The 72,089-nt window shown below is 38.1% G+C and overlaps 1 protein-coding gene across 1 annotated transcript; it reads right to left on the minus strand.

Annotated features, from left to right (window-relative positions):
• Positions 1-22,136: 22,136 nt before the first annotated feature.
• Positions 22,137-50,224, minus strand: RAB11FIP2 (RAB11 family interacting protein 2). Its single transcript, XM_068198194.1, has 5 exons — positions 49,684-50,224; positions 38,409-38,851; positions 37,267-37,726; positions 26,153-26,198; positions 22,137-22,510 (listed from the first exon to the last, which is right to left on the minus strand). Exons 1-5 carry the CDS (start codon positions 50,034-50,036, stop codon positions 22,283-22,285), a joined length of 1,530 nt encoding a protein of 509 aa, XP_068054295.1. The 5' UTR covers positions 50,037-50,224; the 3' UTR covers positions 22,137-22,282.
• Between the last annotated feature and the right edge of the window lie 21,865 nt (positions 50,225-72,089).

Consider the following 72,089-nt stretch of genomic DNA (forward strand, 5'->3'; position numbering starts at 1 on the left):
TCTTGAGAGAATGCAGAATTATATGTAAATATATCAAGTAAATGTTTTTAAGCCATAGGTCTTCACCTTGTGCAAACAAGTTGCAGCAGCAGTATTTATCAAAAGGGTGCCTGATGCAAAGAAGTCAGATTAATTGTTTATGCAGAGAAGCATTCAGTCTGCATTGCAATGAGTACAAGCACAGAAAAGAAATGTTTCTAGAAACCACCTCCTTCACAACTGTGAATGAAGTAAACATGGTGGCAGCAATCTTAAGCATGATTTTAATACCTTCTGCCACTTTGCATCAGCTGTGTACATATGTATTGGGAATACTTAGAGCTGACATGAAGAAGGGAGAATAACTGCTACTAAGCAGGTCGGAAATGTGACCACTTTGTAGATAAGCCTCACACAAGAAGGTACCAAATTGTGGAAAAACACACCCTTGCCTGAGTAGGCCTGGAAACCATTAACTCAGAGACAAAATACTTGTTTTGAGCTTGAAGCCAATAGATATTAATCTATTTCTGCTGTGTTAATTTATTTCTACTACTAATGTCTCATACTCCTAATGCTACCTGCAAGATTGGTGAAGGATCCCAAGGATTGGCCCACTTTGCTGTTCCTGGCTATTCTTCAAAAATTTCCAGGGCAGAGCAACCATTTCTGCTAGTAAGAAAATGGGATGTGGGGATGGAGAATCAAAATACAAATAAACCACAAAGGAAGTAGATGGAGCCAAGTGAGAGTCTGGATGTTGGAACCTTGCAGTGCTGCAGGTTTCACAGCAGGGCTTTGCAACCTGGCCAGCCTGGATGGAGATTCACACTCAGATGTGGTGCCAGAATTCAGCGCTTATTTGTCTGAGACATCTTTGTTTATGAAAGCAGGAGAGAATGCCTACCCTGAAACCTTCTCTGAGATTTGAAACTAATTAAGCCACAGGTCTGTCAAGTGATTTCACTGCCACCACACCTTATGCCAAACATCAGCAAAGTACAGTGGCTGCACAACAGTGGTGAGGCCTCTTCCAGCCCTGTGTGCAGCTCCATAGTGGATCTCAGACACCAAAACCAGGCAGGGACAAATGAGACATCACCTTACCTCTGCTGGTTGACACTGAAAGCTGAAAAACAAATCTAATCAGCATGGCTGGCCCTTGGGGCAAACAGAAATGACCTGACCTCTCCAAGTGTTATCCTGCTGCCCCAGCTCTTTCCACTCAGGGACATCAGAGGAAACTGAGGAAAGCACCAATGACATCGTTTCGTCAGCACTTTGCCACCGTCAGCATTTCCTTCTCTGATTCTCTGTTTAACCCAGAGTAAAACAAAACCAGTGACACCATCCCTCATCTTAAATATCACTGGATGGCAAAGCTCACACCTGAACTGCCATAAGCTGGGAGATGCAAATTTTAATCATCCTAGAGAAAACTTGAAGAGGACAAGGTCGCTGTGCTCCATAACTCGTGCCCTAAGCAAAACTGTCTCCTGATCCTGAAATTGCTCATGTGTCAGTAGCTACACATAATGAGGAAAAAAGCCACATAAAATCACCAGAGAAAAAGCTTTAAATGGATCATGTCACATAAAAAGAAAATAAAAACTTATGTAAACAAAAATTATTTTCCAACAAGGTCTCTAATTATGACAGCTACCATGATGAGTAAAATAAAAGAACATTGTGAATTAAAATATAATTTCTCTGCAGTATCTGAATACAGGGCTTCATTTTATAAACCTCTTTAATATTGAAATAGCAGTGCCAATTTCATGTTTTCTTTTTTTTTTTTAATTAAAGGTAAAATAAATCTATAAATACAAGCTTTTTTCAAGAGTAGAACTTAAAGTTAGCAAATACAGGATAAAATTTAGGGCTCAAAGAGAAGAGTGTAATAACTGTTTACCTTCCACAGTCCACAATATTAAGGTAAGCTTTATGTAGGCTTTCAATTTCTTAAACCAACTCACTATCAAAGTGCCTTTGTAGCAAAAAGGGATGGATTTGAAGAAAATATTTTAAGTGCCAGTGTGCATGAAGAAGAAATCATTGATAACAGCAATGTTGCCAACCAAAAATTACTCAACTCAGTCTCTATGCACAAAGACATCCATCTAAAAATAAAGTTAGAAGCAAAGCATAGGAGGAAGAATCACATTTCATGTTACACCATGGCATATTTATCATCCATGGCAGGTGTTAAAGCGTGGCTGAAACAATAGTGTTGAAAATACATTCCAATAAATTATCTCTACTGTATCACTGAGGCAGAAATTAAAATGAAATAAGAGAAGCAAAATTAAAAAATTTGTCAGAAACACATTAAAAATAAAATAAAATCAGTGTTCTGTTTAATGTTTTTGCCCTGAGAAAATCTCCCAGTGGAGTCAATGAGACATTATCTTGGGAAGGGAGTACTGAGCTGGCCTTAACACATAAAAAGATAAATCATATATAGCTGATGCAAGTGTGGGGGGCGGGAAATGTTATGGGAAATGTTTATCTTTTCCAAATCTTTCTTGAGGGCAGTGTTAAAAAAGGTTGTTGTGATTGAAGCATAATGTCATTACTTGCCAGAGGAAATACAGGATGTTAAGAGGCTGATTAACCTGCCTTCACAGCACAAGCATGTGGCCCTTAGTTTGTAACATATTCACTTTTTGTCTTCTGAAGTTCTCCAAGTGCAAACACACAGGAAAACTCCAAAGGTGAACCCACTGCAGGTAGAGGGTGAGATGGGAGCTGTGGGACACATTAAAACCAGAGCTCAGCTGAACTTTTTGCAAACACAAGGAGGGTCAGCTCCAGGAATTTCATTTTTTCATTTAGATCCGTGCTTACCTAAAGGTAACTGAGGGCAAATTATGGCCCCTTCAGTCAGAGACTTCAGAGCAATATTGCTTTTGTCAGCATTGCTTGGGCTTGCACTGAACTTCTTGATGTGAAGAACAGAAGCTGATCTGAAACATGCACATTTATAATCTGCTCTCTATGAACTCTGTGTATAATTTTTTTATGCTCCAGGATAGACCTACTGCTAAATAATTCTTTTTCTATTTTGCAACTAACACTTTTCTTTGGTTTACAAAACAAAGCTCTCACCCTTGGTTGTCAGTCTTTCTCTTTCAGGCTGGGGCAGCACTCCTGGAATGCAGCAGAGCACGACTGGGTGCTGCACCTTTGCTCCATGCAGGGAAGAGTTTCCCAGGAGCAGCACCCAAAGGTTTGAGGAGAGCCCAACTGCTCCAGCACAAAGCACCAGAGGCAAATACATGCTTGCCAGCTCATGCTTCTTAAAACTGTAAGAACATGCTGTTCCAGACATATATCATGAGATTCCCAACCTTGCTGACACCTCACTGCCTGTTGGAACACCTATGAACAGCATCATTACTCTTAAATTCATTAATAAGGTCGCTGACTCTCAGGTCACTCTGAAAAGGTGTGAGCTTACCCACCTTCATTAGAGAGAGTCCATAACTTCTCCCAGTGCCAGGACAAAACGGCATTATGGCAAAATTAGACCAAATTTTTGATTAATAAATGTTAAGAATAGAAGATTATAAAGTCAAATGCTCCAAAGCTGCGAAATAACAGAATAAGTGTTGCCTTATTATTCACATCTGATTTTTTTCCACAGGCTGTACTGTGGAATTAAGAGCTGAAGTTACACTTCTTACCCCATCCCTCTCAGCTGGCAGGAGGATATGAGCTTTAAAGACTCATTTCTTAGAGACATTTACAGGCTCTGAGCTGTCTCAGTGTTTCATACCTCTTAACTCACAATGTTACAACATCCATGAGTTGAATTGGTGCCTTTGCCTCAGCAGTGGATGTGGAAGCTCAAAGCCCACAGTCTGGATGGATGGATGGATGGATAGATGGATGGATGGATGGATGGATGGATGGATGGATGGATGGATGGATGGATGAACAGATTTTGCATGGAAAGGAAAAAGGTGTGACACGTATTTGAAGACTATCACACTGGGAGAGCCTGGCGCTTGAGCCAGGTGACTCACACTGCAGAGCACATTTGAATTTTATTTTACTTCTCCCAGTCCCCATGGCTATAACCTCTCCAAGACAGCTAGCAGTGTCCCTACAGGTTTCTCTGCCCTTTGGACCTGCAGATTCTTATCACTCCCATTTATAAACACCTGCTTGGGCACACCAGTGGGTCCTAATTAAGCCTTTTAAAGTTCTCCATTGCAGAGTCCCTGAGATCTGTCATGGAGAGGATAACTTACAAACAAACCTGATCCTCTTCATAGAGACCATCCAGAACAGCAGGGCCAGAGGATGATTTGCTAATTACGTCCCCAGCCTGAAAGATGGTGGCTTTGACTCAGTTTTCCTTCTTCATTACAGTTTTCTGCATAATTTGTGGCAAATCCCCAAAGCCATCACCTGCCAAAGGATGCAAGTGCAAAAAGCAAGAGAAGAATAAAATGCAGGCCCTGGAGCACAGAAGTGTGACTCCTCAGGTCACACATGCACCCACATTTTCAACAGTGAGAAATCCTTGATGTTTTTAGCCCAGCACCACCATCACCCTCTGGGTGCCCAGCTCTAATGCTATGCCAAAACAGGAGTGGCATTGCCTTTAACACCGAGCATTCAGCAGCAGCTCTTGCAGCTTGAAGGCATCAAACATGATCATCACTGCATGAGAGAACTGAGACCCTGCCTTTACCAGCTGTGCACTTTGTGTGCTTTCTGCAGTGCTGGAAAAGCTTTAGCTAAAAAGTGGACTGTCCCTGTGCCCAGGACTACAACAGCCAGGGGAAAAAGCCTTTTCCTGGGAAGCAGATGGTTTGGACCCCAATACAATCATGCAGAGCAGGACAGAGAACCTGAATTTCTTACAGCTTGGCCAAGGCTCCTAATCACTAATGTGGTTTTTATCCTCCTCACATTCCCCTTTCCCTTCATTAAAATTAAATTTTAAAGAGGCCGGTATAACTTCCATTTTTAGAAGGAACTAGAGAATCATCTAAATTAGAGAAAAAATAGCTGCGTTATTAATGTATGTGTTTGTGTAATTATACACAAAATAGTAATACACACACATTATTTTGGACAAATCAATCAAAGTACCAGCTTTAACATCTCATCTTGTCCTTAGATTCATTTGCATCAATGAACAGTCTGCAGTGTATTGCAAAAGCACTTTTCCACATACGCCAGTGAATGTAAGAAAACTCAGTAACCATAAAGTGTGTGGTGCCAATTAAATATTTTTAAAGTGAATCTAGAGAAACAGAAGTGGTGTAATTTTAGAGCTACAGGGCACATTTATGTTACTTGATTATCAAACCCTTTATTCCATTTGCTGTAACAAAGGTTCCAAAATTGGAGCGCACCCATGGGAGCACCATTTACAAGATTCATTCTGAGATGTATCAAGAGTTCAAGTCCATGAGGTACAGGAGAACATTGTAGGACATTCACAGTTCATAAACCCTAATGTAACAACTGCCAAGCCCTATAATATCTTGCTTTCAGAAGAACAATTCACTCCTTTATACATCAAACAGCAATTTTCCTAACTGCAGTAATTTTATATGCAATGATAAATTTGTGTGGAAATTAGCCTGCTAGTTTCTCAGGAAATGTTATGCAAAGAAACTCCCTAAACTTACTGCACCTTTTTCAATATGCATGTATTATTTAAATACTTAACTATAATTGCATTTCTTTGGAAATACTGGGTACCTGTGCTCTTGACACCAGCACAGGTCTTTTTCTCCCAGGATTAGTCTCAGTGTGGTTTACAGGATTTACCATGACTACTTATAATCACTGGTTGAAAAATTGACAGGCAAAGTATTTTTCCAAGAAAAGTACTTTGTAGGGCTTAAGAAATAGATATCTCGGTAATCGAATTCAGAAAGGGAATGCTCATACATGTAAAGAAAGGTCATTGTTGGCTGAAGTGTGACAGACCTAGTCTGTATTAATTTATACTGACTTGATGAAAATCCATGACTTCCCTGAATTTTGGACTGACTCCTGACAATTGCAGACCCCAGCCAAATATAACAAGCTTCTACTACGGTGACTTTTAGGTTGACCCATTTGGGATAAAAAGCTTCACATCATAGGAGAGTGTAAAACTTAGGAGTTCTTGCTGATTTAACAGCTCCAAGGAATAAGACTGGTAGCAATTTGAACTCTGATTTGCATAAGACTTTGTGATATCTTGCAGCATCAAAATAAATCCTCATTTTTTTAATTACTGTAACTCTAAGTGCCCTAAGTCTTCCTCAGGAAAAAAAAATAGTCCATCAAGCTCAAGTTAGATAGAGTCCATTTCAGAAAGAGCCAATTTTTACTGGACTTTAATGATTAAGGAATGCCCCAAAAGCTGGATTAGGTAGCTTAAATGTCATATTTGTTTTGTTTCCCACTTACCCACTATAAATTGGAATGAGTAAGTACTTTTAAAATGTTAGATTTTTAAGAAGTCTTTCAAAAATAGTAACGTTTACTAAATTCACAATATTTTAAAAATTTAAAATTAGGAAATAATCACACAAGTTTTCTTTAAACTTTGAAAAAAGTTAAGCTACTAAGTTATTTGAAGTCTTGGCTAAATATCTGTATCACTTAGTCAAAGTCTAATCCACATTTTGACAACACTATCCTTTTCTATTGCATAAAAATGCCTTCTTTTTACCTCAGTTCATTTCACTAGTTTTGATTAGTAATTAGCTCATCCACAGCTAAGAAAAAAATCAAACAGGAATTGCAAAATGGAAGAGATATTATTTTCTCTTTCTGTCTGTGTATAACAATACAGTGTAAGAGGGAGAGATTTATCATCCCTAAAATTATGACAGATAAGGATGAATGTAAGTAAATTGATTCAATTTTCTAATTAAATACAATATTCACTTTGTTTAATAATTGAATTTAGATGAATTTATATTGTTTTCTTATATATCTAGCCTACCCAGGATAATTGATTTCAGTAGCATTAAGATTAATTCCTAGATTTTATAGCCACTGGAATTATAGTTTCTACATAAATGAGGATATAAACATAAACCAACCCATAATAAATGCAAATAGAAACAAATCTATACAAGAGCCTAAATAATAAATACAAGATAAAGTGTGGCCTATATACAAGCAAGTTATTGCAGCCTTAAAGGTGTTCTGTTTGTTTATCAATACTATTTAAATTACATTTTGTTATTTTGATGTAAATCAACTCAACATGGCTTGGTCTTTGCAGGCTGCACTGCAAGCCTCTAACAGCACATCTCCACTCCTACCAGAAGCTTGGGCTGGAGGAGCCTTGGTGCCCCCAATGTGCTGAACTCCCCATTTTGCTTCTCTTCCTGTTGCAGAATTTTCCATTTTTCCCTCCTTACCTCCTTATCTATCATACTTTAACAATGCCATTCACACTTTGTTAACAAGCATTTGTACATGAAATCTGGGGATTGGTTCATAAGAGTTCACTAATGATATTCCCATATAAATTTTATATGTCTATGATTTTTGCCAGTCCAAGGAATGCATTGCTTATCTTACACTACACCCAGAGCTTTAGGGAATACCAGAATACAATTGTTCAGTTTGCCTCCTGAATTTCCTCATTGTGTTCAAATAGATTTTAGTTCAGTCAGCCCAGCTCCCTTTGCATCCTCTGACTCTTGGGTAAACACCAATTAAATGCTAACCTCACAACATTTTAATTATTTCCCTAACTCCATATTATTATCATTTTTATGTCTCTAATATCAGTAGTTCAATCAATAAATTGAATATTCAATAATTAGATCTATTTATAGGCCCCAGGTAACCTTTAATTTTTTTCTCCGTTACTGTTAATGAGAATGTTATTTGACAGTATACTGAGATAAAGTTTTATCCTTTTTACAAGTTTCCCTTTCTAACCCGAACCTTGAAGAACACAGAATCATACAGGACTGTATTATTTTTTAAATACTTGTTTTTGTCTTTATTGCTACAGTAATAATTTTGTTGTTAACATTGCTTGACTATTTTTCATCAGAATAAAATCAGAAAACTCAATATTACCTGTTTTTACAGTCCGTATTAGCTTTCATTAAAGTTTGCTCCTAGATTTCTGGAAGTAGTAGTCCCTTTTAACCTCAGCATAGAGACAATATTTTGCACATCTCTGGGAAGTTCTGCAAAGTTTCATTAGAGTTCATTATTGAGCTCATTATTATCAGCTGACTAGAAGATGACCTAATTCCATTCCCATTCCTGACAAACAGAATCCTGTTAACATAAATAGGTCCCTGTAAAAGTATAATGGATTGCAAGGGATTTTTTTTTTTGTTCTTGTTTGTTTTTACATCTTTAAAGTTGTTACCTTATGCAATTCTGCATTTTGAGATAAAAAAAAAAAACCCACGAGAGCTGGTTATGTTCCTGTGAAGAAATTATTTAATTAGCACAGATTTCCTGGAAAGGTGATGTTGCCTGAGGGTGTGGGAAGCTGGACTAGAAGATCCAGTCTGAGGTCCCTTCCAGCCTGAATTATTCTATGGTAGACATCCCATCCCAGTGAGTCACCAGATATTTTTAAAACTGACTGGGAATTTCTTTCCCTCGAGTGCTTTGGTCTTGAAGAAATTATTCAGCTCTCTTGGTTAGACTTGCTAATGGCCTTCTTGCGCAAACTGTCTCTGCTACAGTGGACATGAGGAAGGGAGATGCTTAAATTCAACTTTTTCTCCTCTCCATGGGTGTGTTCTTGTCTTCCCAGGGGCAGCTTTCCCTAATGTCTCTCCAGACTGACTCCACACGAGGCACAGGGAGCAGAGGGAAGTGCTTTTAACGTGGCAGATCCTGAAGGGGAAGGAAAAGCTGCTGATGTAGGAGCAGCTTAAACCAGAGTCTCCCTGCAAGCTGTGGAAGGCAGAGGAGATGCGTCGGGGGCTAAACAACATCCAAAGACAAGAGAAGATCCCAGAGGGTGGCAGAAGGAGTCAGGGTTTGAATTTACTACCTTTGTCGATGATTCAAAGGAATTTAAGCAATATTTACAAATACACCTTTTCCTTGCATAAGAAAAGGTGCAGTAGAACTCTTGCAGAATGAACTGGACAGCAAATTCCCAGGCACTCAGCTGATTACACAGATGCACAAGACTTTCCTTCCTGGTGCCTCAGCCCTGCTTGCTAGGAAGCATCACTGTCAAAAACACTTGAACCAATCCTGTAGCAAATTTGTCAGTTTTGAAACTCAGTTTCTGGCTTTTTTGAAAGAGATATGCTTTGAAAAAGCAAAACATCAGGTTTTTATCTCATCCTTAAGATATTTACAATAACTTACTATTTGTTCAAATGGCAAAAATCCCTTTTAATTACATATATTTTTTGAAAAACTTCAGAGCTACACTAGTTTTATGAGTCATTTGTTAGAAAAGACTGAGGTTTTTAAGAGGATCCAGCTGTAACTTGCCCTGAGCACTGTATAAATTCTCCAGTAAGTACTTGTGTCTGAGTGATTGAAAAAAATACCCAGTAGTTTTGTTTATCAATGCAAAAACTTGTTTAAACATATTCAGAACTGTGTTTCTGCTTTTATTGAACATAATCTCTCTGTTTCTCTTATTAAGGATGCTTTCATACAAATGATCATAATTATGAAACCATACACCTCAGATTCACAGAGAACTGGAGAAATGCAATGGTGGTAAGTTTTGATGTTTTCTGAAGTAGGAAGACTACAACATCTCTCTAGAGTGTTTTGCTGGGGGATAAGTTCTTTAAAAGCATAGCACATGATGCTCTTTCACCCCGAAAAAAAAAAAAAAAGAGACTTTTTTTTGGCAAAATAATAACCATCCTAACTTCCACACAAATCACCCAAGTAAACTGAGTCTGATCTCTTCATTCCCAGCCTTTCTGGGAGTCACCATTTGGCACCACTGTGTGCTTGTGCTTTCCATTTATTGGAAGGAAAAGATAAATTAAAAATGAGGGCAAGTTAAGCTCTTCATCTAAGATCTTCTAAAGAAACACCTAGCTGTGATGGTGCTTGGTTTAACTATTAAGAACACAAACAGTAAAATCTGCTCTGCTTTAGTGGGTCACTTGATGTGCCTCAACTGATTTATTTCTGGATTCAGAGGTGTTGTCTCAATGTTCTCCCTGTGCAAATCAATAAAATGCAACAAGGTGCCAAATGTCTCCCAAGCCCTGTCCTGGGTTTGCTGTCCTCACTGAAATGCACTCACTAAACACTCCTGGGATAACAGTTTTCCTTTGCAGTCACTAACCTCAAAAGGAAAGCTGTTATTCCAGATTGCATTGTCCTCTCTCAAGATAAGGTAGAAACAAAAGAGAACCCCCCTGAAATTCTTCTGACATTTTTACCCAGGTAACCTCCCAAGTCCCAGCAGAGGCTCGAGGCTGTAACTCAACACACGATTTTGCATAATTGGACCCATCTTAAATTGCTCTCTCCTCGTGTTGCTAACCCTGGGTCTGACCTTGGCTTTAATTTTTAACAGTTTACTTTGCTGAGGCTTCTCCTTCTCAGTGATACTCAAAACAATGACAGAGCAGCTAATAACTACAAAGTGGGCAAACAACAGAGCAATCATCAAACTTTTTTGTTCTCAGATACCATTTTAGACACCAGCAATATTAGGAACAGAGCAGGATTTAAATGTGCTTTGACATGGGAGATGATACCGGGGAAGATAAATGTTTTAAATCAAACTCTGTTTAAGATAAGCACAGCATACAAAGTAGCTACTTGACTCTTGATTTAAAAGTGCAGTTATTCTGATACATACTTAAATATACAGAACTGTCTCTGGAAAATAATTCCAATGAGCTATCATATGAGTAAAGAAAACACAACTCACTTGGGCTGAATGCCATTTTATTTATTATTCTTCTTCAACTAATTTTTACCACTTGCCAAAGTTCATGCTCTGCACTGTTTTGAAGCCAAATACAGGTACAGGTGCACCAACATGCAAAAGTGTTATCAAAGAGCTGATGGAAAAGCTTATATTCACAACTGAAGCTGTGGCAAAACTTTGCCTGCTTAGCTGTGTGCCAGAAGAGGAAAAAGACTCAAAAAGCAACAGGCTGATGCTATTGCCAACTCACAGAAATCCTGGCCTACAAAGACACTGTGCTTTGTGCAACTTTAATATCAGACAAGCCAAAATATTTCATTCTCAAGGACTAGGATTTATGTTTTGCCCTAAATTTTCCTCTGTCAGCAAAGCTAATTGCTACTTTGAAAACAGGTGGGATAAGGGTCCTCTCCCCGGGATCTAATATAGCCACTAAAACAGGGGCAAAATGGGAATAACTCTTAATATTGGGATTTAGTAGCTCTTTTAAGCTCTTTTTGATCTGGTATAATGCCAAATTTGGAAAAAAATTAATTACATTTATTAAGGATTCCACAACTTTATACTTAGTAAGGGTCTAGAGACAAAAAAAAAAAAGAAAATAAAGTTTTGCATAGAACTGAGCCTCCTGAGTTTTGCAGCTCAGGAGTAAGTGGTCTGATAAAAAGAGATTCATGTTTTTTAGCAGATATGCTGCCAGCTTTTCTCACAAGAAGCAACAGGCATTGTAACCTCCAGGGGCACATCAAAATAAACACATTTTATACCTGTGGGAAACAGGGAAGTTCACTGTTCCAATAGCCTAAATAATTAATATCCAGTAGTTGAGGGAGTTGGCAGATTAAGTATTAGGAAGAAATTGTTCCCTGTGAGGGTGGTGGCACAGGCTGCCCAGAGCTGTGCTTGCTCATCCCTGGAGGTGGTCAAGGCCAGGCTGGTCCAGTGGAGGCTGGAAGTAGATGATCTTGGAGCTCCCTTCCAACCCCAGCCATTCTGTGTTTCTATAACACAAGCTGATATCACACAGAGATATCGATAATCCAAGTGTCGTGCTGAGATCCTCTCCTGTGCAAACTGCAAGGGCTACAAATTGCTTAAAGGTTTTCAGGCACTGACTATGATGTCCAAGTACCAGTCCTAGGCTTGTAATGAGAAAAAGATGAAATCCTGCATATTTTAGAACATGATGATCTTATCCCTCAGTAATTCTCAACATGCTCTAATGAGAAAGCATTGCCATCTAAAATACTTCAGAGAAAGCATCACTTTGTACCTGGGACTGATGTGAGTGGTTATTCCAGCTGGCCAGCATCACGCCAGTAACTCTTCCCAAGCTAGAATGTCAGCTACTTTGCATGGGGATTTATTGAATGGATTTATTTGTATGGGAAGGACAGTCCCGGGACATAACAAAAAGCACTCCTGGCAGAATATCACCATTGCACTGAAAGATTTTAATAAAAATAGTAATAATAACTCTGCTAACCTGCTGTCTCCCCTTTGTAACTACATTACTCTTTGCTTATATGTCAGTCTTTGGACAATTCCATTAGCCTTTAGTCAGACTAAAATCCACAATTTTTCTTTCCAAGACAAGTCAAAGGTAGAATCAAATAAAGAAGAAAAGATTTAATATTTTTTTGTATCTGCTATTGTCCAAAGGCTTGTACTTGAAACAATTTACTTTGGAAGACAATTTGTGTGATTTTTTCCCAGGCACTAGGAAATTCTGAGAAACCTGTTACTGTTTGTGTTCACAGCATCCATCGCTCTCCTGAAGAGTGATGCTTTACTGCAGCCAGCCAGTTATTGCCTCCTGGAAGGAAGCAGTTATTGCTTCTCATCCCCTGCCCCTGGAAAATTCAACAAGCTCATTCTCCACCTTTTATATTCTGAGAGAGCTGCTGTTCCCTTCTACAGCTGCCTTATATAATAGCATTATCAATCTTCATCACAGCAACTACCCAAACCCCTCCTCTCCCCCCAGAATTAACATTACTCTTTCCAGCTCCCAATTGCTACAGACCATCATTGCTGAATGGTTTTCTCCAGCTATTTCTAAACATCTTAAAGTCTTATGACTTTGAGAGATGCCATGATTGTGAGAGAGGCTTAGGTTTCTCACAGAACTCTCTTTTTTCCAATGCCAGCTTTTTAAAACACGCGTTCAACCACAAAGCACAGCCTTCTACTCAGTTACAGCAGCTGTTTTTTGCAAGTCTACATGTTTCTGTGAAGGATTCAGGGAAATCCTCCTTATTCAGGTCTTCTCTTTATTCACATGAACTGCCTAAAACTAATGAATCAGAGCTGAATGTTCTCATAGCTCTAAGTCAGATGAGGAAGACACTGTGTGAATTTAAGAGAACATGCCCTCAGATTTGGCAACTTTTCAAACAAGTCACTGATGTCCCACATGACATAACCAGCAAATATTACCTTTCATTTTGAATGCTCTCTGGATAACACACTTCTGTGTAGTAAACTCAGACAGGAATTGCAAAGATTCGTGGGCTTGCAGACAAAGAACATCCTGACTGATATTTGAAATTCATCTGCTGATTTGCTTCCTTTCCCCTAGCACCAAAGTGACTTTTTGGTCTTAGGGGGACACATACCTTATTCAAGAAATCTGTTCTCACCTTGCCATTTATTTCACTGTGGTTTGCTCTGTTTAGAATGTGGCTTTGAGTCATCCTTCCAAAGTTCAGGATAGTTTTCCAGTGAGCTCCTCAGAAACTTGCTTTGATCCCGGTTTTGGCAGTCAGCTCTTGTCACATATTTCATTTGTTACTTTAGACGTAAGTCCCCGTCCAAACCAGCCCAAGAGCAAAGAAGAGGAACAGCCTCCAAATACGGTCAGAGCTAAGCCAGTTTCTGGAGTAGTTTAACACATGGGCGTGCGTAAGAATGAAGAGAACTGGAACAAGTTTTAAATAATGCTCTAAATAGACTGTGGTGAAATGTTCGGCACTTAAAACTAAACAGAAAATCCTGAAACAGATAAAAGAATAACCATGAGCCTGTCAGCAAATATAACTGTGCTGATCAACTCCAGCAACAAAATTCTGCTTAAACCCTCTGAAATCATAGCCAATGAAACAAAGGTTAAGCAAAAGACCCTTGTTGAATATTTGGTTTATAAAGAGCTAATAAAGTTTATACTATTAAGCACAACAGAGGAGTTTTTTTCCAAAGCAATTATACTGGACAGTTATAATAAAAATACTTACCAGAAAAGTACCCTTCCGTATCCACCAACTGAATCTCAACTCAGATCACAAAATTCTTTTGCTTTTAATTAGGATTAGTTCATTTCTCCCCACTATTGATGGATGTTCCTTTCATCAGTCTCTCAACTTCAAATTCACACTATTTCACAGTACTCTGTGTGTGGATTATGAGGCCAATTACAAGAGGGTCTCAAACAGCAGTCACATTAATCAAGTGAAATGTTACATGCATTGTAGCCAAATATAATCAGCCCACTAAGAAAAAAAAATCATGAAAGTTTTTAAATCTGAAAGTATCAGAAAATAGGAAGTTTTCTATCTGATCCTGGAAATACAAACAAGCCTGGTGTTCACATGCCATCTACTTCACAAACGCCAAAAAGCCAAGACCATATCTCACAAAGCATCCACATTTTGCAACTTGGTCCTTACAGGTAGTACCCAGAACCTGCTGCAGACAGATTCCTACTCTCTTGTCCTTGAGTTATTAAGAAAAAAAAGCAAATTTGATGTTATCCTGCTGGATAAAGGAGCGCCTGAAGCTACATACCCAAATCGAGCTGCTCTGCAGTTCAACACAAAGGCTTGTACAAATTTTTACGAAAACCTTACTTCTCCCAGAGCTCACTTTTAACTTTTCCAAAACACAAAAGAGTCTATCAGATACTTTGGCTTTGTGTACTTTGGAAAAGAATAATTTAAAGTCTCACAATATATCCTTACAATTTAAAATAGGTAACTGTGGTAGCTTTTGAATCATAACTATAAAATATTGGAGCACATATCTATAAAGGAATTAAAACTATAAATTGCATGAACACTTCAAATTGTTTCTTGTTATAGAAGTTTAATTATTTAGTTTAAAATAGCATGTAAAAACTCCTTAAAAATAGCATATTTTAAATGCTTATCCAAATGCAATTGCTATGCACAAGGCAAGACTTTTCTTTATAAAAAACTCTGACATTTTGTATTTTGTGCTTCAGTGTTCCTTAAAAATAAGAACTAAGTAATCTACAATTAGCAAAATATAAGCATATTTAAGCTATGAATTATAAGTTAATGAAATAAGCTGCTTTAATGGGAAAACATTTTATTAGGAAATGGAAAATACTCATAGCTGGAGAGTCAGCAGTTGCTTTTAAAGGATGCAATTAAGCTGCCATTATTTTGGCAAAGCTCTGGTCTCAAAGAGGCAGATTTTCCTAATGCATTGTAGAAGTCCTTGGCAAATTACACAGTATTCATTAAATTTAAATGGAGACCCTTGATGTCTCCTGTAAAGATGTCCCAGGGAGTCAATTTTCAAGGAATTCATAATGTGAGCAGCAAGTTATCGGAGAAGGAGACATTCAGCACCTCGGAAGGGCCCAGATGAATGATTTAGAGGAGGTGAAATGACACATTTTGGCCACTCCACAAGACCCTGAGCCAGACACCCACTTCAAGTAACAGCAGAGGAAACCTGGCCAGCCACATGCTGCATACCCCAAATTTCCTTAGACACTTCCTAACTTTCCTAGGAATGTGGTTTGTTCAATCCCTGAATTTAATACCAAGTGTCAGCAGGGCTGAAAAAGCAGAAGTGAGAGCGCTGCTTTTGCCCAACAACTGCCCCACACCTAAAACCTTGAGAATTCATCCCTCTGATAAACTCCAACTTTTTGGGGGTTTTCACCCTGCCAATAATCTTGTTAGTAAGGGATGCTGTTACCTCTTCCTACTATCAACATCACCTGGCTCAAGCCAGGCAAACAGATCCCTTAAAATCAGACTCCTAGCCCTACTAACCTTTTATTGTTATTGGATTTTTTGGATCCCAGCAATGGAATCTCCCCAGTGTTGCTTCTATTCATTCCCTGCATGTCACACAGCAGACACTGTTTGGGCTGAAACAAACAAAATACATCCCACAAAGTTTCTCCCCTTTTTAGTATTCAGCTTCATTTAAACGTTGCAATGGCCCTAAAACCTTTTTAAGCTGCTTACTTTTAAAGTATAAACATGTCGGTGTTTAGCCACGGAGGGTACTTTTTTGTCCTAAATCATCATCCATTTATCAAAGACCGATCTACATTACTAAATGCTGTCAAAACACATTATAAATACATTGCAATAATCCCCATGTAATAGCCACTGGCTTCCAGCACTGAATATACTGATATTTATATAAACATTACACAATCAATGCCACACAGTTTCCAGGCTGGGCTGCACTCAGTGTGGTAGCCTTCTCTCATAATTACTCAATAAGTAATACAGAAAAAACAGCTTCCTTTAGCAGATAGTCTTATTCCTGTATCTTATAAAATGGCACTATTACAAAATAATAAAAAAAATCCAATTTCTAATTAATTATTCTAAAAAAAGAGATGCATTTTTAAATTGTCATTATTTAAAACTTTACAAACATGCCCAGTGTTACACAAAAGGGCAACATATCCCAAATGACCTGCAGCCAGAACTTGCACAACACTCCCATAAAAACAAATCAAAAGAGGCAAATGAAATCCTGACTTTTATTCTGTGGTTCTATAAAAAAATAACTTCAATAAGTGCAACTGGAGAGAGAATTGTCCTTAATGATACTTCTAGTTTACATGTAATTTCAATAATTCTTTAACTGCTAAACTATATTTAAAATATCCTTGAAAACCTTTATTAGGGGGTTGAGATGGTTAGTAATGACATCTTCAAAGACAACTTCATGCTGGGGAAACTGGAAACTGTTTAATCCAGTTGGGCTCTCATATCATCAACGGGATTGTGGCTGGTATCAGCTAACAAACATTATGCCTCTGAGGGAGGGAAATTGTGTGGCTCCCTTTTCAAATGGGCACAGGAGCTGAGATTAGTTACCAGATGTGAATTACAGATGGAAACTGGTATTTCACAGGCAGTGTGGTGCTTTCCCCTCCTGTCCCATTCCTCAGCTCTCACACAGCAGGACAGATGCAAAACCTGCGAGCCATGGGTAGACACAGCTGATGGGATCTGCGTAACACCACCTCTGGAAGTCGATGGACAGCTCACAAACTGGCTGTGATTTCCCACAACCACCACATTTCATGGACACCTCTAAGAAAAGAAACCTTTCTAAGCTTTCTAAGTCCATAGATGTATTGACAAAGGACCTGCTCACAGAGGAAATTAACTGCGAGGAATCACATCCCTGTGGAATTCAAAGCTCCAAGAAACTGGCTGGAAGATTCACAGTGTTCCTCTCCCAAACCAGGACTGCTCTCCATACCTCTTCACCATCCAGAAAACCTGCTGTTGTCAGGTGATAGACTTTGCTGTTTTGCTGCTTCATGGAAAAGGAGAAAAACTTGAGGGAGCATTAAAAAAAATACTTCTGGGTGATGGGGGAGGATGCTCCAGTTTTCTGTCATTCTGGCTGAGATTTTCTTCTGTCAAGTATTAAGAGAAATATGTGTCATGTTTTCCATATCAGAATTTGCAGAGTGCTTGTTCTCATGCTAAATGCTGCTCTGGCCTGCAGTGCCAAAGATCTCCTGGTAACATTTACACAGCCATGGCATCAGAGGAACAGTACATTTAAAGGGATTGCAGATACCATACTAGAAAAGACATACAGATTAGGACATTTAAGAATACACCATTTTCTTTCACTAATTCGAAGTTCTGGACACTACTGAAGAGATTCCCCTTAATGGCTACCCTGCAAACATCTGGGAAATTCATTTAGAGCTGTCCCTAAGGAAATACCCCTCTCTGTGGTCTGAGAGCCTTAACACCTTGGAGTTTAGGAGTCACATGCTTTGCATAACACAGATTAACGTCACAATTCAATAAATACTGCAGTAGTGCATTGTGGTGCTTTATTAGTGTTAGACATGCAATATTTATTTAATGAAGAGAAATTAAAATATTAAGATAACATTTTCATCAAATTAAAGGATCTGAAGTTGCAATAATGGAACAAAAATAAAGTTTTTCATGCATTCCAAGTTTATAGTTCTCACAAGTGCATATAGTTATGATTCTGTACCATTATTAAATGTAGACAATCTACCATTGCACAAGACAAAATAAAACCCTTAAGTTATAAGTAGTGTTCCTATCTTTTACAGACTTCCTATATAACCTGGATCTTCAGCTTTTTATAATACACTGTAATACATCTGGAAGCTTCTAAGATGAATAGGAATGGCTCGACCACTTGTAACATGCAGTGGCTTCCTCAATGTAGAAATTATAAAAGATAAAGCAAATGCCCACCATGCTTTAGGAGACTGTGACCTTTTCAACAGAAACAAATCTCAAACCCCTTCATAAACAGATTAAAGTGCTACCTATTGCATATTAAATACTTCCAGTGACTGTATTGAAATTTTAAAGTTACAAATCCCTGAAAATAGGGTTTTCTACCGAAAGTGCTGACAGACCCTTAAATCTAGCATCATGAACACAGCAGAGCTATAATCCTTCAGCAAGTACTTCAAAGAAGGGGAAGTTAGTCAACATGCTCTAAACTTACCATGGTAAAAGCCCAGCTAACGCCTCTATCATATCTACAACAGCAATGGTACAAAGAGCAGAAAAGCATCAGCTCGCTTTACAGACTTGATGTAGGACAATAGAGTTTCTTTAAAGCTGGAAGCATAAATAAACCCCCAGTGCAGCAGTAAACACATTAAGACAGCAGTTCTGCTTGTTTCAAGATGCATCCAAGAAAGGGCATCCTGTACAGAAAGAAATGCAGGCTAGTATCTAATGAGCATGATTTTCATCAGGTCTCCAAACCATGAAACCTTTCTAAATACAAGGCAGCATTTCCACAGCTGGAAAATTACAAATAGTTCTTGACACAGAGCCAACAACAATAAATGCAGTTATAATCTAGGAAGAATGCTACATTCATTAGGAGGTGGAATATGGAATACCAAGCTAAACTTAAAATACAGCAGCAAGAGGTAACATACATAAATATTAAGCATCCTTCTTGAATGGCAGAAAGTTTACATTTCTGACTTACAACATAAAAGTATGGCCTTCATATTTGTCCTTTTAAGTAAGGAAAATACATGGCAGAGCAGTTTCAAAGGATAATTTCAAAATATAGTGCATGCATGGATGAACTCTTATGCTAATTTAGGAGAGAAAATATCAAAATAATATGGAGATGTTAAAAATTTTCCTCCCTATATTTTAAAGGGCAAGACAGACTGACCACAAGTGGCAAGTTTTTATAGGTTTAAAATGATCTGCAAGAAAGTCTACAGTTTTATCCTATGGGAAAGACAGAACTTCCTTTGTTTTCAACATACAAATTACTCTGTATGAGAAGTTTTCATTTGAAAGATGCATGGTTCAAAAAATACATGTGGGGCAAAGATGCTTTTTAAAAATAATCTCAAAATACAGGAAAATGCTAACATTTTCTTTCTAAGCAGCAAATATGTGTATGTAATCTTTCAAGAATTGCTTCAAAAGTAGCCTGTATTTTTACCTATAAACTCTATAAAAATATCTTCATAACTGTAAATGTCCCATTCTGCCTCTCAGTAACTTTACCTTTTCCTAACTTGCATTTGTTGTCCTCCCCTCTTTCTTGACAAATTGCTACAAACAAAAGGTGCTTTTATTCACTTAGAGATCAGATAAAGACTAGATAGCACATTCAAAGCTTCACTAAATTTCTTCACTAATGCACAAAAATTGATCTTTTCGCTACCTTTAATCTGCTTATCGTTCTTGGTATGCAAATATGCCAAATGATCTGCTTTTAGTCAATTATGCAGTTTGATATTCTACATTTACATTCTAAAAGAAGTGATTTCAGAGGTGCTAAATATAGTAGAGTTTCATTTTAATAATTATAAGTTGGCTTGCATGTGAGAAGTCACTGGAGCACATTCTCTGGTTGGTGCAATTGTTAATCCTCAGTGGTGTGGGTGATTTAAGCACTGTGGATACTAGAGATGGTCTCATACCAGTTAGCTGAAAATGAGTGTGGAGTTCAAAACTATTGCAGAACATTTCCCCACCAACAACATGAGAAAACCACTAGCTTCGGGCAGCCATTTGAAAATGTTTAAGAACTTTCATGGAAATACCGAGTAACTGAAATACATACTGGTGTAATTAGAAAATGAAAACCTAATTGAGTGTAAACCCCAACTTCTAACAGCAAACATACCATGAACTAGTACATAACCTTTGGCACTTTGAATATATTACAACAAATTTACAGTCATTGAGATCTTAAGTGGGTCAAAAGAACATTCACGTGGTTTCTGAGGTACCAAACTTGATACATCCTTAGGCTGACAAAAGAGAGACTGCCTGGTGTGGGATGGATTTCTGCACTACAAAATACAAAAGCAGAGCTCCACAGCTGGGCAGGGCTGGGACCTCTCAGGATCCATCCAGGCACAGGGATCCACACGAAGGGATCCCAGTGGTGGGCTGGGAACTCTGGCTGCACATATTTAGGGACAGTGCTAAATGGGGACAGGGAGGTAGTTGCTAAATTAAAGAAGAAAATAAAGGAGAAAAAGCCAAAAATAAGTAAATGAAATCTGAGAATATTTGTATGAAGAAGTTTTTTTTTTTGTAACTAGAATATTTCTGTGCTGTCCTACAATAATAATGATGTCAAAAGCAGTCAGACAGAACTTTCTCAACCCTTCCACATGTAAGTATTCAAGATAGTACCAATTTCTGCAGTTTTAAAAATGAAAATGTATTAAAATCTTTTACAACAACAATAACAAAAAAATGGAATTTAATTTCAAGCTTTTTTGGTCACCTCAGCAGCAGCCATGTCATGGTGCTGTAAAAAAACCCAACAGATCAGGTGCAGAAAGAAAGGAAAAGACAATTATCTTAAATCCAAATCTAAAATATTCTCTGTACATGTTTTAAATAACATTTTACTGTTTCACAGCAAGATAAAATCCAAGTAAGACTCTTCTTAAGGAAATTAAAATTTAAATCTATTCATCTTAATGTTTTGAGGGTTCTCCTATAGTATTCTCCCATTATACCTTCATCACTATATTTTTCCAATTCATTGAATAACAGATACCTTTTTCATACATCATTTTACAAACAATTATTAAATGGTCAGGAAGATATTTACTACATTCCTCTTTCATTTGCCTCAATGAGAACTGACTTTTAGAACTATTTACATGGAATACAGACATTTTTAATGAAAAGCCTAAGTACCCTATATGTGTTTAAGCAACATGGCCTATTTCTAAAGGCATATACTTTGTTGTCTTAATATTTAAAAAGTTAAGACACATATATCATGTAAAACTCAACCTTAAATTGATTTATCATGTCTATTTAAGTCAGTGTCTCCATTTCTGCTACATTTTCATCGCGGCAGACTTTGACTGAACAGAAGAATTCATGTCTTTATTCCATACTTGAGTTCTCCAGTTGTACTCTGGCTCTGTGAACACTGTTCAAAGTACTTCTAACACATAAAAAGACATGCAGTAACTTCATACAAAAAGATCCTCAAAATAACTTTATGTCATGAGCTCACTACCAAAGTTCACTCGTTATACACAAAATTCAGCATTTAAGTGTAAAATAACTGGTTCCAGCATGTGCCATGACAGAAATGGCACGGGGCTTTTTTTTACATTGTTATATAAAAAGCACATTGTATAGAATACAGCATTTACTCTGCAAGGATTGCGCATCACTGTTTTCCTCTAATATGTGCAGGACTACATTCCATTGCAATAAACCACACTTAGGTTTAGTAGAGTACTACACTGGATTGAAAACAGTGGTTTTGATGGCATGCTGTAAAAAAAAGAATCAATATATTTGCCTAATACCAATAATCATTCAAGAAAACATTCATAACAGCACAGGCTTCTCTGTTGAAACTGTCACATGGTGAACACTAAGCTATGATATAAACTGCATGGACATATTTATTATGTATCATTAACTCTATTTTAAGTATTCTGTACCTAAATGTATTTTCAAAAAGAAAAAAAAGTTACCTAAGTAATCTAACATAAAACAACTTTTGGCAGCTTCTGCTTGTGTTTATATTAAAAAAAAAAAAAAAAAGGAAAAAAACCCACGCCATTTTCTCTCCTCCCCATTATGCTGGAATTTCTTAGGAGAAAAGGAATGAAGAGAAGACATAATATTAAAGTGTGATCTCCTTCCATTAATGCATTCAGCAGAAAGTACCACTATCTCAGCTTTTGGAAAATTTGCCAGCTTTCCGAGAAGGTTCATATGGCACTCTGAGAATACTGGGGGTTTCCTCCATCACTCGTACCAGGAGATTGTCAATGTAATCCTCGAGCTCACGAATGTGGGTGTCCTTCTTCTTGAGCTGCTCCTTGTGTTTCACCAGCTCCTGCAGAACCTCCTCATAAGTGAGGTTTCGGTATCCTGCAGTGGCATCGAAAGGATTTCCTTCCTGCAGGTAAGTGTAGAAAAACACCAGATTTTATTAAGCAGTTCAGTGTCTCCAGAAAGTGAATTGGTTATTGCTTTTTGTGATTCTCATGTGCATCTCCTGACACAAAAAGCAATTTCTTTCAGCAACACCTCCGTTTGCAGCAGTGCTTTTCCCTCCAGCACCCCCACTGGAGCAGACAACTGGAGATGGGCTGCCCAGTTGGGGAATCTAACAGGAATTAAGGTGCAATGCCCATTTGGATGAACATTGCCCACTCTGTCATCTCAGAAAAATCTTCTCAGTGAGGTGGACGCATAGTCAGTGTGTCGGAGCTAGTGACCATATGAGCAGTGACCACAATAACAGCTGGCAGGTCCATTTTGGGAAACCAACCATCTTAAATATGGAGTAACAAGAGAAGAGCCCTGAGAATTCAACTCCTACTGTAACTTCTCTGAGTCTTTGCCTCGAGAGAATCACAGCAAAGCATTTACTCAGCTCTAAATGACATCAGCCCTCATCTGTCTTTCACATTCATAGTTGTAGTCACCAGTGGTTCTCCAGGCCTTGGCTTCTGAATCACATATTAAAACTTTCCATTTTAAATTGCAGGTAAAGGTAAAAGGTTACATCTTACTTGCACCAGAGCACTTAAGGCAGAAAAAAAAAAAAAGTGTATTTATAAAAGATCTTGCTTGCTTTAAAGCAGGAGAGGCACAGAATTAAGCAGTGGGGAAAGCAGAATTGTTTCTGCAATGATTTCTGATGACTCAGTAAGTGCAGGTATTAGCAGAGATGGACAAATTAGTCATCTTAAAAAGGACAACATGATCCAAACACTGTAAACTTGAATGTCTTCTTTTTTGTTGATTTATAGAAGTATCAGCACTGTTAGACATGTTAAGCAGTATGCTTCATCTCATTCAGAAATGAAAAAATTTAGAAGATATGGAACCTACAAAATCCTGCACTTCTAACAGGGCACACGAGATAGCTTTTGTTTACAGTAGAAGCATGTAATTAAAAATAATAAAGCGTGCACAGCTAAGAAGCACACCACATAACAGTCCTGTTCATTCCTTTTCCATGCCCCATTCTTTTCTTTCCATACAGCTCCATATTTGCACATTGGCACATGTCGACCCATTAAAATATGCGGCTGGCCAAAGTTTTCAAAGGAACCTAATTAAAAGTGATGGTGCCCTGCAAATAGGCTGAAGTGTGACAGATCAGCCTCTCTCCATCAATTATACTCTAACAGTAGCTCTCAAAAATAGGTGATTTTAAGGATTTCTCTCTGCACAAGAGACATCAAATGTCACATTTATGGATGCATATTCAGTATTTTAAATGTACCAAGTTAAGGGATTGTAAGTAATCAGTAACTTGCACCTTATTAAAATGGCTAACCTGATGAAATTTATAAATTGTTTAGTAATCCATTTTCAACAAGTATAGAAAAGAAAGTAACTTCATTTTGTGGTCATCTTCGTAGCACATTTTCTTCTACAAGAGAGAAGTAAAACTTTTTCTTTATTAAATTTTAGTCTCTTTACTAAATTTTTGTACACACTGGAGAAAATACCATTAACACTTATATGCCTGAAGTATAGGGTTTGCCTGATTTTCTGATTTGGCAAAGGAACAGGAATTAAGGTGCAATGATGACTTTAATTATGCAATCAAGTTTACTTGAAAATTGTGTGTAATATATATGCTTTAAAGATGTTTTATCATGCACATGCTCCATATACGTCTTAATTATGCAAGAAAATTCTAGCAGAAGTATGGTAGCATTTAGAAATTAATGTTGATAAAATTAGTTAGATTTAGTATGTTCAGCTTGAACCAGTAGGTAATATTGATATGTATATGGAACACTTATTTCTTTACAAAACCAGATACCACAGTTTTAATGCACAACAATAATTTTAGAATGAATTATTAAGGGAAAACAAAAGATTCTAAAAGATCCATGCAAAGAATGATTGTCTCAGCTACAAAACCCTGTTGGGTACACATTGCCAGCCAGAGGAAACGAAGGATAAAATGAAGAACTGGCCATCCCTGATCATCTCCTCATTGTTCTAATGAGGAATTCTGCTCTGGGAATGTCATCTAAGCTACTTTCACATCTTTTGTCCTACTTACTTCATCTTCCTTTCAGTTCTTAATTAGGCCTTAAAGAGCTCATGCTGCCCTTTCAACTGGCTACTGCTCCCATTTAAACACTGCTTTCAGGGACAGGTGTTGGCATCACAGAAGACATACAAACATAATTACTAAATAGTATGCACAAGGAAGAAATGTAATAACTTGGTGAGGGCTAATATTACAGAATCTAATAATAAATTACTTCAAACACCTTAGAAAGCAATCCTGAATATTTAAAAAGAAATTCAAATGGTTTCATTCAAAACTATGTGTGCGATACAGTTTCTTCCCCACCTAATTTGTATTTTGCATTAAATGAGCATCACCTCATAATCCTATAACAGACATTTAGGATGGCTGGTATTCCAAAAGAAAAATCATCAAGGATTTCTTTTATCACCTTTAAATCCTTTAAATAAAACAATTCACATCTTATTTCTTAAAAGAATTAAACTGATGCTTTTACCAGCAATAAATCACATGATTTGCAGCAGAACATTTGCAAGCACATAGAAACTGTAATTATGGTTACTTTACAGACAATGGCTGCTAAGTTAAATCAATTTTTTGATGTCTCTTTTTGTCAGAGATTAAGTAACTGCCTGGTAGAATTCAGTTTACTATCTGATCAAAGGCAGCATTCAAATACTCTGACATCTCCCACCAGCTACTTACATTATAAAAACTTGGGCATTTACAATAACATCAAATGCTATTACAAATCATTTACATAAACCAGCAGAAAACAAACACTACAAAGTCATATTTGCTTGTGAAACTTGTTTTCTATATATTTTAGAGATTGAAAACAAACCCACTTTTAAAGATGTCATCTATTCACAGAACAAATTCTAGTAAGACCACATTTTCTTTCAAACAAAGACACTGTCCAGGCAATCTGTGGATTATTTTTTGTCTTTTCTTAGTGCACAATTTATTCGCAGTACTTTTAGAAACAAGAGCATTTTGAATAATCTCTTCTAGTATTTCTATTTTTTAGTGTTTTCATCTGTTCATTTATTATGTGTATTATTAATCCTACCATATATCAGGTCATAATTTCAATTTTGATCTGCCTTCTAAAGACTGTCCTCAAGTCTCTGATTATAGTGATGGCAAACTCCTGTCTGGTCAATTAATAAATCCCTTTCTAATGCAGAATTCCTCACCTGACCATTACTTCCCTAGAGTCATCTAAACCACTCCTAAATTCAGGTTTTGGGTTTTTTTTACTTTTTGTGCAAAGAACTAAATATTTCCTTCTTCATCATATAAAAGCTAAACTCCATACTGAGTTCAAAACTCTTCCTTATTTCCAAATTTACATTAAGCCTGTAGTTTTCTATTTAGGTTTTCTGGATATGTCAAAAAAAAAAAAAAACAAAAAAAAAGAAAAACCCCAACATTTCCATATAAGAAAGAGGTTAAAAAACAACAAAGGCTTATTATATAAGTACCAATTAGTTGGCATTTACTGATGGCTTTCCATAACATTTCATAACTCACCGTTTTTTTCCTGAGATCCTCAATGCCAGAAGGATTCACATTAAAACTGTGGGGAAAAAAACATACCAAACAAATATTAGCAGTGCATACTTATTTGACCAAATTAATCTGCTAGAATACAGTACTGAATTAGACACACAGCTACAAAGTATTTAATATGGTTGATTTTCTTGATTTTTTAAACTCAGGAAAATAAAATATTAGAAACTCAAGGAAATTTTAATATATTCTTTGTTCACAGTTCTTTGTATTTTTCATATTCTTTTTGTCATCAAATTTGAATACCTAATTAAGAAATGCAAGAAAGGTATTATGGATTTGGCCTCCTTATGTCTCCTCTTATCTCTAGACTTAGCCTGAGCTTGTAAGCACAGTGACTTTAAATGAAAAATCCTAGAAACAGGTCCCTGGGATGAGATTGATAAAAACCAACAACCAAACCCTACAGACTAACACACATTCCCAGCTTTCATGGCAGCTCCTAGAGGACAAAGTTCCTACAGAAATTCCACAGACATCACCAGCTTAAGGCTAAAAAGACATCTTCTGTCAGCTACATTTATTTTGTACTTAAAATTGAGAAAATAATCTATTATTTTATAAACCTAGTGATTATTGTGCATATCCAGAAAGGAAAGCTTTTTCATAATGTTGTTGATAATGATAAAAACAGCCACTGCCTAAATGTCAGGGTTAAGAAACTGGCCATACAGGCTGCTGTAATTATTTGCAAGCATCTTTAAAAATCAATGATGCTGTGTTCTTATGTACTTGCTACAGCAGGTTTGGAGAGAAAACATTCTCTGAAAATGTGTTCAGAATCTGGACATGGTTCACAAATATTATTTACTTGGTAGCACCACAGCAGGCACATTCTTTCACAGCACAGAATCTGTTTTGTTAGACTGCATGTACTGGCTTTGAGGGTGATGTGTGACTGAGAGCTACAAATTAGTATTTTTTTTTTTAATTTTGAAGATTTTTTTGTATTAGGGAACATGTATTTTGTGATTGTTCGCCACTCTGTTATCTGAATTTGTAAGCCACATATTTCATGGTGTAAAAGCGGAAGGGAAAAGAATTTACAAACTAAAAATACGTTAAATATAAATGATTATATTTCTCTGTAAAGATTTTTTTTATTTTAAAATATCTTTTTTTTTTACTTTTTTTTTTTTTTTTTTTTTTTAGTCTGTACATGATTTTTAATTTCCAAAGCAGGCGAACTTTTGCTCACACAGAAGTCCTGTAAACCATCGGAGGGTATTTGACAGAGACCGGATTAGAGGAACAGTCACAACCAGAAGTGCAGAGGTGTCATTAAGTCTGGCTAATTCCCATTCTACCTGTCTGTAACAGCGATCCCCAGCAGTCTGCCCCGTTGGCTGGAGACCCCTTTTGAATGAGGGGCCTTTTTCATGGGGTATTGTGTGCCCAGGCAAAGGCAGGGTCCTTCCCTCCCAGCCTCCTTTCAGCCCCGCTCTGATGTGTCAAACACATGATGAACTCGCTCCATTCATGGCTGCCTTCCGCGCTCCCAGCACAAAAAAAAATGAGTTAACTGAACTGGATCGAATTAGCTCGGTGAAAACCAAGAATGTCTCTATTTAACGAAGTGTGGCGTTAATTTGGGATATCTTTCTTTTGGGACTGTTTCCTCATGTTAGACAAGATATAGAATAATACAGCCTGACTGCTCAACTGGGTGACTTTCTGAAAGGTTAAAAAAGCAGGATCTTTCACTGCCTTGAATGACTTTATAGTTTCTGTGAAATAAGTTCTGGGACTCTTTTTCGTAGTGGCAGCTTAAAATGAAAGCAGCAGTTCTGACTATGAGAAGCTGTGTTTCAAAATTAGAAGTATAAATCACTGGCAATATGGACTAGTTGTTTGGGGTTTTTTTTAAGCAGTAAAAAACCTGCAATATTTTTTGCAAAATTGTGGACATCATAACTGCAATTTCAAAAAGAACATCTGTGTATTTTGCAAGAAGAAATTTGAATACACTTGCAAAAAAATAAAAGAAAAGCCATTAAAATATTCCCCAATAAAAATCCAAATGCTATGAGAGCTCTTACTCATACTTTAAGGAGATTGGTAGAAAATATACTGCTTCTTGAGGAAGAAACAGGTGCTGAGATTGCATATAGTAACATTTTTGTAAATCAAAGTGTCTGCTAAGTAAGGTGGGAGCTCTTCAGCCTTGCTGAGCCCTGCAAGGTTTCCTGCCAGTGCCCCAGCCCGAGGTGAGTGTGAGCAGATGCAGACTCCCACCACTGCACCCCTATTTCACTGTCTGAGGGGCTGGTAACACCTCAAAAGGAAATCCTGTAAAATTAAGAATGCAAACAGTTGATGGAGTTGTCTGTTTGGTGTATTGAAATTCATGAAAGCATTCATTTTTTAATTTAAATTTCATCACAATAATGGACTCCTAAAGTTACCACCTCACTCAATGACTGGCAATAATTTGTACAAAACAAGTCTCTAGGACTGCAGCCCATGCTGTACAAGCATCACAAGCTTCCTTTGAGCAGCCATTGTCTTGACTTCCTAAAAGCAATCTGAAATCATTGATCTGAACAATTATTAAAAATAACACTGTTTTCTCCTGTGTTGCAGTCAGAGTTCATCGTGATAGTATTAGTTATAAACTAGTCTCTGGGTTTTTTACCCAGAGTTCAATAAACTAGCATGGAACTCCTGCTATGGAAGAAGTTCCCATGTTCACAGCTTGGGAAAAAAAGTATCTTTTTGGATTTTTGTAGGGTTTTTTTGAGTGAGGCTTACTGTAAACAGTGATTGTGAAAAACTGGCACTGCAGGATTCTATAATTATTGTTTGTCAATTATGCCCAAACTAAACTTGCTCAGTTTACAAGTAAAAAAGATATTTATTTTCTAACAAATGGGCTTCCCATGTGCCTTATGTGCCTCCAGATGATGTTTCATACTGATTTTTAAGTCTGCCTCTTACAAATAATAAATTTTCATTCCCTCAGATCACCTTCAAGAGAGGAGCTACTAAAAGGGAGGCAAATCCTACCAGCAGAGATTAAAAATCAACTGCAGTAGGATCATGGAAGTGACACTGAGCCCGCAGCTTGCACATCACCCCTGCCCTTCTCCAGGTAGAACAGACTTCTCCAATCCAGCACAGTTAGTCCTGTCCCCCATTTCACTCATCTGGGAATTCAATCAGTGTCCTTGACAGTTACTTTATATAACAGACATCTTTACCAGATTAAATCATCTCCATTATTTTATCGTTCCATATTATTTTACAGCTTTGGATATAACTTTCATTTTACATTTTTTTTTGAATAGTGAAGTTTGAATTTCTGGGGTTTCATTAGCTCAGATTTCAGTTTTAGCTCATCTGAGATGAGAACTCTTTTCTATTGTCTTGCTCCTGAGGGGAGAAAGTGATGAGAAATAAAAATAATATAAACTAATAATGGAGATAGATATGATGTAGGGCTGATTCTGTAGAGTGCTTTGGGTTACTATTTCATAATCACAGCAAGCATATTATTTTGTACTTTATTGTTATTTTCTTTGTTTAAAAACATTTCATTAGAACTGATTGACACTTTTCTTTGATAACACTTTTTTATGGTAATTAAATACTTCCATTGCATGTTGATAATTTACAGTTTGCACAGGAATAACACAGTGGACTTGAGTTCAGGATATGTCACAAGCTTAAGTTTATGACTGCATCTTACAATTCTGTCTATTGAAATTTAATGGTTGTTAAAAATTCAAACATCAGGTCTAGTGGCTGCATAAATATTTAGCTTCTGAATGCCTAGAGATCAAAACAATCTTTATCAAACCTTTCCTATAACTGATTTAAACATTTTAGTGCCATTTAGTCTGACAACATAATGCATGGGAATCAGACTCCTACATTTGCTCCATGGAAATAGTATTTTCTTAAGGACCAAAAGCTTTTTACCCCTCTTTTGCTATTCCTATTAGTTACATGATAGTAGTAACTAATCTAATAGTAGTGTATACTATTAGAAATTAAAATAAGGATATTGAAATTAATCATTACTATTCAAAGTATTAAAATTTATGTTAACATTCTGTAAAATATCTATTATATCAATGAGCTAAGTGTGAGCTTTCAGTTTCTTTCCTTTAATATGGAATGTCTGCATACAGGTAATTAGCAAAGCTCTGCCATATTCATTTTTCACTAGAGCTGAAATTCCTATTCCTATCCTACTTCTTGGTCTTTGGACTGATTCTGACTACAGTGCTTATGCATTTTTCTTTGTATTCTCACAATATATACCAAAATCTTGAACTATTAGGATGCCATTTAGATTATTACTATTGCACAAGGAAAAAAAAAGAAAACCAAAAACAAAAGAAATTAATAAAATCAGATACAGTTAATGAAATTCAGAAACTTAGCCTTCCATAGAATGTCAGCCTGCTGTGCCTGGCAGTGCAGAGCTCACTCGTAATTCTGAGAAGGAATGACTGTCTTGTCTGGCAGCTAAACAAGTACAAAATAAGCATATTACCATCTATTTTGCAATTAGATTCTGGGGAACATCACTTAAGACACTTCACTGTATAAACTGCTCTGCTGTCAAGCCATGTTCTGTGGCCTTTTGGAGCTTGGGTAACCCCAGGAGGACACAAAAAGAGGATCAGGTTTTGTGGCTATCACTACCTTTCCTTGACTAGTTAGAATTCTAAGTATATAAATATTTCTCCTTTTACTAGGAGTTGTGCTATAGCAAATAAGTTTTTTTTCTCAAGAGAACACTAAAGAACTGTTAGACTAAAAGTTGTGCCAGGATCTCCACTGGAAGACCCTATTATTAGAGATCTCTAAGTCAACAGCAAACAAACAAATCAACCAATCCTAAAATTATATTTTACACTGAAACTTACAGACCAATGTTTGAATTATTAGAAGAGTAGAACTGATCCTTAGTTCTTGCAATGAAACAGAAAAAAAAAACTGCATTGCTTTTACACAGTTTCTGCATTTATTAATAAAGAAACAATAGAACAAATTATTCTTTTTAAAAATGAAATAGAACAGGCAGTGCATTTTCCCTTGGGAAAGATAATATGCTTCATGCATCCTCTCAAAAAAGATTTCACATGCCCTAATGTGCACCAAGAGACAGTGAAAGCTTGAAAACATCTTGTCATGCAGCCAGCAGGATGAACTTTCCTAACAGTATTCCTAAAACAGTCAACTAATTAGGAGTGACTGATTGCTGGTGAGGAGTCTGCAAAAGTCAAGATTAATACCAGTATTTCTACAATATCCCTCAAAGAGTTGATTGCTCCAGCCCACCTTAGTCATGTCCCAAATGCTGTGACCACTGCTTTGTAGGAGCTTTGCAAAAGATCTCATTATTCCCTTATCACATGCAGTAATCTTTTAAATCAGATGATAACAGTCCTGGCAGGACAGACTAAGAATCTCTGCATGACTCCTGCTTGCTTTGTAATTTCTCTTTACCTCTCATGCACCATCAATGTATTTCTCTTGTTGAAATAATGTTCCACTGACAGCTTTACCACTCTGAATTAGTCTAGAATACAATTAAAGCACTGTCATAGTCCATCAATATTCTTCCTAGACTGGAGATCCCAGTTGACTAAAGTCTAGTCAAATTTCAGTAGAGAACTGGAAAAAAATTATTCATTTCAAGAAAAGCAATGCAGAAGTACACTGCTCTTAAAATAAGACATGCCAACACTGACAGAGGAAACAAAATTCTGAAAATACCATAGTTCACCTGATGTCACTTTTTTACTAACTGAGAAATAAATGTGCTAAAATGTCTTAACAGACCTTATTGCTTTAGCAAGCACAGCAATCTCCAGAGAGCAACATTTCTGAAAAAGGCATGTGAAAAGTAGAAAGAGTGAATTGCGTTGTACACTGGATTTCCTATTTGGCAGAGAAATACACAGTCACTACAATCCTTTGCTCTCATCAGGCAACTTTTGGGGTTCATTCCAATGGAGATGTTGCCAGTAACTCTGCAAGACTGAAACCATTTAACAGTGACTTTGATTATGCTGAAGTTATTGCACTAATAACTCACCCTCAGTGTGGTTTGGGATAACAGGTTTTACTTTAGAACTAAAGCTCACTCGAGATTGGCACCTGCTCTACTGTCACAGCTCAAGTGAGAAGCAGGAACCCAGAGGAACACCAGGATGTTGCAAAAGCTTCTTTAGCCACCTGACCATCACACATTGAAAACGTTAATGTGGCTGAAATGTAGCAGACATCAACTGTTCTTCAGACTTAACAATTGAATATGATCCAAATGCATCAGATATCGAAAGCCTCCTGTTTTCATAGCACCTCACTCTTTTTTTAACAAAGCTAATAATGACCATATCAAAATGCAGAGATATTGCTTATTTCAAACATTGCCTCCATTGGGTAAAACAAAACTGCAGTCTTTGATTTGTCTGGAACATGTGACATTGAGAAGACAGGCAGCTCTAACAGCCACATTGATGAAGGTGGGAGAGAGGCTGAAGAAAATCACCACGTTCAGAAACCACAAGCAGAAAGATGGAAAAGAGTTGAAGGATTGGGTTGGTATTTTTTCTTTTTGATTTGCAAATTTGAAAAACTGCTGAAGCAGTAAGAAAATACAGAAAAAAAATTAAGCATTATTCTAATAATTTATGTTCCAATTCACCAGTGATTAATATTATAAATATGAGCATTATTTTTAATTGTTATAATGAATCCTAGTAAGAAACAAGTTTCTTTCTCCTCCACTATTCCATCTTTCACGTTGCTAAGAATGTAACATACTTATTACAACAACTTGAGATAAAGTGTAATCTGTATGTAGACACAAGCTTTATCTTTTCTATGAAGTGTAACCATAGTTAGGTCAAGGAAATGCTACCTTAGAAAGGGTTTTTTAATGCTTCTCTCTATTCATGTATACATATATGTGTATATTCAGACATAGACATTATTTGGGTATGTATATATATATATATATATATATATATATAGATATAGATATAAAATGTTTAGTAGAAAGCTCCCAAACACCTACCCATCCAGTTTCCCTCCCAGATCTGGAATTTGATCTGACTAGTAACAACCTGTCAGCTTTAAATATTGGATTATTTGTCTCCCTGTGTCCAGTGCCTGAGATCTTGTTAATTACCTAAACTCCCTTTCTGTAGGTCTTGTTAATTACCCGTCTCCTGTCTCAGAGGACCTTGTTAATAACTTGCACAATCTCTCTAAAAAGGTCCTAATAACACATTAAAATTAAAGATGCTTTTCTTTTAGCACTTGTCAAGTGGTGTAAATTGAGAAATTTTCACATCAGTTTATTAGCCTGTAGTGTAGTGTCATGTATTCTCCTAAACAAAAACAATTTCAGAAAAATTATGCACAAGCTTTGGTTATGGCACAAAACAATCTTTGTTTTCCAGGAGCACCCTCAGTTTCTTTAACTGTGTTCAACACAAAAGCCACGTGGCTTCGACTGCAAATCAACTTCCTGAGAGCCACGACAATAGCAGAAGTTGCAGGAATAAGTGCAATTTAAGGCAATATTGGGTAAAAGTTTCAAAACAGTGCATTAAGAAGTACAAAACCAAAATTAGTATTGGTAAATGCTGGCTAAGAGCACTAGATATTGTTTGCTTAAAAATTCTTCATTGGCTGTATGATACAAAGCCTATGGAACTAACAGATTTTGTAGCATTTGCAAAACTAGTTTTTTTTTGTTTCACTATGCAACTCCTGCATTTTTAAACTGTCAAGAAATCAGCTCATAAATATCTCTATGCTTACAACAGACAATGGAACCCCCAATCTTAACACTTATGTAACACTGCAATATCATATCTATAAAAACACTTTAAAAATACTCAATTATCCACTCAGCATTTGCAGGAGGCAAAGTATCATCCCTATTTTACAGATTTAGCCAAAACCAGGGAACAACTTTGTCAGATCAGAGATTAATAGAAATTAGGGGTCCATATTTTGTTATTTCCTGTTAATAAGTATTATATACAAACCAAATAGGCTTTTTTTTTTTTGCTTTTCCAAAATACTTCTAAAACCTCCTTGAAACAACAATACTAAATAATAGCAATAAAAAGAATCAAATAATCCTGGTATACTTGCTTTTGGAAAAAAAAATCCTGCAAGTGTTGCTGAACCACTTCTATAATTCTTGGATCAGCAGCTGAGCAACACGTGGAAGACGTATTTATCTTCATTTGTTTAATTAGTAAGTAGGAGTAATTAGTGACAGAGCATGCAGCCAGCCAGCCAAGCACTGCAGGATGGGCTGGTGAAGGGCTATTCAGCAGCTCACCCAGCTGATGTCATGAGCTGCTGTTCTCCACATTGTTACTGCTCACTCAACATTAGCAACCACAATTAATTAGGATGGACTTAAGCCTGACCCAAAGTTCACCCAAGTCACTGAAAAGCTTCCCACTAAGGTTACAGATGTGGCTTCACCAGCCGGAGAACGTGACAGTCACACCACAAACATGAGGGAGCTGCGTTTGGTGGATTTTTTTTGAGGGTTAGGAAGGAGGGACGCTCTAGGTTGGGTTTTTTTCCTTCCACTTTTCTCTATGCCCAGCCTTTTCCCACAGACTGGATGCTTTATGGCTACAGTGTGCTCCTGGAATACATCCTTCAGAGGGATTTCACAGACAGGAATCCAGCTCAGGATGTTCCATCACCCAAACCAAGGCTTAGCTAAGTGGGGTTAAATGGGAGATCCACCTGCAAAGCAAACACCTGGTCCACAACAGAACACTAATTTTGGACACACCTTAATAAAAAATATACTGCCTGGTTTACTTGCAGAAATGAGATTCACCCAAAAGAGCTTAATAGCACATTGAGTAAATAAGAAAAAACCCAAAGACTAAATTCTGTCTACACTTTCTGCATACTGAATTTGTTACCCAGCCTCATTTATTTTGTACCCACATATTCATACAAATTCTTTCTTCAGTATTACAAGTTCAGAAAATTAAAAATGGATTCCATTCGAGAAATCCTCCAAAGATAAAAGGTAAACTTACACTGTAAACTTATTAAATATGCACATTTTGTATTAGTTTCTACTTCAAAAGAAAATAATTCTACAAGATACATTTGGAAGAAAGTAAACAAAGTCTAAAAGGTTCACACAGAACATCATAATGGAACATATAAAAATCAAGAGCTTCTAACTCAACTTATTGCATGCTAGATATTATGCCATAATAGCTGTTTCACAAAAAAAAGGTCAGAATGTTTACTATTTTTGGCTTTTTGAAAATAAAATAATATCTATTTGTCTTATCAAAAGTTTATGTTTACATAAAAGTCAAGAACTAGTAAAAGGGACTCTCATACAAAGACAGAAACAAATGACTAGAGTCCTTCAGAATGGGCACTGTGATGAGCTTTTTAATTACAAAACAAAAAAAGTCCATCATGATTACCATTAAGTTTTATATTTATCAAGATCTGCTGCATTCAAGAACTTCAAAAGATTGCACTACTTATATCTAGCATCTGCCTGAATACAGTGTTTCATTTGAAAAATTAAATGCTATGCAATTTTAATTGTTATTTGAATTATTTCTCTTTAAAGGAACTTACTAAAATGGAAGTTTAACTTCTGACAAACCAAGCCACAACCTAACCTTATGCTAATCCAGAGAAATACTTCATTAAATAAAAAATATTCTAAGGTTGTCTTTAGAAGGCACTAAGAAGATAATTTGTTGAGGTCAGATGAGCTTCTAGCAACAAATTCTTTTCTAAGGCAGTTCCATTTCAGTTCATTTCCCTAATTCACATCCATGATTAGTTTTGTTAAGAAAATGATTCTAAGTTTAAATCAGGAGTGCATGCATTCTAACCCATGGAGAAAACTGAGTTGGAACACAATAAGATCCCTCTCTTCTAAGAGAACAAGGTAATAAAAACCTTTTATTTTTTTAAAGAAACTACTCGTGTCATTAATTAAGGAATTAATACACAGGAAAAGGTGAATTTTTTAGAACTATGTTTTCCATTTAAAACAGTGACTGACTTTACAGCCTTTAGATTCCAGTTTGAAGCATTTTAATTTCAAATGCATTTTCTACCAAATTTAAGTCATTACATAGAAATGAATTATTACCTTGAAAACGCAAGGACTGCTAATTTCTGGCATTTATATACAAAAAAAAAGAATGCAAAGGAATGAAAGTTAATTAACTTCTTAAACATTTATCTATTGTGTACAGTACATGTGGGTGGCAGTGTACATAAATATATATATATATTTAAACATGTATAAAGAGAGAAAGACAGGCAAGATTCTCTTTATCACTAGCATACAAACCCAGAAAGGAAACGAACTGCGGGTTACACTTTTTCTTACGGAAAACAAGTAAAGCATCAATAGACAAACAAAGATTAAAATGGATTATTTAAATCAAAGTTCCTAATCAGCCCTGTAACTTAATTCATTCTGCTCAAGACATAAACTACTGCCTCGTGCAAGAATTTCAATACACAGAACCCAGCAAAGCTGCAGTGAGCCAAATGAATTCAAGTGAGGTAAGAGCTCATGTGGGTGCTCCCATTTAGAAACAGAATGTTCTTTAATTCTTGTACTCTAACACATAGAACCTAAATACTCCTTTTTTTTCCCCAATAGTGACATCCATAGGATTTCTTTTCACTACTCCCATTTGCTCCTCTCTTCTAGTTATTCAGTTTCCTCTTCCCCTTACACTTGAAACCTTTCCCTCTCAAAACCTGACTTAGGGCAATGTAATAAATTAACAATGAATGTTCAGATAAAGCAGAAGACTTCAGGGAGAGCCCATTCTGAAGCACAAGCAAGGTCTTTCACAAACACAAGCACCCAAGAACCTTCACAGCACATATCAGTAATAAAAAGCTTCAAAACAAAGCAGGAAACGATCAAACTATATAAAAACTTTGTAACATACTTAGAAAAGCACTGATATAAACGTGTATAAAGCACAAAGATTGTGTTCCTCAATACTTCACATTTTCATTTATATAACATGTTCAAGATAGCAGACTGAAATACAGCAAAAACCTACCTTGAAGATGGCAACATGCTTGTAGGCTTGAAGCTTGCCATAAACGGATTAGTCGAATCATAATCAAAACTCTCCTGATGAGCTTCCCCAAATGCACTCGGTGATTTCAAGTCACTAGAACTCTCTGATCCCCCATTGCTAAGTTTATCTGACCTCTTGCTATCTTTTTTTCCAGTCACTCTTTCAAAAAGACTAACTTTCTCTTTTTTCTCTTTTTTAATTTCTTTTCTGATCTCGACAGGTTTGGAAAACAGACTTATGTTTTGATCCCACGTTGCTGGGCTTTCTTCAAATGGATTCTTCTGTCTTGGCAGTGTAGCAAATTTTTGGGGTAGTGAAGCACTCACATTAAATGGGTCATTTTGTGCTTCAAGTGCAGTTTCATCAACTGTGCTGTCAAGTTGGCTCATTTTAGAAGTATCAACACTTAATGTCCTTCTGTGTGGAGATTTTAGACTCCCTGCAAACAATCTGTCATTAGTATATTATCAATGAGACACAATATCACAGTTTATGACATGCAGAAAACCCATTTTAGCTTAGATCTAGAAGCTTTGCAATTGAGCCTCAGTTCAGAACACTGGTGATTAACTAAGCTATTAAAAAAAATAACAGCTGTGGCCTTTTTTCATGTTTCAGAAATATTTATGGATAGGCACCACGAGAAATTTTTGTTTCCTGCATGAAAAAGAAGTTCTACGGAGAAGACAGCTATGACAGGTGTGCCATTCCAGAAAGAGACAATAGTATGTTGCTGCATAATAACTTTGAGCAATTCAAAGTACTTTCAGTTCTTTGTATAAATCAGGTTAAAATTTGGTGATATTTTTTGACTTTTTAATTAGACTTATTTCTCACAAGATGCCATTTTGCCTAGCGTCCCATCTGGAATGCAATATACTCTCAGATAAGGACATAATAAGAGAAAATGCTAAACTATCATACATCATGAGCAATGTAAGTTATTTCTTATGCTCAGAAACAGCAATTATGAGTTACCAGCAATTAAAGAAAGCATAAAAAATAGGCCAGAATATTTCTTAACATTTTGACCTTGTAAGTGCTTCGTAAACTGAAGTAACAGATTCTGAATGCTCTAACAGCTGTGAGCTATAATTGTAATGGTCGTGAGTTTTACTTACCCCCTTCATCAACGGAACCAAAGGACTCCAGCTGACGCCTGAAAAGATGGGTGTAGCCAACAGCACTGGATTTCATCTTCTCTGAGGAGACATGTGGTCCTGTCAGGTCTGACATGGAGTGAGCTGAGGACAGCCGCTGAGGTCCCAAGAGGAAAGGTTTTTTTGGTTTTGATTTCATTTGCACTTCACCACTACACACCTCTAGATTTGCATCAGGTATGTGAGTGCTTGGGATGATTGCAGAGGATGTATCTGAAAACGTCCCATCGTTTTTCCGACCCTTCATTTTGTCTTTTAGTTTAGCAAATGGGGATTTGGTTTTGTCCTTCATTGACAAATCAAACATACTTGCTGTCATGTTATTCCTCATAAACTGAATATTGACGTTTATTTCTCCTCTGTCTTTAGTTCTCTTCCCTTGTCTGGATTCTAGGGGAAACCACCTTAAAGGAGAAAGAGAGCAAATTAAGCTGTGTTTTCTGAAGGCTATCATTACACCCCTGTTAGTTGGTTAATGCATCTGGTTGGAACAATTTAAAGTATGAAAACCCAAATCCTATATCAAAGATTCAACCATTCCTGCACTGAAAAACTTTGTTTATATTTGTTTTCAAAAGCAAATTATTTGTTTATATTTGTTTCAAAACTAAATAACTAAGCAAGAGGAAGCTCTTTAGTGTTCACCTGTTTCAAAATCAAAATCAACTCTGGAAGCTGACCAAACATCATCAAAGTTAAGGGCTTCCATGTGCTTAGGTACTTAATTATAAATACAGATATATTTTCTTCTTTTTAAAGTTTTCAAGTGTCCTTTATTTATTAGTGATGTATATTAATGTATTCTATGTGGCAACTACTTGATCTAGTAACCTTTTCTTCTTGGATTTTGCTCAGGTTTACACAATAGCAAACATTTTCCCCTCTTTCCTTCCTTCTAAGCACTGGTTAAGATTTACAACTACTGCATCAACGCTGGCTAAGAAATATCTGAGAGCCCTGAACTATCAGCTACCATTTCAATTCAGCAACTGCCTCCCCTCTGGATGCTAACAGTAACTCCACAGGCACAACTGAGTACGTAGGTGTATCCAACAGCATCCTCTCTTTTGCAGGTCACCAGCAGGACTACCTTCAGAAATATTTCCTTTGGAACCATGACATAACCCCCCACTCCTTGAAAAGAGATCAAAGGTGTGATCATCTGTTTCAAAAAGCCAAGTGTGCTTCCTTGCCAGGTCCAGCAAAAGCTTAATCATTATCCACGTGTCTTATTCATTCCCTACTGTGCTCCATTGTCCCATGAAAGCATCTGCAGAATTATGGCTCAATCTTCCCTCCACAGCTTCACCTCAATGAATGACCAACACACAATCCCTTCTCCACAACCATCACCAAGAGCCATTCCCTATTTCAAAAGGTCACAAGGGCATATTTCAGATCCACCAGCTCCAAAGAAGTGCTCTAAACCCACTGTCAGGAGAAATCCATGCACAGAGACTCACCCAACAGTGCCTTACCACCATTAACTTTTGAACTGGAGAGACTAAGAAATTAAATTGCCTATTAACACAGATACAAAATGGATTATACACTTATACATACATTATTCTATCCTGACAAATATAGAAAAAATGTCAGGAAAGGAGAAAAATAGCCCTCAATTTATTTTCCAATTTCATAAATATATTTTAAAGTTGACAGCTTTAATCAAATTTTCAGGCAGAGATGACATGTTTTGAGTTGAGAAAATACTTCCAAAAGTGACACACCAAACATTTAACCTAAGGTTAAAGAGTATTGCCTCTTTTTTTTTTTTTGATGTTTCTTTGTGATGTTCACAAGATTTTATATTTCATAATAAAACAAAATAATTAAGAAATATCAGACCTCCTCTGTTCTCACAATGGACAACATGAATCCAGACCAGTAGACCCAGAAGCTCAAACCAGGTGAAGGATAATTAAATCTTTAGTAAAATAGCTTTTCTTTTGTTGTGAGGTAATTTCATTTATATACTTTAAGTGAAATACAAAACCTGGAATATGTGTCTGAAGAAGATGGATTTTTTTTTTCCTTTTAGTTAATAATGCTTCAATTCTTTGGTAACTGATTCCAGAAACACATTAAGTCATCTATAGAGTTGTTACAGAAAACAAAAACAGAACCAAAAGTCAATTGCCTTTGTGCTACATAATATTGCAAAAACTGGAAGACAAGATAGCCTACTTTCATTAAAGCTCTTCTTTAAATGAAAATATGTTCATATATTCCCTTAAAAAAATACAAACAGTACCCAGCCATAATGAGCAAGCCTTGCTCACACAGCTTCTGGGCAGATAAAAAACACCAAACAAAAACCATCCTGGACCTGAGAAAGTCCTCCCACAGCTCCTCAGCCACACACTAAACATACACACCAGCACAAACAAGGCTCATGAGTGGTTTAAGAAATGTAGGACGCAGAAAGGACTTCACTTTTTGACAATCAAATTTAATAGCTCAGCCTACACTGTAACACAACATTCCCTTTTCCTTCTTCTTACAGGGTTCAAATATTAATACTCTTTCCTGATAAAGCCGGTGAATTTTCTATGTTACTCCTTCTGAATGATCAAAACCTTAAATTTATCCATGACACTTAACTTGTTTTAGAACAAGTACAAGACATAAATTCACAAGCTTTTGCTATGGGGAAGAACTTATTTTATTTTAAAAATTTATTTAACAATTATTGGCATTTTCACCAATCAACAATGCTGTGTCATTACCAGCACTCAGCTGCTAAGGGCAAATGCCACAAACAAATTTGACATTTACCTCTTCTTAAAGAGAAGCCCACAGCTAATACCTTGCCTTCATAGCTTCTACATTTCTTTTCAAAGTCTATCTTGAAGAACTTGACATTAAAACTAAGTTCAGGTGGGAAAACAAAGAAACTCTCCTTTCCCTAGGAAGACAACAGAAGTCCTGCTGGAACCAGGTTCAACACTGCTACTGATTCCAACAGAATTTAATCATAAACTCTTTTACTCCAGCAAAATTCCTCTGGTCTTCAATGGAATTTCTATTTGAATAATGATTGCTGGATCAAATCTTTGTATGAAAGACAGATATTTAATTTTCATAGGCATTTCAAGGAGGTTTCTTTGTTACCTTGGAGAGTTTATCTTGTTTTACTCATAATGAAGGTTCCATATGCTTCAGCTCATAATGAGACAATATGAGAAGCAGACTCAAATCATGATTTTCTTCAAAATTCAAAGGCAACTAATTACTTTTTAAACAGATGAGAACAAATGCAGGCAATGCATTTATGTGGAGCTGCACGTGAATGAGCAACTAAGACTATAAATGTTTCTTATTAGAATCTGTTTCGACAACACATGGGCGTGAGCAGCAAATAGAAAAAACAGCTCTATAGACGAGAGAAAAAAGAATCGGGAAATGAAGTCCGCTGTTTTCAGATAACATTTGGGTCCTAAAACACTAAATTCCACTATACTACTGCCAATTTAAAAAATTGAAATGTATTATAAAAGCCAATAAAGCGTGCTATTTTGGTTTTGTTTACAGTACTTTTAGCCACAATAAATGCTCCATTTGTCAAGCTGCCATGAGCTTATTCTATAGAAAGCCTGTACAAAGTAGGAAAATAGCCAATAACATACATGAACAAAACAGGGTGGCTTTTATGAGAGCAGATGTCCTTTTACTTAAAAACCAAATATTACATCCAGTCCTGCAGACAATCTTTATTTAAACAGACCTTGTACAAAGTCTGGCAAATTTTCCCAACTTCAAAGGAAGCCCTATTGCCTTTGGAATCTCATTCATTCTTCTTGCTCTCACCTTCAAATGTTCTGTAGGGCAATGTCCTCCATACACCCTCTAATTTCAACTTTGTCCCGATGGCTTCCATCAGAACAACCCTTGCTTCTTTCTCTCATCTGTTTTTCAGTGTGCTAATGGGCTTTGCCTGTCTTGCACAGGTTTCTGTTAATTTTTACTTTTAAGTATTCTATAAACTGCCCTTCTGCATGCTGACAATTTTCTTGAATGTGCAAAGAGAAGCTCAACATTCAAGGCTAAATAGGAAAAATCCTGCTGACCAGGCTGCCCTGAAAAACTAAACCCCGTTGTGAAGAGCATGGCTACTTTTTACCGATGACAAGATTAGTTTATTCTGGCCACACCTACGACTAGGGGTGGAAAAAGCAAGCTCTCCTAACTTGAGCAGCCTTACCAGTAATGAACCCTCACCTTGGGGAAGACAGACAGGAAGGGTGAAGGAGAATATTGAAATAAGCTACTATAAATCAGCAAGTTACAAAACCCTGGCCTGTCTCTTTCATTTGAATAGCAAGTGATCTACAGACTTTCAACTGGTTTTTTCCTCCCCTTTTCTGATTCTATTTGTCCTCCAAATCTGCCTCCAGAATCCGACAGTTCCAAGTCTTATCCCGCTCTCTCTTTTGAAGAAGCATCACTCAGCCTGTTCTGCTCACCATGTAACAGTAAGCGAGATGGGTTGACAGCATGGGTAAGAAAAAGAACTACCTAATTTCAATTACATTTTAATTATATTCTTTGACAGCCTCCAAAACCACTGGGTAACTTATCTACCAATTTCGACAGGAATATAGTGTTCCAGCCAGCACATTCATCCTGTGCATGACAGATGATCTCCCAACTCTGTCTTCTGGACAGTGTCAAAGATGGAAAGTATTGAAGGAATTTTCCCATCTTTCTGCTTCTCAGATACACCACTCTGCCTTCACTCTACCAGTAATTACCTGTTGAGCTGATCTAGTTTTGCTTTGCTGAAAAACCCAAAGAATTCTGCACAATCTTTATTTCAATTCACAAATTACTGAAGAAATTTTGCAAAAAGCCACATAATCATCACAGCATCTGCCAAGGCTTCTGACCTTGATTTTACAGGCAAAAATCAGCACCATGATCTGCTACACATAGAATGAGAATTTTCTATACAGGCAGATATTCTAAACTTACCCCTAAAAAAGGCCATCAGAATCTCAATGATAGAACATGTCCATGAGCTGTCACAAAGTTGATGACTACTGTTAAGCTGGATACACTGAAGAAACTTGCTTCACAAAAGCCCACTAAGAAATGCCCACAGCTAATTGATAAAAAACAACATCCAAAGCCCTGAACTGTCTGACATTTCCATTTAGCAGCGTATGCATTTTGAAAAATGCAGAAGTATGTTTTGTGATAAATCATTCCAATACCATACTGAGAGGCTGCCCCAAAAGTCAGCAAGTAGGAAAATTAAGAGGCAAGGGATTGAGCACAGACTACGTCGTGTATGAAGGGAAATTAGGAAGAAAACAAATTATTTATTAAAATAAGTGATGACACTCACAAAGATGAATACTCTTACTTTCTGGAAGCCAACTGAAACGAGATATTGAAAGCAGTTTAAAATAAATACTATAGACTGACATTGTAACACCACAAAACATATGGGAACTGACAGCTATCACAACACCCTCACTGTGGGGTTTGCTATCATGGAATCACAGTCATTAAAGTGGTCTTAGTTTACTTATTATTTTGGCTAAAGTCTATGTGTGAATACTTCTACGTTAGAAACAAACTAACTGAAGGTATGAGAATTAAGGACAGTTATGTGAGTCGAATATGTGTGCACAGAAAATGGAGAAGCATTTCAATCCAGATGGCACTTAGACTCTGACTCAGAGTTATGACTTACTGAGAGGATGTGCATGGATTTGTTGTCAAAATGTAAATGCTGGGAATATTACTAAATAATTTGAAAATATCACTATAAGTCTGTAAAGCTACAGCTGGGCAAAACTTAATTTTCTCCCATAACCATCTTTCTCTTTTGTTCCTCACTACTCACATTCCTTTTTGTTTTTTCATTTAATGAGTGGTACAACAAGACAACCCACACAGAATCTCCAGGCTGTTCTTTATTTCTGTGCCTTTAACAAATTTCTAAGTTACTACTCTTCCCACTTTTGATTTGAGTGGAACAAGATTTTTCTCTTACTTTAGCCACAATAAAGACATTTTCTGTTACAACCTGCTATTTCTATTATTGAAGCTCATCCCTTCATTTTTCTTGTTTAAATTAAAGACTAAAAATTACTAAATAATAGTGTGTTATGTTTTGTAGAAATATTATTAAAATGGTTCCCACACATTAACAAGCACTGAGCCCATATATTATCTATTTACTAATTGTTTGCTTGTTCATAATTCCAGACGTATTTGAAGCCTTCCTCTCGTTATGCTGCTACAGATGAGAGAGAGGACAGAGGCAGTTGAAGAGGGAGTTTATATCCAAGACAAAGGCTGCCAAGAAAGAATTCACATTAATTTGGAAAACGTCCCACCATTTGCATATCTTCCAGGAAGCTCAGCAGCACTAAAGTCAGTGCCTACCACACAGGGGTACTAACCATGAGCTCTTTTTCTTTGCTTGCTGAGAAGCTGGTTTTGACTCTTTTCTTATGATCAATACAAGTTGGGAAGTATCTTCAGAAAAGGCCAAGATTCCTTCACTGTACTATGCTCAAGCAAGCATTTCTTTAACAAGTGCTGCAATTTGTGTGTGTGTGGAGGGGAGTGATGTTGAGGTATAATAGACCCCAGGGAGAAGAGGAACTAAATCACAAATAAAAGATGTCTCCTCCACCATTTCCATAAGAAATAATAACTCTACATCACCTGCCTTCTCAAATTTATAGCATTCCAAACAAGTGTTACATCTTAAATCAGCCGAACATACAATAAAATGAGACGTCCAGGAAAGCTCATGAAGGAATGGACAATAACCAGAGTGGAATTAGAGCATAACAAGGATGAAGCAAAAAGAGAGGAAATAAATAACACTGGGAAAGTTAAGAGTCATTGTAAAAAACAACTGAAAAATGCTTCAGTAAATTAAGACATGTCAGAAAATGAGCATTTTTTTTATTTCATGGTAACTCAAAAATTTGTTTTGATGCTATGCAATCAGATTATGAGCAGCATTAAGGCAACTGTGAATTATAGCTAAATTGAAATTATTACAAAAAAGCATATATGCTTTAAAACAATAAGTTCATTGATCACAATTTACATTTCAAATGGAAGAGTAGAAAAGGTATATTTATTTTGCAAGAGCAGACGGAAACAATTGCCAGGTATTTCTTAGGATGAATTAAAAAACCCACGCGATGCTATTGCAAAAAATAAAAGCCATGTCAGAAATGTAACATTTGAAAAGTTATACTAAATACACTTCCAATAAAGCAGTTTTTCCAAAGCTTTTTGAAGTGTTAAAAAACCTCAGTACAATCTTTCAGCATCTGGAGCCTAGTTTTCAGTTCTGTAAAAAAGAGCAGAAGTAAGAAGTCCCTGTCCATTTCTAACTACAGCAGAGATGTCAGAGACACAAATTTACAAACTTTTACAGTACGATGGGCATTTCTGCACTAGGAAAGAAAGAAAATGAACTGGGATCCTGCAGATGCTTGGGTGAAGTCTCTGGAAGAGATCTAGTAAGGGACTATCTGAGCAGCATCTGGATCTAACTGTTACAGCAATTTTTACTTTTAAGAAATTGAAAAATCGTCAGTTTCAGTAAGGAAAAGGACTTCGTATGATGCGGTGTACAAAATTTTCCCTATCAAGTTATAGTAAAGAGACTACATTGTTTCATTAAGTCTTGAGCCAGAGCAAGTTTCTTAGAACACAAGACAAATCCCATCATGAGGCCTCTGCCTGAAAACTTTACTGCAGGGAGTATTTGTCTTAAGATGTGACAAGCAACAAAAAAAGCTCCCCAGGAAAAAAAAAATCCCTAACATAATGTTCCCGAGTCTGCAATGATTTTTGAAATTTATTTCTTCCAAATTATAAAACATTAAATTAAAAAAATATGTAAAAAGCCAAATGTCACACACCCCACGGTCTTCCTAGGACTTCAGAATCAGCTGGTAGCCTTCACTTCTCATACCTCCTTACTAAAAAAGCACTAGGGAATTGCTGACAGGGTTCAGCATTGTGCAGAATATTAAATATCTTTTTTGCAATACCCTGGTGACTCTTGAGTCTGTCTCTTACAGCACCATATGTACAGCTGTGTTGGAAAGAGGAAGCTATTAAATATATTAAAAAGTAGAAATATTACCAATAGACACTTCATCAAATAACTGGATCTCATTCATCCCCAAACAAAGCAAGAAATGTTAAGGTTACATCAACATAAGAAAATAACTCTGGATTTAATAACAGCACAAGCCTGTTGAACATATTTGAAAGTAAAAACATTGCTTAATAAAACAGATTAGTGTTTCTGAAACAATGAATATAGCTTTCAACCATCAGAATGCTTTGGTAACAAAGACATTGGACTTGGTTTTGAAAGGTGCTGGGTGTCTCAGTTCCCACACCACACTCACAGTTAGAAGGTCTTCAGGTCCAAATATATTACCCTTAGTTTACTGCCAACACAGGAATAGGAATATTTTCTATCAAAAAGGATTTAATAAAGAGGGAGGGAAAAAAAGAGCATTTTGTTTGAGATTGCATTCGTAAATCTATTCTTGAAAGTTTGCCCTCGTCCCACACACACGTACAAATACTGCATCCACATCTCCAACAAATGCTTAAAGGAGACAGCCACGACACACCTGCGTGGCACGAGGGCACACAGGCACACAACCACAAAAACTTCTCAAAAACATCGAAACTTAAGAACTCAGAGTTACTAATTTTTTGAAAGTGAGTTTTAGGAAGGACATTTTTGAGGTTTCTAAGCACCTAAAGACACCAAGGGGAAAACTGGACTTTCAGTGGCTCCTTCCTCATAAGAATTTAAATCAGCATTAAAGTGAGAACGCACTGCCAAAAATCCCACTTGCTGCCCAGACGCACTTTTACACTTACATAAGACTTTTACAAGTACGGCTGCTCGGCCCTAGAAGCCTAACACCCATCAACTTTTAATAAGATTTGCAATCTTAAATGCTCAAGTAACTTCTGAAGAAAGGACTTAGGCTGTTTGTAAAATTTTCCCCATAGGCCCCCATCTCAGGCAGCAGAGCTCGCAGGCAGCGGGCGGCATCGCCGGGGAGCCAAGGTGATTTCAGCGGTGCTCTGGGAGGAACTTCTCCATAGCTAAATAGCAGGAGTTCCTCTCTCACACTTCAGAGAAAGAAATGATAAAATAAAGAACACCTATGGAGCCCTGCTAAGCATAACTTCCTATAAAAATACCGCAGATCTGAATGTTTGTTTAACTATCACAAGGACTGAGTTACTTACCCCACTTAAAAATTGCTGGAATAATTGTGCAAGACTGACTCCAGTACTACTTTTGCTAAATCTGGTGCAGGGGCCTATGTTTCTTCTTCTAGGGAAAAGAAGTTTTGTTACTCACAGTAATAATGGAATAATTTACATATTTTACTCCAGCTTCTGAACACATATTTCTACCTAGATTTACAGTCTTTACTTTTAGTAGCATTCCTCCCTCATTCATTCCCCTTGTTTTTCATCTTGTTGCTAGGTGTTGCAACTAAGGCAGTTGACTAATGACTTGCAAGATAATTACAGCTAATGAGTCAAGAATTTTAAAGATACATGTCTAAAGAGCGGTGAAACTTCTTGAATCAAGTGTTAACAGAAATTAAGACCTTAAGGCTACAGGCATTACCACCTATTGCATCAAGATAACTGTTTTGTCCCTAAAAAGCTAAGCAATTAAAAAGCATAATACTCCAGGCAGTGAACCCACGAGAGATTCCACACAGACTTCTTCTTTCCTATCATAAAGTTTGTGAACATACTGTTTTGCAAAAAGTTCAGTTTACAAAAACAAACACCAGGGCAAAGAGAGCTTGGACTTGTCTTTGGTGCTCTTCAACCTCAGCCATGCATTTAAGTAGGACCAGGTTTTGAGGTGGTTTCAGCAGAAACACTTGTCTGACCAAGAAGCCCTGTCTGGTGTTAACCATATGGATTTCCACCTCCATCTGCCAATGCTGCTGGAGGTCCAGCCCTGGAACAGGCAGAGACAGACAAGCAACACCAGTCTTTTAGTGGCTTGGATGCAAAGTCCAGCACCTCACCACAGACCCACCATCACTATGGATACCAGACTTTAATTTTAACAGCTGAGATTTGGGCACAGGAGCCTTTGTACTCTTCTGAAGAGACACTAGAGGAGGAAAGGCCCCAGGAGCAGGAATTTTTTAACCGCTGCAGACAGATCTGTCGGCGTTCATATGTCACTGCCAACACAGCTCACTTGGAGCTCTCCATGCTGTTCTGATTCAACTTCTGTGGGACAAGCATATCTACACCAAAGCCAAAGTATGGAGTCGTAGGCATGCCTGCAGTTCTCTCATACCTACAGTCTGAGTTACACACACATGAAGGATAAATTACACTGGTACCAAACACCTTTGGGCAACCATGTCATGTCTAGGAATTATAACAACTTTACTCATTTAGTTGAGAAAATCAGAGAATTAGGTAAGTACAGTTCAACTAAATAAACTGCTATGATGCCTAAAAAAAAAAAAAATCCTTTTTTTGCATTCCAGTGCCTGAACTTCCTGGCAAACACTATTTTATTTGACAAAAGCTTATGTAGGTAGTGATGGAAGCTACCACAAGAGCTGAATTCTCTCTTCAGTCTTCTTAGCAGCGGCCTGCTGTACAGGGCAACCCGTGGGATCATGGCCTAAGATTAATCAGGACCAGCAAAGCACTGTGCTGTTGTGGTAAGCCTTCATTAAGTCACAGTTCATTGACCGCTAAAACATAAATATAAAATATTTAAAGACACGTGGTTGAAACAACTGAAGGAAAACAATTTTAAAGAGAACCACACCAGGTTTCAGGGCATCTGAATCTCACGCATGGTTCAAACTGAGATAGGAGATGAATGGGGGTATGGTCCTGTGCAGAACAAAGAAAATGCGTAGATAAACAGACTGTAATGAGTTCATGTTACACACAAGAGTTTGTCAGAAAAGTTAATGTTATTGACAATCTTTCCCTGTGCAGAGTAAGCACTTTGATTACAGTAAACTTCTCTGGAAGAGGTCAGGCCACAACGACATTAACTGTATAGGTTAAGAGATTTGAACACAAAATCAATGACAGGAATATACTAATTTCATTTCAAAGTACGTATGTTGATAGTAAGGCTACTATTTCCCACCCTCCCCAAGTGCAACTCTCCAAGGAATACAAATTATAATTTAAAAAACCAACCATCACTTACTCTGTTTTGCGCCTTTGCTTGTCTTCAAATATATCATTCAGACTTATGGCTACCTGTCCCAAAAACCTGTCCAGCCCCACCAGCGACCTGTGCATGACAATCAGGTACAGGATGTATTTTTCTGGATTCTCCTGCATGAGTAGTCCAGGGAGCTCGAAGGAGGCCTCTTCTTTCCAGATGGGATCCAGCGTCTTCTCAGCCACCGATGTAGAGTACTTCTCCTTGCCCAGCTGGATGATGGTGTAGGCATCGTTGCTGCCATTTTTACCTTTTGGCTTCAGACCTTTGGCTTGAAGGACCGTAACTTGCACGTGCGTTGGGAACCACTTTTGGGTTTGCTCCGCCAACATCATCTTTGAAGATCGCAGCAGCAGCAGCAATAACAAATGCAAAGTCTATCAGTCCTCGAGGGACTGCGTAAGGGCACTTACGGCGGAGACACCTGTCAGGGGCTCGGCCGGTCCTTCCTCTAGCGCTGCTGGCCGCGGGTGGCCCTCACCAGCCCGCGGGTCCCCCCCTTCCCCGGCAGCCCCACCTGCGGCTCCATGGCCGGGGGCTGCAGGTCCCGCCGCAGCCCCGGCCCCGCCGCCCTCCCGCGCCCGGCCTGGCCCTGCCCGCCGCTGCCGCCGGCCCGGCCCCGCGCCGCCCCCAGGGCATCCCCCGGGCAGGGCCGCTCCGCCGCGGCGCCCCGCAGGCCGGCGGCGGCCTCCCCCTGCTCGTCCCGGCTCGGTGCCGGCGGCGGTTCGGTGCCGGCGGGGGGCTCGGTCTCGGTGCCGCTGCCCTCCCTGCCTCCGTCAGTCCGCCCGTCCCTGCCGCGGCCGCCTCAGCCTCTCGCCGCGCTGCCCCCCCGCCGCCGCCCGGCCTGACGGGCCGGCTCCGCCGCTTCCGCCTTCCCCATGCTGCGGGCGGCGGCGGGCAGAGGGCAGAGGGCAGGGTTCGCTCCCTCCCTCTCTTCCCCTCGCCGCGTTCCCCGGCCGCCCGGGCTGGCGCTGCCCGGCTCCCCGAGCTCCCCCGCTGCCCGCGGGCAGGGCCGGAGAGGCCGCGGCTCCCCCGGGCGTGACGGACCGCTGGGCTCCCGGGGCCCCCTCCCGGCTGGGAGCCCCGTCCCGTTAATTAATTCATCGCTATTTTTGTTTCTAGATCGAGCAGAGAGCTCTGCAGGAGCCGTGGAGAGCAGGGTACTTGGCTAAAGGCGCCTATTGTTGTTATTTTTATTCAATATTAGGGGCTCGGGGGTGGCCACGGAGCCAGCCGGGAGTGGTGCTGCTCTGGAACCCATCGTGCTGCCAAGCGCTTCGGGAACGTCTTTATTTTTCAGCCACATCCACCCGCCCTGGCAAATCTATTGGATTTAAATGAGAACGTGAGAGTTACAAAATGTAAAAATACTAATAAAAATATTATACAAGATGTTTTGAGGACATGCTTATGGTACACTGGGACACTGCACGTGTTTACACGTGCACCTGTAAGTGAAGTCGTTATTACAAAAAAAAAAAAAAAAAAAAGAGTTGCAAGTTGTATCCCATCCCTGCAAACCATAAAAAAGGGAAACCAGCAGCCAGGTCAGATAATACTTCACCCAGCATCCCTCATCCACAAGTCTCTGGTCCATGGCTTACAAGTGAGTGAGCAAAGAAACCTTGGGAGACCTTCTCATACAGCTGAGACCTACAGGAAATTAAAAATTTAAAGCTGAAGGCCATTAGGGAGAGTAAAGTATGATGCTACCCAAAATACCTAATGCCAAACAAGTTATGGCCCGGGGTCCCAAAAGGGGGGGTCCCCAGGCTACACACAGTCATTAGCCTGAGCCCAGCTCATGTCATCTCTGTACACAATTTTAATAAATACTTCATTGATGTTCAATTTTTGGCTGGCAATGATAGCTGCATGCATGCTGTGATAGTTAACACAGAGCTGGCACTTCTTTCCCCTTCCACACTGTATCTGATTTTTCTTGATAGGAAAATAGATGGTCCAGTTGGAAATGGTAGCTTCAATACATGTCCTGGGATCATATTTAGGCAAAAATGTGCACATGGATAATTTAGGGTAGTAGTTTCTGAAAGTGTTACAAATGCTGTGGTTGTCTGCCTTGCTTTGTGATGCTGAGATACTAATGGTCAATTAAGGCTGCAGGTCAACTCTTTGGGATAAATCACCATCCCCTCACTTGAAAACCCCCTTCCCCTTCTCTGCAGCTGTCATTCTTCCACATCCTCAGGTGTCTTTCCCAGATGATTCACTGTGAAGCTCCCAGAAGGAGCTGCTGTGCTTGGGGAAAGAGTATTTCAGGCTGGAAGAGCCAGAGGAGATTATGGTGCCAGTGTTCTGTAGGAGACTTAGGCCATGGGGGGAAGGCACAGGGTTCTTCTTGGAAACCAGAGAGACTTATGTACATCAGAATATTTCTGAAATTAATTTTACCACATACAAATTCTGTTTTAGTAGAATAATCTTCACTGAACTAAGTAGAAACCAAGCATGATGAACTCATCAAATCAGAACAAGAAATTAATTTTAGGTAGGCAGAATGTATTTATTTAATAGAAATTTAAGTCGAATATCATGTCCTGCATGCTGCGTCTTAGGAAAACTTTAATGAGTTTTTATAAGAGGCAGGTTTTGTGCTTGTTCCTTGCCTTTTATTGGTATTCTCTAATTTCTTGTTATTGTCTCTTTCTAAACAGGAGCTGACTGGACTACATGTGCACACAGCTGAACAGGGGAAGGTGGAAGAACTTTTGTACTGCTGCAGACCATATATCAATGCAATACCCAATCTGCCTTTCCTGCTTTCAAAAATAAACAGATTATTAGTCCTCTACTCCTTATGTGCAATCTGGCATGTGAGAAGAGGAGTGTAAAACCTTTCCCCTTTCTCATGTTTCTCCTCTCTGCTCAGCTGGTGGAGCAGGCACTGGGGAGATGCCCCCTCAACTCCTTCACCCCTGTGCTTGAAGAGAATTCTGCTCAAAGGTGCACCAGATATATTTTATTCCCTCTTACGCCCCTCTAGGGTCAAGCTGAAAGCTGGCCTTTTGATTTTGTCCTCTTTGGAACAGGGTAATTGTCATCTTCTGGAATGTAGCATGGGATATAAATGACAAAATATCTCAGAGAAATAATGATATCTCCAGCAACACAGTGTCCCCTGGCACTGTGTTAGAGCATTAATCCAGAAATGACTCAGATTTTCATTCACTGAGCCACCACGACTGCTCAGTGCCTGTATGCACTGTAGCTTTTGCTCATCACTGTCCATGATTATGTGAATATTACATTAGAAAATCGATTTTATTTCCTATGCACCATTTTGGTTACAGGACTGTACCATTCCTTCAGTGCACCATAGATATCCACTGTTGTTCTGTAATAATAATCTTTTAAACTCACTGTCACTGCTGTATCATATTTTCTGTCCAAATCCACTCACTCTGAGGATGTCTCATAATCAATTTTCTAGTCCTTCATTTCTTTTAGAGGATTTTGAGCTCAAAACATTATATTTGGAGCTTGCAGTCAAATGTAGCTCCTTTGTATGCTACACTGTGGTAAAAAGGATTTCTCCCTGTGGATAGTAGGTAGCTCCTGCATTGTTGTGTGCCCTGCCCCTTTTCCCTGTTCTGCCACCCTCTGTGTAGTGTTGGAGAAAGCTGAGAAAAGCAAGCCCAGAATTCTTACTGATGAAGAAAAAGCCATCAAAGCTGGAATATGTGACCTCAGAGAAGTGTTTCTGCATTTCTAATTTGCAATAGCTGTCCTGTGTTCCTGGTGGCTACTCCAACACCCCATCTCCTTGTAGATCGTGATGAGAGCGAGTTTAAAAAGCAATTGTTAATCACAGAACAATGTGATATCTATGGTATATTTAATACAGACCCCTTAAGCTCATGTGTGCCATCTATCTCTATTACACATTCTTCCAGTCATTTCTGACCCAGGGGATAACACTGGTTTGTTTGTTTGTTTGTTTTTAAAGAGGGAATTCCAAGAAGTATGGTGGATTTTTTTTCAATTTCAGTATTTTGTAATTCCCTCTCATTTCTCCCTCCTGAGCCTACAGTACATCTGATTAAACATGAGCCTTGATATTCTGGCTGTCCTTTCAAAAGAAAATGCAAGAAAATCTTTTTGCCTGTGCTACTGAGACAGTTCCACGTTCTGCTTCTCAATCCCAGTTGTGTACTTGCTAAAGAGGTTCAGAGCAGTTGTGTTTGCACTGGTAACCTGTAGCAGGTAATTTGTGACTTGATTTCTCCCTGATATCTGTTTATGAAGTAGGAAACATTTTGTTGTTTTTTTGTTCTGAAAATGCTATCTCATCTTTGAAATTATTTGCTGAATAATTCTTAGTTGGCAGATTGCAGGCGTTGTGTTTGCTTTGAATGTTACATTGCTGTGAGGAACAGGCTGATTTTGTCTCAACATGTGACAAGCTTCTGCTTCCTGCCTTGCTGAATAACTTTCAGTAGCTGTTGCAATTGTCCAGACTGTTTTCTGGAAAGACTGTGCAATTTTTGAGACTGAATATTGTTGCCTGTTAGCTTTATCTTAGCTATCGTTATTTTTTCAATTAGTGACTTCTTCGGGAATTCACTAGAATTAATTGACTGCAGAAATCAAATAGCTGGGCTCAAACTGCTGTGAATTGGAAAGTTTTTCTCAAGCTACTGGTTTTGTCTGCTCTCTTGGTTTAAGAAGAATTCATTTTGCTGGAAGTATTTTGATGTAATTATTAAAAGCTAGAAGAATATTAATGAAATTTCTGTTCTGACCCCAGATTTTGCAACCCAAAATGTTCAAGGTTTGCTGAGGCTGGGTCAGTTAGGCAACTGTCCTGCTCTTCATGCTTTATTTTACCTTTCACATTCATTCTTGTGGAACATCTGCTCAGAAGGAGGAGATCTTTGGCCTCAACACTAGGGCTGAATTTTCTCTGGTAGGTTTTGAAAGCCCTACAGAGACCTCAGTGGTCCTGAGCTCTCAGGTAGTGCCACTGTCATTTCTTCTGTGTTGTTCTCTCCAGCCAGCTGTGGGTTTATCTTCTTGGGATGCAGTTTATCTCTGCCCTGTCTCACTCTTCACCTGTCTTTCTTGCATTCATGCAAGGAACTGGATCATACAAGAAACAGCAAAGGAAATGTGTCTCTGAAAAGGGGATTGGGGGCTTGAAATCAGGCAAATGCCATGGAATTGTCCATTGTTCTGATAGAAATCCGGTACTTTCAACCAGATATGGAAGTCCTGTGTGCAATATCAGACTTCAAATAAATGCCAGGTACCACTAAGAGTGTTGGAAGCATCATCTTTTTTGTTCATTTTTAGCTGAACATGTTTCACAGCCTTTCAACACTCTCATCCATTGTGAAGTTCAAAGAGGCTTAAATGCTGTAAAACAGTCATCAAATACTATAATTAAACTTGCCAGTCACCCAGGTTTGACCCAAACTGCCTGTGTCTCAAGATGTTAGTCAGCTGTCTAGCAGGTTAGATTTCACTTCAGCCTTTTAAAAACATGAAAATACCTCGTTTTCAGCAGCTTCTGCACAAAGCATTGTGCTCTTCTGTCAAAGCCTCCCCATCATGCAAACTCCAGCACTTCCAACCTGATGTAGCCATGGGGTACATCCTGCCCCACACCTGGCAGAATTCAGACTGTCACCAGCAATACCTCCACAGGGGACAGCACGAGTGACACGAAACTCTTTCAGAACTAACCTCTAAGGGCTAAATTCAGATTTGCCCTTGGCTCACCTAAACTTCATGGAAACCTCCAAACTGACCATTGGAGAAGTACCTGTTCAAAAATCACAGAAACACAAACTGAGGCTCAAAATGAAGCGTTAAATTAGAAATATAAATTGGCGATATGGCATCTATTCTTAGATTTAAATACATTTTTTCATTTTTTCAGTATATGTCCAATGACTGAACATCTTAAAGAACTTTTATGCGCTGGAAATGGAAATAAGTAATATAGGGAGAATCAAGGATAATTTTGTTATTTTTGCGGAGAATAGTATTTTTTTTTGTGCTTGACTTGAACCTAAGAAACATTAACTGTAGAAAAAAACAACTCCAAAATTATGACCTTTCTGGTTTCTTAATGAACCAGAAGAAGAAAAAAGAAGAAATATTTTTATAATTGTTTGAATATGAGGCTTCTTCAGAGGTACTTTTCTTGTGTTTAAATAACTCCTGCATTTATTCTCAAGGTCATTTATTCTTTATGGGTCTCCAGAAATCTCAGAGACCATTACCTCACAAATTCTCCAAACTTATCAACTCCCTTAAGGAGAATCTTGGCAAATACCAGAAAATTATGTTCTAAAAAGAGTCCTTTGTGAGGTAAGTTCTGAACTTCTCTAATTTTTTTCCATCTCTTGGACCTCAAATGGCTTTATAGGACCCACAGAGTGACAGAAGGAACACCATTAGGCTCCCATGTGAGGACAGACTCAGTGGAATTATTTGTATGCAGAATAAATTGTTATATTTACCTCGTGTGTTTGTGCACCAAGGTAGCAGTCACATCAAGTGGGTAAAACACCTACCCACCTTCAAGCACGGTGTACTCTTTTAAATGAGTGACTAAATGAATCCTCATTGAAGCCTGGTCTTAACTAAACACACTTGAACTTCCTGCTCATTCCAAGACTTTTTCCCAGGCTTAGCTGCCCCCAAAACTTCTTCCCAGGGATTTTCTTCTACCAGAGGCCTATCCTGTGTCTCTTCTGTTGTTGAAGGGTCTAATGGAATCCACCTGCAGCACTGAGGCAGCCGTGATTAATCTGCATTTAACCGCAGGGTCTCAACACTTCCTGCGTGTTCATAACAGGAGAGTTCTTCTCCCCTGATGATCCAAAAACCCCACACCCCAACCAACCAACCAAAAAGGTAAATAAATTAACATGAAGGGAGGGAGGAACCTAGGTAGGTTGGTTGATGTGTTTGTTACACTTAGGCTTAACATGTCTCCTCTGAAGTCCATGGTACTCAGGACATGGACTTTCTAACTCTTCCTACACCACATTGCAATGCTCATATAAAGCCCAGAACAATACTTGGTATTTTGGCAGAATTTTTTTTCTCTCGCCAAGCTGGTGAATAGTTCAGATTTTTATACCATCTTTCCTCCTACAAGTCTCAATTTCAATTTGGCTTCGGCGTGGTCTTAACATAAATATGTGATTAGAGAAGGAATCTAACTCAAATTGCTGTAGTTAATTTTTATGTATGTTAAATGTATGTACTCCAAGCACTCTTTTCCAATGTTACTTAAAACCCTTCTATCTTTCAAATGTGGTTTATTCTTAGAAAACTCAAGCTGCTCCTAGAATTCTGCTCCCAGTAAGAGACAAATTAGATAAAAACAACTTCTTGAGAGAAGAGAGCTTGCAGAGCTCTTGCAAGTAGACATGGAGTGCTGCTGAACAGCCTTCTATGCCCTTTTGGTAAGAATTATCCAATAACTAGTATATAGCAGATAGAATTTCACTTTTCCAAAATGTGTGTAGTGCATCTTCTTTCTAACCCCAGAAGTTGGAAGGATTGTGAGGGCTCTGGGAATACTGCAGATTTATTTTGGCACTGCCTAGTGCTTTAAGCATCCTGGAAATCAGCACTGGATATGTTCTCATAGTCTGGATGTAAATTAGCCATATGTGCATTAGCAGCATTATTTACAGATTGAATTGTGCAACTAACTATACTTAGGGCCTTAGATAAATTATATCTATATTGGGTCCAATTTTTGCTGTCATTTACAGTAATATAAATCTAGGATCACTACACTGAAGTCAGTAGGGTAATTACTTTGAATTTTCTCCAGTATGACAGAGAGCAGAATTTAGTCTCTGGTTATTATTTGCAGCTCTGAAGGCCTTTCCCCTACACTAGGAAACTACTGATGCTCTTCTGTCACTTTGTCCACTCTCACTTTAGAATTATGCTCAGAAAGTGTACCTGTCTGTGAAAACAAAGTGACACAGGCAGAGTTAGTTGGTTTTAGAGTCTGAGTAAATAAAAATGAGAACAGTTGCCCGGTGTTAAAATCTCTTGTTGCTTTGGTCTTTATATTCCTTTGTCTTTGCTTCTGAAAGTTTGCAACCAGAGTTCTTTCTGGTTAAACCTCACTAAAAAAGTCATCACTATGTTAGGACATAGACATCACCTTCTGAGCCTCTTCACCACCACTTGAAAAGGTGCTTTAGCAAAAGTGATTTGTTTTCACTCAGAGTTTTCACTGTATCTTCACGGTTTGAACCAATGATGCATCCTCATTTTCTGTTGATGTTTGACAGCATTGCCTATCAGTCTCTGAAAAAGCAGTGAGTAACAGTAAAAGCTCTGTACAGCAGCTCTTTTGAAATTCCCATCAACTAGAAAATTATGAAGTCAAAGATGGAGCATACTAGTCTCAATAGAAAGATAGAAACCATGCTAACACATCAGCAATTGTTCTCCAGAAACACTCTTGCTGATGCTGGGGTAATGTGATTGTCCATATAAGAACACAGATGTCTCATCATCCAGCAACATATGATATTAAGGCATACCAATGTTGGATGCAACATCGTAGCTGTGGTTCAAAAGCTCATGTTAGGGGAACACACTGGGATACTGGTTATATCTTTTTCAACTCAGTGTTTCTAATGAGAAGAAGATGTCTGAATGTATTTTCTGTAAGTCATAATCATTTGAAAAAATGCATTAGCAGGCACAGGTCTCATAAGTGATTTTAAATCATCTCCATATTTTGTTTTCCTTCAGCTTCTTCTTTGTTTCTTTGCTGCTGCTGCTCAATCTCATTTTTTCTCTCCCCATATTACTGTAACAGCATGTCTGCCTTCATTTCCAGTGATAGAAAAGCCTATGTGATTAAATGCTTCACTTTGGCAATCAGTATTCTTGGTATTTATTTATTGAAAGGTCTTTTGTGCAACGTCCTGCCGCTGCCTGGGTCCTTCCATTGCTAGTGAAGTATCAAGATGTCACAGAAGCTGATAATTGCGCAGCTGCTGAGTTTGGGCAGCATGGTAATGGCTGGACAGTGCTGAGTAAAGTGGCACAAGATTGTGCAAATAACCTTTACTCAGCAAAACTCACAGGCAGTTGTAAATACTAACTTAAATATCATCCCAGCCAAGATACGACTTCTCAGGGTCATCCCTGGAATTACTTAAATTGCAGAAACAGGGATTTGCTTCAACATTTAAGTATCCAGCATATGTTCCCAAAGAAGACTGTTATCCAGTGGCAAGCCTGAAATTTTAAGTGTGAAAAAAAGATGTAAAAGAGAGGTTAGAGCAGTTGGTTTGTGCATGGCACTGGGGGGATTGCACAAAGCAGATTACCTGGGTCTGTTGTTATGTTTTCTACAGGAAAGCACAGAGAGAGAGTGAATCAGGATGGAAAGAGGGGGCAGTTCACCAAGCCAAGCACAGGTGACATGGCTTCCCAGAGCATCAGCATTGCTGTGAACAGGGAGCTCTTCAGGAAGGTTTTGCCTTGGTTCATATACAGATGTTGGCTCTGCCAGCTAGTTCAGCTGAAGAAGGCTGACCTGCCCCAGTGCATTCTTGGTCATAGGGACCATCATGGTTAGCACTTTTGCCCTGCCCAGAATGCCTCACCTGGGAAACCTGCACCCAGCCCGCTTCCCAGCTCTCTTTGGTCAAAGAGCCATCCAGTCTTGACTGAAAAGCTTCTGGAGTGAAGAACCCACAATCCCTTTGTAAAAGTTTACCTGAGAACTAACTAACCTCACTGTTAATAATCCTATATGTTTTATCTATAATCAGAATTTGATAATTTCCAGCTTCTAGGTCTTGATTAATTTTTATATTTTAAATTATGGAACCATTACAAATTTTCTCTACATGTAGGTATTAATAAATTGATCAAGGCTTTTAACCTTTTTTCTGATAAACAGATTGAGCTGCAAACATCTATCCCTACAAGGCAGCTATTCCAAATCTTGAAATCATTCTTTTCTGATCTATTTTCAATTTTCCATGGCTTCTTTGAAGTGTGAGCACCAAGACTAGTCATGATATTCCAGTAGTTTTCCCACCAGCTCACACACCAGCTGTACTTCTTGTGCCAGAATCTCTGGGCCAGTAATTCTGCTGCTAGCTTAGGTTTAGGAAATTCAATCTAGGGTATTAAAACGCTTGCCATATATTTTCCCTGCATAATTGGAAAGCAGTAAGAGATCAAGCAATGGATCAAATCTGCGGGGGGAGAAAAAAATAATCCAATTCTCAAGTTAATTGTCCTGAAAAGTTTGGAGAAATTTACTGCAGAGATACTCTCCCATAGAGCAATCAAGTGCTGACTGTAAGTCTGTTTATGCTTTGGACACATCTGTATGGCAGCAGCATAAAGAGTGTGGCATGCTGTTTAATATCTGTCAGGCTTCTTTTTTAAACCACTTAATAAGCATGTATGTAAATTCTACGCAATAAAAAAGTTCTTACAACTAGAACAAGAATAACCTTTTATGTGGTGGCTCCCACCCTTAATCCCAGCTTCTACATGCCAGTTCCTCCCCCCACTTTCACATCCCCATTTCTTGACAGGTGCCAGAATGTTTCAGAATTTTCCTGCAGCTTCACCATGGGAACTGCCATTTCACCAGGAATGAATTTGACCCGCTGAGCAATAAAGCTGAGGCAAAACACTCACACTCCAGCCAGGATGGGGAATTGCTTGTTTTTCTGTTGGCATGTTCTCCTCTGGCATTTTTTTTTCACCAAGGAGCGTTCCATGTTCATTCAACCTTCCTCTAACTTCACCTTGAGAAAGAAACAGGGCTTTGAAAGTGTCGTTTTCCCAGCAACAGCTGCTGCTTTTAGCATCCAACAGTCTTTAAATCCATAGAAAGCTAGTTTATATGGACAGGGAAGCATTAAATGCTAGGAAATGAGGGTCTTTAGGTAACTATTCCAGATCTGCTATATCTGCAGTTACAGCAATTGGTGGTGTAGGTGGTGTTCTTTTACTGGCTTTTAATGAGACACATTTATTACTGCCTTGCGATAAACCAAAGTACAGCCATAAAAGTGACTTTCATTGAACATTTGTTTGAGTTCTGCCTGGGTCTTATAAAGCTTCATTTGTTCAAGATTTCAGTTTTTGTTTTACATGCCTGCCACCTTTTTGGTAACAGCTGTTATCTCCTTCCCTAGCTGAATACAATAGGCTTACCTTCCACGACACAACAGGAACTGGTTTCATGACCTGTGTGAGACAGAGTTGGGATTTGGTCCTTCATAACTGGCTAAATCAGCAGAGTATCCCAACCCCTCCATACAACCAGGCAGAATGTGGGTTTGAAACCTCTCATGTTTATTTGTTAAAATTTCACAGCAGTTCAAAACAGTCTCTGTGAAGGTTAGTAACAGAAGTGAAATTTTAGAACAGCATCAAATCCAGCAGTCTTTGTTCAGAGGACTGAAGACCCGTTGGCTTGGGAGATCCTTGATAGACCCAACAGCCACAGCATGGTGATAAAAATAAATGTGCTTTTTTTAGGTCCAGCAGTGAATTTAAAGCTTATGCATTTCCTTCATCTTCTGGGCTAGTTCACATTTCACTAAATATATGTTCCAATATTGCAGCTAAAGTCTCTGGAAATATTCCGCAAGAAATGTACTTAACAATTCACCTCCGTAAGTTAATACCTATTAAAACCTAAAAATGAATTAGATTTGGAATTTCCTGGATTCTTGTGTTTGTCATGCAAATTTTCAGTGCTGTTCTTTTTATGATAATATGAAATAAAGTAGTTTCTTATAGTAACATTGTAAATCATTTGCTTTCTATTACATGCAGCTGGTTTTGTTACAGTAATGATTTTGTATGGGTGCACACTGCAGTGCATATTAAAGGCAATGAAACGTTCTTTTTTCAGGGCTCACATGCAATTGATGTTTGTGCAAATATAACCAGATAATGACAAAACAGTAATTTATTATAATATATTAACGAGGTTGTTTTTTCTCACTTCTCCCAAAATGCACCTTCATCTAAGCTGCCCTTCCCTCTACAGCAAATCCTTTTATTTCCCCTTGTTTACAAAAACGACTCCCCACCCTTGCGGATGCAGATTAGAGTTTTTCAGCTCACTAGAGATCCAGAATCAAAATCTAAACCAGCTGGTGCTTTTACGCGGGTGTCTTACTTTAGCTTACTCAAAAGAACACAAGATGAACGGTAAGAATTAAATAAACCACAAATTATTTTGGGGACTGTCTGGTTTATATTAGAAGTAAACTTTTCACTGCTGGCTGTTGTTTCAAAACTATTGCCTCTATTTTTGATATTCATCCTTGGGATCTAACACAAACTATGTCTTACTAGTTTAATCCATTGTTAGGCCATGTTTAAATATCTTTTATTATAGTCATGTGCTATAAAATAGTTCTCACTGGAGTTTGCTGGCTCTAAGCCAAAGGGTAATACAGCTTCAAGTGGCACAGCAGAGTATTAAAAGAAGTTTTTTCCTTTGGTGTTGGTACTTACCAATTTCACACCTTGAAAAGAGCCTAACTACATCAAAATGTGATGTATCTACTTAGAGTGCAGGGACTAGAAAAAATATTATAGCACGACAGGAGAGCAAAGAAAACATTTCAACAGTATCAAGAGTATATTCATTTTAGTGCCTGATTAGCAATTTGTGTCATTCCTTGCTGCGGAGCCTAGAAATTATATACATAGGTTTTTCAAGCTTCTGCTTTTAGAAGTAACTTTGTTTTTAACTTCCTGCAGCAGGACCACTTACAGGATTACAATGACCATTATTTAGCTCATAGTTAACATTAAATTAAGTAATTTGTATTTAGAAATTTTTTTTTCCTCCTCTGAAATGAAAATTGAATGAAGGGTGTAATATCTCCAGTTCAGTCTCTGACAGTATTATTTTTTCTCATGGAGAGCCACAGTCATACAAACACTACCAATAAAGTGAATAAAGAACAATAATAATGCTTAATAATGTGGACCTTTACTTCTGCAAGCATTTTGGCAAGAGCATTTTGCTTCCCTGATACATTTAAAAATATTTCCAGGTATGGACGAGGTTCCACTGGGGTGACCAAGGATTAGAACAAAAAAATTGCTACCATGATTTCATCACTGTGGTCTGTACCAGCACCTTCATTCTAGGCTATTATGACATTTAGCTGTGTTGTTTCAAACATTCATGGGGAAAATATGCCCAGAAAGGAAGGAAAGAGACTGTTAGGAGCAGTTAACCTCTGCAGCTTCCAGGGAGAGCGCTAACATTCAATATATGCCAAACCCGGCCCATTAGGTTGAATAATGAGTGAGTATATCTGAAACTTTGTACCAGACAAGATGAAAACAGATTGGGCAGGCTATTGTACCACACTTTATTACCTAGTGAAATGTAATTTGATCCATTTGCAGGAGGAAGAACCAAGATGCTTGTTTCAGAATTCAATTGTTCCAGAAAGATGTAAGTACCCCGGTGTTGTTATTTTTATATCGATTTTTATGAAACACATGTAGTTACATTTTTACAAGGCAGGAGGTTCTTTTAATGATGGCAGCAAGACAAGCAGTGCAAATGTTAGGGGGCTGAGTACATTCCTCTGTCAGATGACAGAGGGCAAGAATATATAGTTTAACTTCAGTCTTACAGGAGTAAAACCAGAACCAGACACTCAACACCAGACAAGTTGCAGTCAGGTTGGTTCCTGGAGAGGTGAATTTCTGCTATTGCTTCAACCTCCCACTTTCCAGGTGGAATGTTTGGTAAAATGAATTCACAGACAAAACCTTGGGCTAGATGCACCACACAGAACCTTTAGCGGTGGAATTTCAGCTTTATATATGAATTAGGCTATTGATTTCAGGGGTGGTGCTCTCTGCTGTGATTTAGAGATTTTTACATATTGATTTTATTTTTGAAAGGGAGAATAATTTTGATTTTTGATCCCATGTGCCTGAATTTGCAATAAGCGTGTTAGCTGAAGATTATGCTTGTATCTTTAAAAGAGAAATAGAATTTCATTAGCATAACTTCCTTTACTTTTTTTTTCTCTGAGACCCTCTTGAGTTGAAATTAAGAAGAAAAGAAAGAAGATACTATCAGAGAAATAAAAAACAAAAGAAAAAAAAAGAAGTGTTCCTGAACTTGGTTATTACATAAATCCCAGTAGAAATGCTGTTGAGCCAGGCATTGTTGTGTTTGGGAAAGTAGCCATTAAGCCAACATCAAATGAGACATATATATTTGAATATAAAACTCAGTTTTCTGCATACCTTTGGGAAGAAAAACACCCAAATGTCACACTCCATTATTATTATGGAAGTACTTACTGTGAAACAAAAGACTATAAATAAATTAACCCAGGAAATCACAGAGGTACCCAGGTGTCTTAGACTATCACTTTTTATTGAAGGTGTATGTGCAAATGGACCTTTACATTTTTTGGATATCCAGTCATAGCTACTAGTGCTTTTCTTTTGTATTTATCTTTCAGCATCGAAAGACATTCTACTATTTTAGAAAGTCCCTTCTGAGTGTGTGGAAGTTATCAGCAACTTCACAGATTGAGGTTTATTCATTCACTTTTCTGTCTTGGTTTCTTTTTCTTTTGTTTAAAAGTTGTGGCCTTCCTCCTTCCTTTTTTTTTTTTTTTTTGTTTTTTTTTTTTTTTTTGTTTTGTTCCATACAGACTCTACAGTGACTCCTGAAATCTCTAAATAACTGACACACCTTTTTTATTTTATTCATTTTTCAACAGCATGGCATCTGTGCCATCTTTTGTTGCTTCTCTTTCAAACACTGCTCTCATATTGTCAACAGCAACCCTGTCCCTCCAGTAGGCTTAACCTCTTCTCACTATTTCTGATTTTGTACAGTCCTGTCTTGTCCCTAGAAGAAAAATCCCCATCTGAATTTCTTCACCTCCACTTGGATGTTGTTCTGTCTGGTGCTCCTTCCATCACTTTCTCCATTCCTTCCAACAGAACTCCTCCTGCTTTCACCCAGCTCTTTTTACCTTTGTGTTTACAACAGGCAATGCTACCCTCTCCTTCTGGTCCCAGTTGCTGCAGCAACCTGGGCATGAAAGCCACACACCTGCATTTCTACTCAAGCTTTTTTTGCTGGGTTTTGGCTCAGTACAGATTTCTCAAGCCAAGATCAATCCAGTTTTGCAATACATGACAATCAGTGCTGCAGTTTCCACTAGAAGATGCTGGAAACATCATCTGCTCCTGCAGCCCAGTCTCCAAGAACCTGCCTGAAAGCTGCAGCTGAAGGTTGGCAGCCCTTCTTCCCCCTCTGCAGCTCTCAGAGGTCACTGATATAATTTTAGTACTTGAAATGGTGCCTTACAAGGGTTACAAGAATATTCACTCCTGGACATAACAGGGAGTGACCTCAACTGCAAAATTCAGGTGGGGATGCAGAGCCACAGACAGACAGAGGAATATCCAGGGAGGGGGCTTTGGATCATATCCATTCCCAATGCACAACATTTGTATGAGGGAAGGCTCTTCAAAGCTCTTTGAAATGTGTTTGAATGCATGAAGAGATTCCAGTGGTTTAAACATGTTTGAAAATCCCAGATGCAAAGCAATTGTGGCGCATTACACCTATCACTTCCCCACTTCCTTGTTTTTTCAGTCTGCTTTAAATGAAGAAGCATCTGAAATCCATAAATTTTATTTCTTTATCCTCATTCAAACACTACTGTAGATGCCATTAAAATACCCATACATTGGAAACCTCAAGAAACATATCTGTATAATATGTTTAAAGATTTGTCATGTTGCAGTAGTGGATAGAGGCAGAAAAACCTGAGGATCATTATTTAGAAGCATGTAGTTATTATGAAGAACCTTATCTGTGGTGAAGTAGTAATGCAGTTTTTTCTTTCATTTGCACAAATATGTTAGCTAAATATGTAAATTAAATATATATTGGTTTGAATCAGAAATATGTCCTTCTTTGTTACCTTCTTATTTAGAAGCTATCAACTGTCTTTGCACAAGTGTTGCTTTACTTCTCCTGTCCCCAGAAACTGAGTGTTCTTGTGAACTGATCTTTCCAGAATATTTCTGTGTGTGGGCTCATCACAGCTGCTGAAATCAGGCATAAAAGCCAGTGTTAACCTAAAAGGAATAGAAGGATCTAAGTCTGCTAACTTTTGCTGTCCAAGGAGGAAAAAAAATGCATCAGAGTATGTCCTTCTCCCCCATTTCCTGAGTGGACATGGATACAGAGACAATAGAGAGGTGATATTACACCCTGGAGCCAGATCTGGGGACACTTATCAAACTAAATTAATCCTTCACAATTGTCTCAGTTTGTTCTGTCCTGAGTGAGACAGCATTCAAAAGAATAATCACGGGATCTTTATTCGATAATCTGCCTTTTACAGTGATACAGAATTTTTAGAGCAAGTAATGAATGGCAAAAAAAAAAAAAAAAAAAAAAAAGCACAAGAAAACAGCAACAATTGAGAGTTTACATAATATCAGACTCTGCAGAGGCTTCACCCTGGGGATGAAGGTGCCTTCCCTGGGAAGCAATCACTGTTGGCCCTCTGGACAGAGCACAGGAGAAGGTTCCTGGAAACAGAGGCTATACCTGTAGATACTATCTGTGTTTTATCTGAACAGCAGATAGCTTTACAACTCACCTGCAGCAGTCATTGTTAAGGGTCAGATAAGCTCATAGTTCATAGTGGGGAAAAAAAAAACAACCACCCTGCCCAGCCCAGCACAAGACGAACACATCTGATAGACATATGGACAGGAGGGTGATCTGGAAGTTAGCCCTTCACAGCATGGGGATAAAAACAACTTCCAGATGAAATCACAGGTGTTCATCAAATTCTCTTTTGAAACACCCCAAAATCTAAAAAAAGCCCCTAAGCGAGGTCTTTAGCCCTGTCAAAATAAGGGAAAACAACTCGTGGTGTCACAACAGTAGAGCAGGGAAGGGAAAGGAGCTGTGAAGTGAACAAGACTAATGGATTAATTAACGATAATCCCTATCTGCAGTGGAAAGCTTCTCTATTTACTGAGCAGTGCTGGCGATTATTTCAATGACAACAGGCCTTAATCTGGCACATGCCCTGAGACAGTGTCAGAGGCTGCTGAAGCACTGCCCTCCAGCCTCTGCTGTGGAACTGTTATTTGGTGCCTGTCCTGGCTGTGGATAGATTTTTCCCTGACCACAAACTCTGCCCGGTTATACTGGCAGTAGCCCCTGTGGGGAAGAAGATTCCCCAGCTGTAGCAAATGGGACTGCTGGAAACATTTGGTGGGGCAGAGCTGTGTTAATGCTGAGAGGATCGTGTGCAGCTTTGGGTTTGCTGCTTTAACTGTTATGGCACAGTCAGCGAGGCATAACTTGAATCTCAGACACCTCATTTTACAGCAGGTTTGGCTCTGCCATCTCTGAGGAGCAGACCAAGGCATCCTGAGAGCAATGAGCCCTCTTCCTACTTTCCACTCAATTTAAATCGCTTCCTTGTGCAGTTGCCTCACCTGAATTTTATTTCCGAGGAGCTGCTGGTAGATTTACCAAAGGCCCAGTGATAGGAGAGCAGATGGGGATGTGATCAGGTCATGGTCACCCTACGGTCCCTTTGTGAACCACAGTTAACTGATAGCTGGCTGTAATGGCTTTATCTGCTCTGCAGTTCACTGTCCCATCAGGGAGCTCATCCCCCTACAAATGGCAGAGCTCCTGCCCGCTGACCTTTGCTGCAGATCTTTGCAGTACATCAAAAAGATTAATGGTGCGAGCTGGTAGTTTCAAGACCCAGCTCTCCAAATAAAAGATATTTTTTAATTACTGTCCAACCCTGTTAGGCAGAGGATTGTATAACATGTGTTTCCTTTTAGGGATGAACTGCCCCAATGGCAGTTGCAGAGCACTTTTGCATAACTCTTTCCCCCTCCCCCTGGCCCTATCTTTGTGCTGATGTGTTAACGTGCAGACATCCTGCTAATAGCTTGGATATGCTTGATCTTAAAAAGCAATTTTGAGGACGGGGTTGCTCTCTGCTACATCTCTGGGGGGGCTGTTTCCCCAGAGTGGGCAGCACTGCCAAGTCGTTTTGGGATCTTAACTCCTTACTGCCAGGTCTGATTTCCCTTCAAAGATAAATCTCTCTCCCTTTACCTCACCAAGTACCATCACTGTTTTGACTCAAAGGTTTGGTCTATTTCCCCGTTGGATTCTCATCAATTTTACCCATATTTTTATCCTTTGATGAGGGTCTAATCACTTCAGAGAGGTTCACAAGCATCTGCAGCAACAAATTGGCGTTTGTGTTTTAGGGCAGTTTGCAGTATTACCTGAGGTCACAGAGTTAGGACAGTGAAATCCAATTATTTTCCACAGTGTGTTATTTCTTGAATTCAAGCAATAGTTTTCATGTGGACAGAAATGTTTAAAAGGTCTCTACCAAGCAAACCTTCACTCACTGGCTTGTAGCCTTCCATTGAACTGGGATGAATCCATCAGCCTTTACCTGTATGAGTGATTTGGAGCCCTCCAAGCAGACTTGGATTACCTGGATAATTTCAAGTTTTTCAAATGTGAGATGGTTTAGGATCAGACCCATCATTTCCAGTGACTAGGGTTTGCAGGGTGAAATTTTCAGCTGTACTTCAGAATTTATCTGGTCTTTTCCTGCTTTCTTTGCTATCCACTCCTGCTGCTGGTCAAGCAGAAATGTTCCACTGTTCAAATACCTGGCAACAACTATTTAATTTGACAATTTGTAGATGATATTCCTGTATTACCCTTTAGGACCTTAATAATAGGTTTTTCTTTAGTGAAGCATTAAAACATTAAAGGCCATAAATTCCACAGTCACCTGTATCCATTTATTGCTAATTTATTATGGAACATATCATAAAACTTTGCTTGACATATAGGCCTCTTCATAACTATAAATCTTTTTTCAACTGTTTAGATAACTTACGCTTAAGTTCAAGGAAAGACCTCTATGAACAAATATTTTAAACATCTATTTATTATGCAACACTAATACGTACAAACTATGTGGCAAATACTGAGAAATATTACTCTGAAGTCAGATTTATTACTTCAAGCTTTTGGGGGATATATCTATTATAAAAATAAAATAAAAACTTTGTGTCAAGTATCTGCTTTATTAAAAGGTTTAAGAGCTCTAACTGAATAGAGCTGTTATTGCAGTTAACATCAAATATATAAACATTTCTCTTCAGATTAAGTTTGCCATTTGTAACCTGGAACTGCAGAAAGGATTGTAAGTGTGTTTCACAGAGGAGAGCAAAACCAAAAGTTATCTGACTTGGTAATTCTATATCCTAATAATGTCTATAATGTCATTGTTGCTACAGAGCTTGACCTTGCTCTCATGAAGCCATTTTAAAAATCCCAGCGATGCTGGATCATATATATGTATATAGAAATATTTTGGGCATTTAATTTATTCTTATCTCAAATAATTGCTTGGGATTGGCACTGATTATATTTGTTGCTTTTTAAATTACCTGCTGTTGTTTCATATGCGAAAAAGAAAACATTTTCTTCCTTGTGGTGTATAAATTCAAGTTGCTTGGATAAACAAAACCAGAATTCTACAAAATGCTACTCTTCTTTTATTTCCTTTAACCTGGCTGAATTATTAGCATATGTATTTGCTAAACATACATTTGTATTATTAGCATATGTAGTAAAGTAATTGGTTTTAGCAGCAATGCACATGCATATACCCAGACAGCTTCTTTAGCAAGAAGTTGGTTTGTAAAAATATTGTTTGGGTGCCTCATTAAAAGGCTCTGTTTTGTTAGTCCTTTTCCTGCAAATGAGTTTGTTTGCACATAGAAGGTCATATTTTTTTTGAAGCAAACTCCCCTCTCAGTGCTCTCCCCATCAGTTCAGCTTGGTATATGTTTGCAAATGCTCTGTAGCCTCAGGATTTTCTTATAAATTGTTAAACTATATGACCAAAATCACAGTGTAAAGCCAAAACAGTGCAGCAAGCACAACTCTTAATTGGTATATTAAAGTCAGAAGAAAGGGATGGAAATCTACAATCTACTAAATGCTACTCTTTAAAGTGAGCTTCTTCATAGCAAACTAATTAAAACTGTGCAGATTTTTTGTGTACTTGAGAAAACCCAAACCCAGCTTACTCTAATGGAATCACACCATCATTAGCATCCAAACGAAAGCAAAGCAACTAATTCATCCAGAATGTACACTAATTGTTCACCAGTTTTCTGCTGGCTTCATCACTGGATCTTTTAAGGATTGTTTCTTGGGACAGGACAGGGAGGATTAATGCCACATGAGCATTATATCCAGTCACCAGCCGAGTAAGGGAGAGGATCAATTGCCTATTGCTGCTTTAGCCCTGTCTCAGCGTCCCAGTCACACTTGCTGATTTCTGCTTTCAGACTATTTCTATATTTCCTGCTCTCTCCTTAGGCTCTTTACCTTATCCTTTTTGCCAATCTTTTCCCTTTAGTGTCCTTCCACTCTCCCCTGTGCCCCTGCTCCATATACAACATATGGAGAGAGCTCTTACAGGCAGATTCATGCTCTCTCCTTAGTGCTAGAAAGTCAGCAGCTACTGTTTTTGATAGACTTTTTGTGCTCCAGATTATTTTTCTGGGGTTTATGTGTTCATAAAAGTATTCGTTTTTCAGGACTTGCTGAGAAAAATAACAAATTCATGTAAAAATAGCGAATCAATATAAAAACATGGTCAAGAGAAAAATGCTAAAAAATTGTAGGATTAAACAAATCAATTAGCTTTTAATTATATAATTTATCATTATTATATCATTATATCATCAGGCATCATTTTAATATTACTTATGGGCTCTGCGTGTCTTTGCAAAAGGCTCCCAGCACATCTCTAAATTCTGCAGTTCCACAGTAAACAACTTTTTATATGACTTCCTGAAAGTTGACCCTGATGGATTGTAATTAATTATATTGCTGATATCTGACAAAACAAGCAACGTTACCACTTATTTATGGTCTTAGATTTCACTCAGCTACATAATACAATGTCTCTCTAAACATTGTCAGGTGTTGTGAAAATGATCAGCCTCAAGCAGCGAAGCCTAAGGAGCAAGACAAGGTTTAAAACTTTCAGTTACTGATACAATCTTACCACAATAAAAGAATTACCTTTAATAAATATATTCCAGGACAGCCTGTGATGGAACTCAAGGAGCCAATTAAGTGTTGTATTCAAATGCTTTGTTTTTCTCTGTAGAGAAACTCCTGGACCAGGCTCCCTTCTGGCACAAGTCTGCTTAAGTCAACAAATGGAGTTACACCCGAGATGAATTTGCTATGCTATGTTTTTCTAAATAGATTAGGGGTCATTTGAAAAGCTGTAAATAAACCTTTCAAATTCTTTAAGGCAAAAAGAAACAAATCTCCAAGAGGAAGAGAAAGGAAAAAAAAGAGAAAAAAGGGGGAAAGGAAAAAGATTTATTCTGCTTTCCCAGAACTGCAAGTTTCCAGGTGTTCACCTTTTGATCTGGCTACAGGCAATGATTTTCTGAAGTGGTTTCTGATGGTGCCTGACATCATTTATGGCACTCCTGAACAATCTTGTAATGTGCTAAACTACACAAAATTAAGTGAGTTAGTGGCTAGCTAAGAGCAGCAAAAGGGCCCTGGATATCACATGCACTTTGCTACTTGCAACATGTGTAGCTTTGAAGCAGCATTATTTCTTTTATTTGATAATGAGAATAAAATAATTACTGGTCTTAATTATTAATAGTACAGTGGGGTGACAGGCCCTTGGATTCTCAGTGTTCAATGCTGCACAAAGACAGGGGAAAAATATATTTTTCCTAATAATTTACAGCCCAGCTTAAGGCAAAACACAGCAACGGAGGCAGCAAACCATAGGGAGGGAAAAGATGAGTGGTGTGAAACTACATTAAACATTACTCAGTGTTGTGTATGGTTGGACAGCCCATGTTGCTTGTGTTTGGTTTAGTTTTATATATGTTTTATTCAGTCTGTAATTAAAAGACAGAAGAATCCTTACCATGAGCAGAACTGGACTCAGTTGGCAGATGCTGCACCACAGAGCTGGTGGGAATTTTGGCATTTATTTTCGTGGGTGATAACACCAATGATGGCGTTGAGTTTTGGGCAAGCAGGACAGCAGTTACCTCTGCAGGACTTAGATAGGAAATCAAACTCAAAATGGGTCATGAGTCAAAACTGGCACAGCTGGTCACCTCTGGCAAGTCAAAGCCATTCACTCAGCTTCACTTTTTTCCACACAAGCTGCAATTTATTCCTTTTTGTCCAACAAAACACTGTCAGAAAAGAATTTTTTTGTTGTGCTGAAGGAGAGAAACTGTTGGCA

The sequence above is a fragment of the Anomalospiza imberbis genome, chromosome 8 (genome assembly GCF_031753505.1).
Source record: "Anomalospiza imberbis isolate Cuckoo-Finch-1a 21T00152 chromosome 8, ASM3175350v1, whole genome shotgun sequence".
Taxonomy (NCBI): Eukaryota; Metazoa; Chordata; class Aves; order Passeriformes; family Viduidae; genus Anomalospiza; species Anomalospiza imberbis.

Excerpts from the sequence above, each read along its gene's own strand:
- RAB11FIP2 (XM_068198194.1), bottom strand. The coding sequence starts at position 50,036 with ATGATGTTGGCGGAGCAAACCCAAAAGTGGTTCCCAACGCACGTGCAA. Across the intron at positions 37,727-38,408 it reads TGGTTCCGTTGATGAAGGGG|GGAGTCTAAAATCTCCACAC; the intron begins GTAAGTAAAACT and ends GATTGTTTGCAG. Across the intron at positions 22,511-26,152 it reads AGGATCTCAGGAAAAAAACG|GAAGGAAATCCTTTCGATGC; the intron begins GTGAGTTATGAA and ends ACTTACCTGCAG.